We start from the raw sequence: 72,089 nt of genomic DNA on the forward strand, positions 1-72,089 counted from the left end.
CCTTTAATTGATATTACTACTAAACATGGTCATAATGTTGACACTTCAATTTATGCAAGTTCTCAAAGATGTCAAGGTTTGTGGATAATAGAGTTCTAAGCAATATCAGATACTGAAAATAATTAAAATAGAAGAAGCATTCCTCAACTTACCTGAACAAATCTCAAATCCTAATCCATAATGATGGCTTTTGTAAATTTGTTTTTTAAATCTGTCATAATGGAAATTTTCACATAAAAATTCCAAAGCTACAACATTTCTATACTGACCACAAAGTAACTGGACTTATGCATGTCGGCTCAATTTGATTAAAAAAATATCATAGAATATGATCAAGAATCCAAGAATCATGATCAGTCAGATTAAGTTCAGCGGCTTGTCTCTGGAAGGCAACTTTTATTATAAAGAATGTCCTTACCTCATCATCAATTAGCATTTTGACCAGAAGAAAGCCAAAATTCAAGAAAAATCTCAATGGACATAGCTGCATTATACTCAAAACCTCAACATGATTACCAACTTTTATGATTTCTTGCTCAACCCAGTGGGCTGTGGCAACTGTTCCTCATACTTGCAACAAAAAAAAATTTATGAGAAAGTTGAGATAACATTCTGTATATCATATCTTAAATAAAAATGTAACTTTTCAATACTCAAGAGCAAGCCAAACAACAGAGTTTCAAAAATTATATAAGCAGAGTTAGGAGGCCATGAAAATTTAAATCTAGAGCATCACAAACAACAGCACAATAACAAAACTCAACAAATTTATTGAAGTGAAAATTCAGGTTAATCAAGAACCACTATATATGTAAAATAGAAATACCATTTTGGTATCATTTTATTCATGATAAAAACATGAAGAAATCACCTGAATAATAAAATATTTAAAATTATCCAAACAAAGTAATAAATAGTAAGAATGTCTTAACTCTAATTATAGATAGGATCAAAAAATTCTATTCGATCTTTTTTTCCCACAACCAAACACATCAACAAAAAATGAGGTATATATAAGGAATTTGTAATAAGTACGAGGAATGAAAGATTACCCATGTGAAATTTCTGATACCTCTGAAGCTTCTCCAATCAAAAAGACACCTTTTATTGTTCTTTGAGAATAATAAAGAGTAGCATACGACTGATCCACGGATGAAAAAGATGAAAAAGAAGGTCTTCAAATTGAATTTCAGTATTACACACTATAACATCAAGAAATAGAAAGCAGATTATATATATAAAAGTCCCAACATGATCACAATGTGCCGTATTTGTAATACTAAAAAATTTGTAATACTTTTTTTTTATTGAAAACTTAAATCAATGTGCTCTTCAAAGTGACTATTTGATAGTTCATGCCTTCAGGGCCAAATAAACACTTCCATGATAAAACAAGATCAGCATAAAATATTTATCTTAGACTCTTCACTAAAAGAATGAGGAACGTAAGAAATTACTTTATGTGTTAGGAGACTACCTGCTTTTCTATCAATGAAGAAGTCAGTTGATAGAATTTTTTTTTTGCTGCAGCATGTTTTACTTTCTCCATTTTGTTATCATCTACCTTCTATGAATCATAATTTACTTTTGTGCCCTTCTCTGATTGATCTTTGCCTATCATCATATGAAGGTTATAATCTTTTACATTATTAAGTCATTAACTGATATATATAACACACCCAAAATAAAAACTAAAAATTAAATTTAAAAAAATCATTCTGAGTTAGACCTTTAGTCATACATACACCACTTATTAATCTATAAATAACCACTATATTTATTTTCTACTAAATGTTTTTGGACATTGGAAAAAAAGAGATTTGTTCTTCTGACATTTTCAGCACCAGATATTGAAGTTCAGTAGCTTGTCTCACATGGGAAGCAACTTTCGTTATAAATATAGGTGAGACCGAAACTTCACCTTGTGATTATTACTTTATAAATTTTGCCAAAATAAAGAACACAAAAATAACATTAGGACAAAGTTTCTCATAACAGTATTTATTCCAATATTTTTTGTGTATAGATTGTAAAATTTTCTGAGAAAGGAGCAAGCATACAGAGTTTTGGGTTAACACGGCAAGTCCTCTCTTCCTCATCTCTTTTGTTTCCTTCCTTGATACTCAGGCCCTCAATTGTTGTTTTAATCAATCTAGGATAGATAGGTTTATATAATTTCCACAGCATGAGAAAATTACAGGCCAGTGTTTGAAATTATAGTTCCTGCTTCCGTATAATATAATTGCAAATTCTTAATTAACTGTTGCTTTAAGGGGCATCCTGCACAGAATAACTCAGTTTTAGGACCCACCGTTACATAATAAAAATTATACTAATGTCCATCTATAAAAAAAATATTACATCACTAAATTTGAAAATAAAAGATATAAAAACAAAATGTGATCACTTGGAGCTAGTCAAAAGAAATGTATTAGAATAAAAAAAAAAAGTCAAAATCCAGAAAAAATCTCCGTGAACATACTTGCATTAAACTCAAAATCTCAACTTCATCACCCTATGATTCCTTGCTCAAGCCGGCTTGTGGCAACTGTTCCTCGTACCTTCAACAAAAATAAATAAACTTAGTTGGAAGGAGTAAGCTAAAACAAAATTATATAAACTTTTAAAAAATATATAAACAAAGTTGGAAGGTCATGATTATTTAAATTATATATGGCACAAACAGAAGCCATGAATATTTATGTTTCGGACATTTTAGTACAAAAAAAATTGAGCTGCCGTTAAGACTTTCATTCACCAGTTTGCGGGATCATATTGAAGCATAAATAGCAATTAGCCCAAAATAGGGGAGCAAACAATCCTGATCAGCCTAACAACAAAGTTCAACAAACTTGATTTTTTCTATTGTTTTTATCTTTTATTTCTTTTCTTTGTACGTTATTATCTACACATTCTAGAAGTTACTAGTTATGGTAAGTCACCATTCTATTAGCACCAAATTTATATTTCTCAAATTTTATAGATTCTTTACAGATTTTGGTGAGCTGTATATTTTATAGGAAACTTTTGTGTATATACTATATATTGATCATAGACAATACAATCATAAAATTTACCACAATTTCGCATCAATACAATCTCCATTTCATTTTCTTGCTACTCCGTGTTCACGATTTAGGGGGGTGTGCCAAACATGAAAATTTAAACCAGTAAATAAAACAAGTTGGATTTTAGGTGGAAATTTATGTAGTTAAGAATTAGACTAAGTATTCGTTTTTAAACTTTTATAATTTATTTTCCCCCAAAATATATACACACGCACAAGCACAGTAGCATACTAGAGAACAAGTTCATTTTACTAAATCCTCACTACAAAATCACATATCTCCAAAAATTTGGATTAATACTCAAATTAATTCCTAAAAAATAGGTCATTTTTCGAATTCGTCATTGAAAAATTTTATCAATCGAATTAGTCCTTCAAAGATTAAAAATTAATTATTTTTGTTCTTTCTTAACTCAATTAGTATTTTTTTTTATCAACAATTGATGATATAAGATGATAACTGACATCATACATGATACTTAGCATATTCAATTGAACACTGAATAAATATAGTTATGAAGATCTATTAATTTAATATATTTTTAATTATATAAATTCTAATCCTAATATAACTTAACGACACTAAATTGATAAATTTTCACAAATATATTTGTTTAACGTTTAATTAGATATATTAGGTATCATGTAAGATGTGAGTTAACATTCCATATTATCAATCATTAACAAAAACTACTAATTGAGTGACTGAAGAATAAAAATCATTAATTTATAATCTTTAAAAGACTAATTTAATTGATAAAATCTTTCAATGACGAATTTAAAAAACAATCAATCTTTTAGAGATTAATTTGATTATTAATTCCAAAAATTCTCTTCATGTACTTCAACGCAAGTTTATTCATGAAATCTCCATTTATAATCCCAATAAAATTGAACATGGTTCCTCAATCTATCTGTACAAATTTATTCTCTTCAAACAGGGTACATTTATATGAAAGAAATAAAATATTTTAAGTTTCCCCAATGCATTCAAAACTTGAAAGCTTGCATTTCTAAGAACATTAATCAATTGTCACTCTCTTTTGATAATAATTAAAAATAATTTTACATGTATATCTAATTATATAATGTCATGTCAGCAAAAATAATCACTTTTTATATTAATTGCTTGAATAATTATCTAAAGAAACGAATGTAATTGGACGAATATATAAAATGTTTTACTGTCAGTACATCGAAATTAAAATTTCACTCTTAAACAAACTTCAAACTTCAAGTAGACAACTTACCGATTAGATCCTCAACCTCAAGCAAAATATGCTATGGAACTCAAGGAATCAAGATAATACCATGTTTTATTGAATTTGGGCGAAAGTATTGCTAGCAAGTAGCATCAAATGTTTCGGTTTTCAATTTACATATATGGATCATGAAAACACCAAGACATCACAGATTAAATGTGATCAGTTAAGTCCAAAACATTGTTGTCACTCACACTTCATAAGTATTTGATTGTTTGAACATTCACACACTTTTTCGCCTCAGAGACCGGTAAGGCAACCCCAAGGCACCACTCTTTCCACCGACAATTGTGTACGAACTCATCAGTGATCCGAAACATTTCAGAAGTCATATCTTTGAAAAACCTGTGCACAAATATCATTTATTATAAGAACAAAAACGGAGTGATTACTCTACAGCTTCCTACAAGCCTCACAACAAGCTTTGGATTTAAGTACATTATAATTTTGAACACGTTGAAACATTGCATGCAAATGTTCAGTATTCTAGTTGAGTAAACTACCATTTGTATCAATGAAAGTTCAGAATGTTAACGAATCTACTCATGAATAAATGAAACTCTTTTTACTCATGGAAGATGAAAAATTAACATTTCTACCCATAGTTCAAAATAGTGAAAAATCTATACATGAACAAAATCAGCGTTTAAATACTTTTGTCACATAGAAACCAACTTCTGTAGGTACAAAGCTAATTTTGTTCATTCCTAGTTAAATTTGTCAGCGTTTTAAAATTTCATGGTTAGAAATAGTAGTTTACTCATCTTAATTTGAAAACCTAACAATTTTCACAAGTGATTTTTCCCATAAAAAGTTGAGAACACAACAGAGCGACAAACTTCTGGTCTAGGAAAAAAAACGACATATCGATGTCAAATTAAAAGCTAAATACAGTTCTAAATAAATACACAAAAAGTATTAATCCCAAAAGTCAGCCAATGGTGATGCAGCTATGCTATAGAATTCTCACTAAAAGCTTGAGTCATACATCTTTTGATACAAATAAATCCGAAAGTACTTCTCCATTTCACCCACCTAACTCAAATCTTATGGTTTCTATCTCCCTTTGCTCCTCCAAAATTTTGGATGATTAAACCATGCTACTTAAACATTGTGACTTGTAGTATGATATTCTCACCATTGTCACATCTAAACTAGGATTTGTGCAACTCTTGCTAAACTTATATTCCATATACTTTACTTATATTTATAAAAAAAAAAATTATGCGCTTCCAAAGTTTGTTTTGACACCTAAACTTCCCATTATTTTCTCCCTCAAGTCCTCAAATATCATTACATCATCTGCCAAAAAAGCACCGAAGCACAAAATCCTATATCTGTATAGTAAGCACATCTAAGCTCAGAGTAAATGATAAGGACTCAATTGACCATTGGGTGAATTTCTATAGTCGTAGAAAAAACTGGACACCCGAAATTGCATTCACATATTAGTTTGCCTATTACTTGTGTCTTTGATTGTTTAAATATTTGCAATTCAAACTTCTTTCTTCTCTAGAGCCTTCCATAAGACCTCCCTTATCACATGGCTCATAAGCTTGATCTTCTATGATATGCATAGTTTTGTGTGTCGATCCCATAATAGAGGGCCTAATTCCATGCTGAAACTAATTTAAGAAGCATGATCACCAAAGTTATTCTAAATGCTTATTTGACCATATGCCTAGTAAACGTAGGACTTAGCAAGTCCCCCGTCACGATTCACGACTAGGATTAAACATCTGAAGTGTAAAATTTAGAAACTGGATACTGGCAAGTGATCTAACGTCAATAGTAACAAAGGCTTTGGTTCCAACATACAATTGGAAGCTTAGCTCCATTCTAAAAGCTAATTGGTGAGGATGGTCTAAACATGGTTATAAAGTTATCTTAAACATATGCCTAGTCAATGTGAGACTCATATTCTCCCCTCTTTATTTAAATTGACATTAAGGAACTTCCCATGTCTTATAGAGCCAACTCATGTCTTCCTCACTGAGAAACTTCCATGAATCAATAGGTATATTCTCAATTCTCACTGCTATGCCATTATACATCCTCTTTGAAACTTAATTTAAGTCAAACTCTTAAATTCTATAATAGAAGGTATAGTTTCTATCCTCTTTGATATTTAGCTTAGCCAGTACCGATTTGCATAAGTAACCCTTCCATCTTTCCTTAGTGTCTTGTTTTGTAAGTTATCACAAAAGCTTTACCCTCTTTACCCTCTTTATCCTTGATTTCAACTAGTCTAACTCCCATCTCTCTTTCACTTCCTTTAGGAAGCCTATAAATACTTTTCCCCCTTTTTAGTACCCAAGGATTAATATATAAACTCATCAAACGCTGTAGTCGTGCTTCAAGCACACGACAGTAACGTTTTCTTAAACTTCTAAGTAAACTATTACACTGTCAACATTAAATGCTGCTTCTAGGTTTTCTCTATGTCCACTTAGTGACAAAATTATTCTATTGTTTTTCAAGGTTTTCTGGTATTATAACATCAACACAATGTCAACATCTTTGTATATTAATATGGGACCTAGCCAAAGTGCTACTAAAGCAGATAACATTCTTTGAATGTTGATCTACATATTCAGCTAGGATATTTCATAAGAACAAAAAAAATCACCTCTTCACATTGCAGAATCACATACCTAGTCATATATCAGCTTCATTCAGCTATAATATTCTTCTAGAAAAATCATTCAATCTATTCACATACCAGTATCACAGTTAATTAATCACATATTGGATTAACACATTAACAAAGGTATTTTATAAAAAATCATCCAAACTCAATCAAATAAACAACAAAATCATTGCTTCCCGCAGATAATTCATTAAAACATGAAAATTAATTACTAGAAAAAAAAGAGAAAAAAACACAAGAAGTTAATAAGCAAACTCACCTCAACAGCAAGGGACCAAGCCACAGTAAAGAAGATAAAACTTTAGAAAAATCAAAAGACCTGAAGCACAGGCCTTTTACCAAGCCTCTTGATCTCTCTATCCATTTGACCAGTAATCATTAAACCAAACATCTTGTAATCACAAAGTAGTGACCAAAATGGGTGACCAAAAGTGGCTGGAACATTGCCTTCAACAAAGAAGTGACTGTACCATGCACATCCATACCCTGAGAAAGGCACAAAGAACAAGAACCACCAGCTGAATAGAAATGAACAGAGCAAGAAAAAGATGCTCAAGAGGGTCCCCACAAAGTGCCAGCGCCTAGTTGATGGCTTTGAATGTTGGGTCATGTAAAAAGCCCAGAACTCTTCCAAGCTCCTGAAATTCATGGCTTTACAGAAGAAAAAGAAAACATAGACCAAACTGTTATAGATAAATGAATAAAAATCTGACCAAATCAGAATTTTTACGAAAAACCCAGTTGGGGAAAAATGAGAAAAACTATGTGGGGTGTGAATTTTTGAAAGGATTGGGATAAAGGATTGAAAAGGGTGTTGTTTTGAAATCGTGGATTTTGGTTGGTAGCAAGGTCATGGAGATTTTTTTTTGTGGGGTTTGGTGTGGCAGCTTTGGAAACTAACGAGAAGGTGAAATCATAAATGGGTGTTTTGATTGTGATTGGTGTTTTTGTACTTTGATTTGTATTGATCTGCGGTGACTTCAAGGTCAAGCGTTTTCTCATTTTTTACTCTATTTTCACTTCTATTATTTTTTTTAATTATGTTATATATACACTATATTTTTGTATATGTTTGGTTGAAAGGAAAGAAATAGAAAAGAAAGAAAAGAAAGGAAAGAAATTGAGTGGATTTTTATTTTCTTTAGATGTGTTTGGTCGGAAGGAAAATAAGAAGGAAAGAAATGTTATAAAAAGACAATCTTATCCCTATATTATAATATATATTGAAAAAAGTGAAGGGGTAGTATTGGAAGTAGAGAGAGAAACATTAGTTTTCTCTTCATTTTCTTTCCAATGTTGGAGAGAAAAAAAATTGGTGGCCCCACCACTTTTTTTCCATCCATTTTCTTTCCCCTCAATTTTCTTCTCCAACCAAACAATGAAAAATAATCATTTTCCTTCCTATCAAATACATATTAAAATATAAATATATATTAAAAATAAATTAAATCATACATATATTTATACATAAATACCATAGTTCTGAAAATCGAACCGGATCGATCGGTTCAACTGGGTTAACCGAAAACCGGTCATATGGTCGGTTCGGTTGACTCTAAAAACCAGTTGTAAAAAACCGGTTAGAGAATCGGCCGAACCGGCAGTTAATCGGTGAACCGCCAGAAACGGCCGGATTTTTTAAGGGTTTTCGGTTCAGCGCTACACTCAAAACGTTGTCGTTTTTAGTGTCCTATAAATGAAAGAAAATACCCTGAAGATTGGAAACCCTAGCCGCTATCTCACACCATCATCCCACCCCTTTCTTCCTCTCTGAAATTTGATCTCCGGAGAAGAATCCAGTCCCAAACCCCCTTTGGAAGCCGCAGCCACCATCCTCCCCCAAACCCCCTTTGAGCAGCCACCTTCTTCTTCAGTCTTCAGTTTTTCACAAAGACACAAACTCATCTCTCCTCTCTTCTCTGAGAAGTGAGAACCATAGAAGCCAGTCAATCCACCAATCGAGCAGCCACCGTAGCCCGCCACCATCGCATCTGCAGCCCCACCGCGTCAGCCCCCACTACGTCAACCCCACCGCGTCAGCCCTACGGCAGCCCCCACCGCGTCCTTGTCATCGCCAAGCTCGTCTTCTCTGTGTTTGTCGATGTCGCTTCCTATGTTGTCACCGTTGCTCACCTTCCTCCTCGCCGTCGGTAAGCCTCGCCTCCTCTGTTCGCAGTCTCGCCTTCCTCCTCTGCTTGCTGGTTTATTGTTCGCTGGAATGTATTTATGTGTTATTTTTTATTTTCTGTTCATGATTTTCTGATTTATTTGTTTGCTGGATTCATGATTTTCATTTATTTTGATTTTTTGAGGTTATTTTGATTTATTTATTATTTGTTGTTTCTGATTTATTTGTTATTTATTCATGATTTTGTTGTTGATGCTATTGTTTGCTGAGGATCTGAGGTTATTGTTTGCATGTTGAAGTTGAATAAGAGAAGGGATCAGTGTTTGAGATGCTTTTGTATTGAAATATAGCTGTGGTGGTTTTGTTGTCAACTGAGATTGGAGCTGTGGTGGTTTTGCAGCCATGAAGTACCTGCTTGAAACAATGTTGGCATGGACTAAACATTGATGCCAATAACTACAGGACGTTTTTTTTTTTGAGATAATGTACTTCATAAGAATGTCTAAAAAATTTGAAAGTATATTTTTTATGGCTGAAGATTTATTTTGTTAAATGTAATTTATACTGTGATTTCTGTGTTTATTTGGTTTAAAATTTATTAAATTTAAATATTAAAAATTATATATTAATTTTTTATAATTTTATTTTATATTTAACTAAACCGGTTGAACCCCAGTTGGACCACGGTTAGACCACTAAACCGTTGAACCGGTCATTCTGCCGGTTTATTGACCGGTTCGATTTTTACAACCTTGATAAATACATTGATAGCTAATTTTAATATACGAATAGTATTTTTGTTTTTTCTCATAATTTATATAATTGAAATTAGGCCTTCATAAGTGTTGAATCCTGGGAGTTGAGGCTTGGGAACGTCGGGCGTGCTTCTTCAAATTCGGACGTGGGCCCAATTTGACTTTCCAAGGATGCTGGCCACCGGACTTAGAGGGTTGGCTGCCAGGCGTGTGTCCCGATTTGAAGAGGGTCGTCGGGGGTGTGTGTTAGCTATCGGACTTGTATGCTAAGTCACTGGGCATCCATGTTGAAGGTTAGGTGTCCGGTTTTTATGTTCTTTGGGTTTGATTGGACCTTTTTTAGATCGTATTTGTGTTTTCTTGTTAAAAAGGTTTTAATCCTTGATTATTTTGAGAACAAAAACTCTTTAAAATACAATAATACTAACACAACTCCAAATATTTTATTAGTTTTAAATTTTCACTAGAAAATATAAGAAATTTGATTAAAATCTAAGAAAACAAATAAAAAAAACCTTAAAAAATGCTAAAGATGCCTAGGCATCACAACATCAAATTTAAAATTTTTCTTGTCTTCGAGCAAAAAGAAAAGTAAATAGAATTTACTTTACTGAAAGAATTGAAAAGTTTGTAAATTTAATTTCAAAAATAAAAGTGGGATTTATGATAATCCTTGTGATTATATTCGGACTTCTCTTATTTTTGATTAATCTTGCATACTCAAAAATTGAGAATTTTCAAAAGCTTAAATTCAAATTGTATTATCAAAATTCTTTTGGGCTTATATGACTTGAAGGCAGTTACTTCACATTTAATTCGGGAAAAAGATCATTGATGCTTTTGACTCCAAGTGTTCTGTCACAAGGCAGCTCTTAACGGACTTTCAATCGATAATCTCGAACCAGTTGGCCCAAATTATCGAGTGATAAATCACTCTTCGAATCTAATTACCCAAGTCCCTTCTTGACACAATCACACCACAAGCACATAACTAGGATTTTGTTTATCTAGACATCGATGCTCATAGCCTCTTTGGACTATAAGTATTTTGTTTCAAGAAAATTCTTGAATGTAGTCTTTCAATCGAAAATTCCAAGTCAATTGGCCCAAGTTATCGGATGCTAAGTCACCCCTCGAATTTACCGACCCAAGCCTCTCCTTGAAACATAAATATCACAGGCACATAACTGGACTCTAATCATTGATACTCAGAGCCTTATTGATTTTGATTTTTCGATCTTTCCATACCTTTTTTTTTAATCAAAACTGCTTCAAAGAATTGATTTGAATTCTCATAATTCTTCTTCAGAACTTTGTTTTTGGAGATTCTCCTTCCGTTTTCACAAGATTCAAATATCATAAGTTTATCAAATGTAACCACATATTTTTTTTTACCACCATCACTATTGTTTTGAATTCATTATTCAATTTTTTCATGAAGATATCCTCCGTACAACTGATCACTGGAAGAGCAAACATACAAATTTAAGTACTAAGGAAAAAAGAAAAGTAAATAGAATATGCAATGCATGCGAGAAAAAGAAAAAAAAACAAAGAAAAAAAGAAACAACTAACCACCAGAAAAAAGAATTCATCTTACCCGATTTTACCCAAAATTACTTATTCATCATCATTGTTTTCTTTATCCTTAGTCTATATTTTTTATTATCCAGAGGCTTATGGTGTTACTAACACCAAATTTAAAGACTTACACCAAATTTAGAGTTTAACAGAATTTTAAGCATAAGTGTTTTAACTTATATATAAAGAAGCATACATGCATGAAAAAGAAAGGAATAAGATGACTTCTAAGCAATGTGGCTTAAACAAGAAAAAATGACTAAAATGCCTGGCTTCAATTTAGGACGCTAGGTATTCTTAAAAATTTTCACCCCTAGAACCCTTCTTTTCGATTGGCCAAAGGGCTTCCAAGGTGGTGCCGGGCGTCGGCCCTTCTTGAAATCTTGGACACTGGGCATCCATCTTGAACGAATGGCGTTCAACCTTTTTTTTTAGTAAACGTAAACTAAAATTGAAATATGCATGTAGAAGAAAAAAGAAGAATGTAAATGAAAAAAAGAAAAGAAAAACTAACTATGGTTGGATTGCCTCCCACAATCGCTTCTTTAACATCACTAGTTTGACGTTGAGTCTTCTAAATTAGTGGTTGGAATGAGTTTTGTTGATCTACTTCCCCAAGATAGGGTTTCAATTTTTTTCGTTGATCACGAACCTCCTTCCAGAGTTTTCATTCATTACTTCAACATATCTGTATGGAGATATTTTACTCATAGTAAAAGGCCTAGACCACCTTCTTTTTAACTTTCAGGGAATAACTTCAATCTTGAATTGAATAGCAAAACCTTCTCACCCAATTCAAAATCTTTTGAGAGAATTTTTTGTCATGCCACTTATGTGTTTTTTCTTTGTACAATTGGGAATTATCATAAGTTTGATTTCTGAATTTATCAAGTTCACTGAGTTACAGAAGTATCTTTTTTTCCCATAGTCTTGGCATCAAGATTCAAAAATTTTATTGCCCAAAATACTCTATGCTCTAGGTTAACAGGTAAATGGCATGTCTTGCTATAGACTAGTTAATAAAGTGACATACCAATTGGTATCTTGAAAGCTATTCTATAAGCCCATAAAGTATCACCAATCTTTCTGGATCAATCCTTCCAAGAGACATTAACCATCTTCTCCAAAATTATTTTTAGCTCTCGGTTGGATACCTCTACTTGTCCATTAGTTTGCAGATGATATGGAGTTACCACTTTATGTCTGACTCCATACTTTTGAAAAAGAGTTTCTAGTTATTATAGAAATAGGTTCCTCTATCACTAATCAGTGTTTTCGGAACTCCAAATGAATTGAAGATTGTCTTCTTCAAAAAATCAATTACAATCTTAGAATCATTAGTGGGTGATGACATGGCTTCCAACCACTTAGATATATAGTTGACGGCTAATCGTATGTAGAGGTTTGAATTTGAGGATGGAAAAATGAAAACAATTTTTTATATATCAAACAATTCCACTTCGAGTATGAAATTTTGTAGCATCTCATATCTGCAGGATAAATTTCTAGATCTTTGACATCTATCATATTTTTTAACAAAGTACCGGGCGTAAAAGAGTGGGCCAATAGAGGCCGCTTTGAAGTACTTTAGCCGCCATCCTCTCTTTACTAAAGTGGCTACCATAGTCTGAACTGTGGCAATGGCATAATACTCTTTGGATTTCTTCCTCAGGAATGCACCTCTGTATGATGTTATCAAAACATCTTTTGAAGAGGTATAAGTCATCTTATATGAAGTATCGAGAATCATAAATCAAATTTTTTTCTTTGATTCCAATTAAATACCTTAGCCATGTCAGCAACCATGGAATAACTTTAATGACTAAGAGTTGTTCATCTGAAAATTCTTTTTTGAGAGGCATTTGTGGTGCTTGAGGTTCTTCAGGATGGATTCTTGAAAGATAGTCTGCCATTAGATTTTTTTGTGCCTTTTCTATCCCAAATTTTCAAAACAAATTCTTGAAGCAGTAACACCAATCTTATCAACCTTGGCTTGGCATCCTATTTAGATAAAAGATGCTTAAGAGCAGAATGATCAATGTAAACTATGACTTTTGAACCAATTAAATAAAATCTAAATTTATCAAAAACAAACACTACAGCTAACAATTCTTTCTTAATTGCTATATAATTTTTCTGTGCATCGTTCAAAACCCGACTTGTATAGTAAATTAAACGTAACAACTTGTCTTTTCTTTATCCCAAGAATGTGCCTATGGCATAATCACTAGCATCACACATTATTTCAAAAAGCATAGACCAATTAGGAGGAGCAATTATTGGTACACACACAAGTTTACCTTTTAAAATTTCAAAAGCATGCAGACATTCTCTATTGAAAATAAATGGAACTTCTTTTATTAATAAACTACTCAGTGGTTTTATAATTTTTAAAAAATCTTTTATAAATTTCCTATAAAAGCGAGCTTACATGTCCTAAGAAACTTCTGATTGTTTTCACATTCACTGGTGGTAGTGATTTTTAATTACCTCTACCTTAGTTTTGTCAATCTCTATACCTTTAATTGAGATTCATTGTCCAAGAAGAATTTTTTCAGTGACCATAAAGTGGCATTTCTCCCAATTCAAAACTAGATTTGTTTCTTGGCACTTTTTCAAAACTAATGACAAGTGGTGCAAACAAGTATTAAATGTGTCACCAAATATAAAAAAATTATTAACATCTAAAAAAACCAATTCAACTAATTCAACAATTCAAAACTAATTCAACATTTTAATTTAACTAATTCTAATCCATTCACATGCAAATTACAGAAAAATTACCAAAATAAGCAAATTAAACTTGAATATTTTTTCTCTTAAATAAAGGTAAACAAAATTGCATTGAATTGGTGGTATTTAGAGAAAGAGATATCTGAAACTTGAGGAAAGAATTAGGACTAACAAAAAATTTTAACATATCAGCAACCAAAATCTAGGACCAGCAACAATAACAAATTTTACTCAACAAAAAATTAGGACAAGCAATAACAATAAATTAGGACCAGTAACAACAACAAATTTTACTGAAAAAAATTAAAACCATCAACCATTCTATGTAAAAGCATCAACAATTCGAAAAACTCATATCACATAATACAATGATGACTTTAAGCAACCTCGTCAAGTTTATCAAGAACAGACCAGCAGCAATAACAAATTTTATTCAAAAATTTGTGAATATACTAACCTCCAAAGACATTGTTGAGTTAAAGGAGAGGGTTTGGGATGCTGTTGCTCGACGAGGAAAAGGATGCTCGGTGACAATTACTACGATGAAATTTTAGAATGCAAATACCCTAAAATCAAAATAAAAATAACAGCAGTGAACCCTAAAATCAAAATCAAGAACAAATTAAAATGAAGAATAAATTAAAAAATAGCAACGAACCAAGAACATGGTTGAGCAAGAGCGTAACAAAACGACAATTTCAGACAGCTCCTACAGCAGTGCAATAGCTCAACGACGGCGTTGGCAACTCTAACACCGGCGTGCAGCTCGCCGACGAGCTCTTTCAACGAAGATGGTCGTGGCTCCGACAACGAGCCCTAGTAACGACGGCAGTAGCGCTACCCTTCTCTCTCCTTGTTCATCTCTCTCTCTTCCTCTCTACCTCGACAGCGGCAACGGCCTCCCCTTGCTCCGTCGACGCTGTCGTCTTCTGCTTCTCTCTCTTGCGTGTCACTCTCCCCCCTCTAGCTCTCTTCTCTACGACGGTGACGGCGAATGGCAGTCCTCCCTCCGCCGTCGCTATCCTCCCCTTTCCTCTTCTTATTATCTTCTTTTTCTCCACTCAATCCCTCATCCCCCTCCATCTTTTCTATATTTCTTTCTTTCTTTGTTGAGTGTGTGAGAGTTAGTGGGAGGGAATATTTGAAATTAGGGTTAGGGTTAGAGTTAAGTTTGAAAAATTATGAGTAGGGTTAGGGTTAGGATAGTGTAGAAATTTCAATAAAACTAAAAGGTAGAGTAGTAATTGAAATCAAGCATAATTTATTTAAATTATTTTAAAAATTTAATTTTTATTTGTCAACTTACTAATTACTTTTAAGTTTTGAATAATTTCTTTAATTTAAAATTAAAAGTATTCTACTTAATTTTTTTATTTATAAAATGCGATCCAAAATTTTAATATTTAAATTAAATCATATAAAATTTTAATTAGTTTTTAATTACTAAAATTTTTAAATTTTAAATTTATGAAATATCTAAAATCATAAAATATATATAAGAACCTTAATTAATTTAAGGTTTAATTACTCTACAGGTCCCTATAGTTTCACCAAATTTTTAATTAAGTCCCTATACTTTTTTCTTTTCAATTGGGTCCCTATACATTTTTTTTTTCAATTTAGTCCTTGTTAACGTTAAACGTTAAAAAAATGTTTGTAAATTATGAAATTACTTGTATACCCCTAGAGACCTAATTGAAAAGAAAAAAATATGGGTTCTAATTGAAAATTTAAAAAAAATATATAAATATTCAATAAAAGATATTCTTATAATCCCTATTTAATGATTCTACGACATAAAAAATATTTCTATAATCCCTTTTATTTTATCACTATCATTTTCCTTATTTATATACAATTGTACCAAAAATACCGTCCCTTTATTTTTTTGACTTTCAAAATACCTTATCTTAAGAATATACAAAAAAAGTAATGGTTAAAATGAAACAGAGAAATAGTAGTAATAAGTATAATATAAAATTCAATTTTCATCACTCAAGTAATGAAAGAACTTGCATATGACATATGATAACAAGAATCATTGATAGAATAATAACTAAAATTGTTTACAAAAATTGAGTTCTATATAATCCCTCAAACAAGAGAACCAATTTGGCTGATAAAAACTTAAAAACAAATATATTAAAGAAATTCCTAAAGGCTACTTGCTCTAGCATAAACAAATATTCCATCTCCCTTGGATATGATCTTTGCCTTGCAACTGATGCCAAGTGACGCACAGGCCGAGATGTGGAAAACCGAGATGCTACTGCACATCCACTGCAAAAAATGAAGCAAAGGACATTAGCACGCAAAAATTTCATCTATCAACCAGTATATCAGATACTGGAGCAATACAAACCTAAATTGCACATAGTTTACATCATTTTCATGCCAGATAACACATCTATCTCGTGATTTGGCTGTTCAGTATCATCCACACTTGGTTTACAAGCATTCCAGACCTGTAAAACCTTGAAGTTAGATAACAAATTGTAAAGCTGAAAATCCATTTCATTAAATACATGATTGGTTTAATTAAAGGAAACCTAAAGCCCTTTCCCCCCTCTTTTTTTTTTCTATGGGTTCTTTTCTTTCTTTCTCTTCTTCTGTCTCTGTGAGCATTAAACATCTTGATTGTAAACTTCTTTGAAGCTACTTAATATGCAAAGCTAAACACTCATGGGTACTCTTATAAATGGAAAACGATCAAACACCTCACAAGTTATTTCTATAGTAAATTTTAGTTTTGAGGCTGTCTTGTTAGCATATGATGACCATTAAAGCCTATACAATATGGCATTCAAATATATGATAGAGGAAATAAGAGATATTTTTATATTCAGACATGTATGATGTATGTATCAAGAGATATGTACCCTAGCAAGATTATCAGAGCTTCCAGTGACAAAGACAGTCCCATTAGCATTACCAGTGACAAAGACAGTGCTCTGCTTCATTTGAGACTTGAAAACAGGACGAAATTTGCTTAAATTAGGAGAATAATTAACAAGAAGACAAACATGAACATCATAATGCTGGATACCTTAAGAACTCTATCCTTTGTTACATTAAGCAGCTTTTCAATAACAATTTCGACTGAACTTTTCATGGCATCTTTCTGGAAAGAATAAATAGAAAGATAGAACAACCTCTTATTATATTCCAAAAAGCCCATAAAAGAAATATGTATGGTTGCATTTACCAATATAGGCAAGGGCACAATGAAACAAAGTGGAGTGCATAAAAAGGGATAAGAACCTGATTTTTAAGCATTTCAACAAGCATTGAAAGAGCAAGCTCTTTGATTGAGGAATCTGAATCATCCATCACCTCAAGCACAACTGTTAGAATCTGTCAGAATTCATCATCCAATGCCATAGTAGCTCCATTCAATCACATAATTTGAAAAAAAGGTTCAGACTTTCATAATTTGAAACCATCATAATACATCACACTTTCACAAATCCCCCATTGACAGCAAAATCAATTTAATAAAAATAGAAGCTGAATCTATTTAAAGCACCACCATCACAGCAACAACAGTCAAATAATGCCATATTTTTTTTTGAAAAAAAACACATAAATATCAAGTTTTAATACTGAAAAAATGAGGCTTTTTTCTTTGTCACTTACATGCAGAAACTTCGACTGCAGGGAGATGGAGCAGAGGCGTGGTCGGAGGTTCGGCAAGGTGCGACACAATGACTCCAGGCGAGGGCCTTCACCGCGACGGAACGAAGACGCCTGGGCCGGAGAAACCGTAGAGAAGACCTCTGACAACAACAATGCACAAGGGCCCAGCGCAGAGGGAAGGCGACAGAGGCAGGAGACAGAGACACACACGCCGTGGACAAACCGTTGCACTCGATCGCAGACACACGCCATCGACGGAGAAGAGGAGAGAAACTTAGGGTTTCTTTTTTACTTAGGAGTGAAATGCGAGGGGTTATTTGGGTATTAGGGAAAAATTCAGATTACTTCACCAAGTCTCTATAGCTAATTGCTAAGAATATTCTTTTTTTATCAGGAATATTCTGTTATCTCAAACGTTACACTGACGGCTGGAACTTAATTGAAAAAAAAATAAGGTACAGGGACTCAATTAAAAAGAAAAAAGTATAGGAACCTAATTGAAAATTCGGTGAACCTATAGAGACCTGCAGAGTAATTAAACCTTAATTTTAACTCAAATGATCAAAACCTAATTTAGTTACAAAACAGTCCTTAAATTTCGTAACAAACAAATAATTTGTTACAAACAATTTGAATTTTGTGACAAATTTTTTGTTATAAGACAATTGAAATTTTTGAAATAAATGGATATTTTGTTACAAAATAATTATATTTTTTTGTAGTGCTAAAATATGCTGCTTTTACCGCCGGTGACGACAAACATAGACAAGGCATATGATTAAGTGCGAGACGGTGACAAGATAGAGCGACAACGACATTTAGTGCGAGACCGGAAACAGTGAGATAGATACCGGAGATGAGAGAACTTGAGATTCAGAGAGAGTAAGGTAGGCATGGATTGAGGGCTTCGAGCACACAGCACAGATGGAGGAGAGAGGTGAGACGCGACTTGTGAGTACACGATACGGTGGATCCGATGAGAGGTGCGGTGACGGATGTGAGAATGCGGTGGCGGTGAACTGAGATCAGAGAGAGAGAGAGAGAGAGAGAGCTGGGGTGGCTACCATTTTGGAAGGTGAGGTGAGAGTGAAAGAGCTAAGGGTAGGTTCAGAAAGTGAGGAAGGAGTAACTAATTTTTTTTACCAAACAACATCGTTTTGGGATGGAGTTTTTTTATTTGAAATTATAAAAAATGAGATAAAATAATAATTTAGGATAATTATAATATATTAAAATTATTTTAACAATAATTAAAATATTTATTTATTCATTTATTAATGAATTTAAATAATTATTTTAATTTAAAATATAAAATTATTTAATGAATTTATTTTATTCATAAAATTAAATTTAAAATTTTAATTATTTAAATTAAATTTTTTAAAAATTATTTTACAATTACTTAAATTTTAATTCTAATTATGTACAATGACCAATTATTAAAAAAATGATATAACAGTTGATGAGCGGATAATTTGTACGCTTTTTGGCATTGTTTTTAGTATGTTTTTAGTATATTTTTATTAGTTTTTAGTTAAAATTCACTTTTCTGGACTTTACTATGAGTTTGTGTGTTTTTCTGTGATTTCAGGTATTTTCTGACTGAAATTGAGGGACCTGAGCAAAAATCTGATTCAGAGACTAAAAAGGACTGCAGATGCTATTGGATTCTGACCTCCCTGCACTCGAAGTGAATTTTCTGGAGCTACAGAAGCCCAATTAGCGCGCTCTTAACGGCGTTGGAAAGTAGACATCCTGGGCTTTCCAGCAATATATGATAGTCCATACTTTGCCCAAGATTTGATGGCCCAAACTGGCGTTCAAAGTCACCCTCAAGATTTCCAGCGTTAAACGCCGGAACTGGCACAAGGATGGGAGTTAAACGCCCAAACTGGCATAAAAGCTGGCGTTTAACTCCAAGAAGATTCTCTTCATGAAAATGCTTCAATGCTCAGCCCAAGCACACACCAAGTGGGCCCGGAAGTGGATTTTTATGTCATTTACTCATCTCTGTAAACCCTAGGCTACTAGTTTTCTATAAGTAGGACCTTTTACTATTGTATTTTAATCTTCGGATCTTTGGACATCTAGTTCTTAGATCATTGGGAGGCTGGCCATTCGGCCATGCCTAGACCTTGTTCTTATGTATTTTCAACGGTGGAGTTTCTACACACCATAGATTAAGGTGTGGAGCTCTGCTGTACCTCGAGTATTAATGCAATTACTATTGTTCTTCTATTCAATTCCGCTTGTTCTTGTTCTAAGATATCACTTGTTCTTCAACTTGATGAATGTGATGATCCGTGACACTCATCATCATTCTCACCTATGAACGTGTGACTGACAACCACCTCCGTTCTACCTTAGATTGAGTGAATATCTCTTGGATTCCTGATACACGATGCATGGTTGATCGCCTGACAACCGAGCGCTCACCTGACAACCGAGCCAGCCATTCCGTGAGATCAGAGTCTTCGTGGTATAGGCTAGAACTGATGGCGGCATTCAAGAGAATCCGGAAGGTCTAACCTTGTCTGTGGTATTCTGAGTAGGATTCAATGACTAAATGACTGTGACGTGCTTCAAACTCCTGAAGGCGGGGCGTTAGTGACAGACGCAAAAGAATCACTGGATTCTATTCCGGCCTGATTGAGAACCGACAGATGGATAGCCGTGCCGTGACAGGGTGCGTTGAACATTTCCACTGAGAGGATGGGAGGTAGCCACTGACAACGGTGAAACCCTTGCATAAGCTTGCCATGGAAAGGAGTAAGAAGGATTGGATGAAGACAGTAGGAAAGCAGAGAGACGGAAGGGACACAGCATCTTCATGCGCTTATCTGAAATTCCCACCAGTGAATTACATAAGTATCTCTATCTTTATCTTTATGATTTATTCGTATATCACCCATATCCATTTGAGTTTGCCTGACTAAGATTTACAAGGTGACCATAGCTTGCTTCATACCAACAATCTCTGTGGGATCGACCCTTACTCGCGTAAGGTTTATTACTTGGACGACCCAGTACACTTGCTGGTTAGTTGTGCGAAGTTGTGTTTATGCCATGGTATTGAACACCAAGTTTTTGGATTCATTACCGGGGATTATTTGATTTGTGAAAAGTATTGATCACAATTTCGCGCTATTAAGTTTTTGGCGCCGTTGCCGGGGATTGTTCGAGTATGGACAACTGACGGTTCATCTTGTTGCTTAGATTAGGTATTTTTTTTTTCAGAGTTCTTAAGAATGAATTCTAGTGTTTCATGATGATCTGTTGAAGTCTGGCTGGCTGTGAAGCCATGTCTAATTTCATTGGACCGAGGTTTCAACTTATCATCACAAGAGCTTGTTGATTTTTATCAATCTTGCTGTTGGAGCAGTGATCTGCTAAGACTTGGCTGGCCTTTGGCCATGTCTAGTATTTTGGACCGAAGCTTTCTTTGAAAGCTTGGCTGGCTGTGAAGCCATGTCTAATTCCTGGACCGGAGTCTTAGACTAAACATTGCATGATTCCTGGAATTCTCATTAAGAATTTTGATACCTTTATTTTCTTTTCCACTTAATTTTCGAAAAATCCAAAAAAAAAATTTACAAAATCATAAAATCCAAAAATTTCTTGTTTGATTCTAGTGTCTCATTTTAAGTTTGGTGTTAATTGCATGCATTCATTCATGTGTCTTAAGGATCTTCAAGTTGTTCTTGATGATTTCTTACTCTGATCTTTGAATTCTCTTGACTTGAGTGTTTATGTGTCTCATATGCATTCTCATTAGTGTCAGTAGTATACAAACTGCTGAGTTTGGTGTCTTGCATGCATTATTATTTGATTTTAGTTGCATTTTGATTATTCCTCACTATTAAAAATCCAAAAATATTTTTAATTTGTGTCTTCTCAAGTCAATAATACAGAGAATTGGAGATTCAGAACATACAGCAGAGGAATTGCACAGAAAAAGCTGGGCGTTCAAAACGCCCAGTGAAGAAGGACAGACTGGCGTTTAAACGCCAGCCAGGGTGCCTGGCTGGGCGTTTAACGCCCAAAAGGGTAGAGTTTTGGGCGTTAAACGCCAGAGTGTGCACCATTCTGGGCGTTTAACGCCAGGATGGCACAAGAGGGAAGATTTTGTTTTCAAATCAAATTTTTTTTAGTTTTCAAAATCTTTTCAAAATCAAATCTTTTTCAAATCAAATCTTTTCAATCAAATCTTTTTCAAAATCAATTTCTTTCTATTTTTAAAGATACTTGCTATCAATTAATGATTTGATTCAACATTTCAAGTATATTGCCTTTTCTGTTGAGAAAGGTTTAATGTTTGAATCATATCTTTTCTTGTTAGCCAAGTTATTAATTTTCAAAATCAAATCTTTTTAAATGTTTTTCAAATCATATCTTCTCAATCACATCTTTTTAAAAGCAATCATATCTTCTTAACCACATCTTTTTCAAAATAGTTTTCAATCAAATCTTTTTGATTTCTAGTTTCAAAATCTTTTTCAAAAATCACTTTACTTCCTTCTCAATCATGGTTTTCGAAAATCAATTAATGTTTTTCAAAATGTTTTCAAAATATTTTACTTAATTTTCGAAAATTGCTTCCCTTCTTCTCACATCCTTCTATTTATGGACTAACACTATTCCTTAATGCAAAATTCGAACTCCATCTTCTTTGATAAGTTCGAATTTTCTACTTTTGCCTTCCATTTTTCTTTTCCTCTGACACCTCAAGGAATCTCTATACTGTGACATAGAGGATTCCACATTTTCTTGTTCTCGTCTCTTTCTTATGAGCAGGAGCAAAGACAAAAGCATTCTTGTTGAGGCTGACCCTGAACCTGAAAGGACCTTGAAGCGAAAGCTAAGAGAAGCTAAGGCACAACTCTCTGTAGAGGACCTAACCGAATTCTTCAAAGAAGAAGAACCCATGGCAGCCGAAAACAACAACAATGCCAACAATGCAAGGAGGGTGCTGGGTGACTTTACTGCACCTACTCCCGATTTCTATGGGAGAAGCATCTCTATCCCTGCCATTGGAGCAAACAACTTTGAGCTTAAGCCTCAATTGGTTTCTCTAATGCAACAGAATTGCAAGTTCCATGGACTTCCATTGGAAGATCCTCATCAGTTCTTAGCTGAATTCTTGCAAATCTGTGACACTGTCAAGACCAATGGGGTTGACCCTGAGGTCTACAGACTTATGCTATTCCCTTTTGCTGTAAGAGACAGAGCTAGGATATGGTTGGACTCACAACCTAAAGAAAGTCTGAACTCTTGGGAAAAGCTAGTTAATGCCTTCTTGGCAAAGTTCTTTCCACCTCAAAAATTGAGTAAGCTTAGAGTGGAAGTCCAAACCTTCAGACAGAAGGAAGGAGAATCCCTCTATGAAGCTTGGGAAAGATACAAACAATTAATCAGAAAGTGTCTCTCTGACATGCTTTCTGAATGGAGCATCATAGGTATTTTCTATGATGGTCTCTCTGAACTATCCAAAATGTCTTTGGATAGCTCTGCTGGAGGATCTCTTCATCTGAAGAAGATGCCTAAAGAAGCTCAAGAGCTTATTGAAATGGTTGCAAATAACCAATTCATGTACACTTCTGAAAGGAATCCTGTGAACAATGGGACTAGTCAGAAGAAAGGAGTTCTTGAGATTGACACTCTGAATGCCATATTGGCTCAGAACAAAATATTGACTCAGCAAGTCAATCTGATTTCTCAAAGTCTATCTGGAATGCAAAATGCACCAAGCAGTACTAAGGAAGCTTCATCTGAAGAAGAAGCTTATGATCCTGAGAACCCTTCAATGGAAGAGGTGAATTACATGGGAGAACCCTATGGAAACACCTATAATCCTTCATGGAGGAATCATCCAAATCTCTCATGGAAGGATCAACAGAGACCTCAACAAGGCTTCAACAACAATAATGGTGGAAGAAACAGGTTTAGCAATAGCAAGCCTTTTCCATCATCTTCTCAACAACAGACAGAGAGTTCTAAGCAGAACTACTCTGACTTAGCAACCATGGTCTTTGATCTAATCAAAACCACTCAAAATTTCATGACTGAAACAAGGTCCTCCATTAGAAATTTGGAGGCACAAGTGGGTCAGCTGAGCAAGAAAATTACTGAACTCCCTCCTAGTACTCTTCCAAGCAATACAGAAGAAAGTCCAAAAGGAGAGTGCAAAGCCATCAACATGGCCGAATTAGGAGAGGAGGAAGAGGCAGTAAACGCCACTGAGGAAGACCTCAATGGACATCCACTGGCCTCCAATGAGTTCCCCAATGAGGAACCATGGGAATCTGAGGCTCAAAATGAGACCATAGAGATTCCATTTGAACTTACTTCTGCCATTCATGAGCTCTGATGAGTATTCTTCCTCTGAAGAGGATGAGTATGTCACTGAAGAGCAAGTTGCCAAATACATTGGAGCAATCATGAAGCTAAATGACAAGTTGTTTGGAAATGAGACTTGGGAGGATGAACCCCCTTTGCTCACCAAAGAACTGGATGACTTGTCTAGGCAGAAATTACCTCAAAAGAGACAGGATCCTGGGAAGTTTTCAATACCTTGTACCATAGGCACCATGACCTTCAAGAAGGCCTTGTGTGACTTAGGGTCAAGTGTAAACCTCATGCCTCTCTCTGTAATGGAGAAGCTAGGGATCTTTGAGGTGCAAGCTGTAAAAATCTCACTAGAGATGGCAGACAACTCAAGAAAACAAGCTTATGGACTTGTAGAGGATGTTTTGGTAAAAGTTAAAGACCACTACATCCCTGCCGATTTCATAGTCCTAGAGACTGGGAAGTGCATGGATGAATCCATCATCCTTGGCAGACCCTTCCTAGCCACAGCAAAGGCTGTGATTGATGTTGATAGAGGAGAATTGATCATTCAAGTGAATGAAGAATCCTTTGTGTTTAAGGCTCAAGGATATCCCTCTGTCACCATGGAGAGGAAGCATGAGGAGCTTCTCTCAAAACAGAGCCAAACAGAGCCCCCACAGTCAAACTCTAAGTTTGGTGTTGGGAGGCCACAACCAACTTCTAAGTTTGGTGTTGAAACCCCACATTCAAACTCTAAGTTTGGTGTTGGGAGGTTCCAACATTGCTCTGAGCATTTCTGAGGCTCCATGAGAGCCCTCTGTCAAGCTACTGACATTAAAGAAGCGCTTGTTGGGAGGCAACCCAATGTTATATTTTATCTATTTTCTTTTGTTATTTTATGTTTTTTGTAGGTTGATGATCATGAGAAGTCACAAAATCAATGAAAAAAAAGAAAAAAACAGAATGAAAAACAGAAAGAAAAACAGCACACCCTGGAGGAGAGCGTGCTGGCGTTTAAACGCCAGTAAGGCTAGCTGTTGGGCGTTTAACGCCCAGTCTGGCACCATTCTGGGCGTTTAACGCCAGAAAGGGGCACCAGACTGGCGTTAAACGCCAGAAAAGGGCAAGAAGCTGGCGTTAAACGCCAGAAATGGGCACCAGCCCGGCGTTTAACGCTAGAATTGGCTCAAAACGCATTTTTGCATGCCATTTGGTGCAGGGATGACTTTTCCTTGACACCTCAGGATCTGTGGACCCCACAGGATCCCCACCTACCCTACCACTCTCTCTCTTCTTCACCCATTCACCAATCACCTCAACACCTCTTCCCCAAAAACCCTTCACCTATCAAATCCCATCTTTCTCTTCACCACTCACATCCATCCTTCATAAAACCCCACCTACCTCACCATTCAAATTCAAACCACTTTCCCACCCAAACCCACCCTCACTTGACCGAACCTTACCCCTCTTCCCACTCCTATATAAACCCATCTTCACTCCTTCATTTTCACACAACCTAAACACCACTTCTTCCCCTTTTTGGCCGAACCACAAAGCCATTCCCTTTCCCTTCATTTCTTCTTCTTCTACTCTCTTCTTTCTTCTTTTGCTCGAGGACGAGCAAACCTTTTAAGTTTGGTGTGGTAAAAGCATTGCTTTTTGTTTTTCCATAACCATTTATGGCATCCAAGGCCGGAGAAACCACTAGAAAGAGGAAAGGGAAGGCAAAAGCTTCTATCTCCGAGTCATGGGAGATGGAGAGATTCATCTCAAGGGTGCATCAAGACCACTTCTATGAAGTTGTGGCCTTGAAGAAGGTGATCCCCGAGGTCCCTTTTTCACTCAAAAAGAGTGAATATCCGGAGATCCGACATGAGATCCGAAGAAGAGGTTGGGAAGTCCTTACCAACCCCATTCAACAAGTCGGAATCTTAATGGTTCAAGAGTTCTATGCCAATGCATGGATCACCAAGAACCATGATCAAAGTGTGAACCCGGATCCAAAGAATTGGCTTACTATGGTTCATGGGAAATACTTGGATTTTAGTCCGGAAAATGTAAGGTTGGCATTCAACTTGCCCATGATGCAAGGAGATGAACATCCTTACACTAGAAGGGTCAACTTTGATCAAAGGTTGGACCAAGTCCTCACAGTCATTTGTGAAGAGGGCGCCCAATGGAAGAGAGATTCAAGAGGAAAGCCGGTTCAATTGAGAAGGCATAACCTCAAACCCGTGGCTAGAGGATGGTTAGAGTTTATACAACGCTCAATCATTCCCACTAGCAACCGGTCCGAAGTTACCATAGACCGGGCTATCATGATTCATAGCATCATGATTGGAGAAGAAATAGAAGTTCATGAGGTTATATCCCAAGAACTGTATAAGGTGGCGGACAAGTCCTCTACCTTGGCAAGGTTAGCCTTTCCTCATCTCATTTGTCACCTCTGTTATTCAGTTGGAGTTGACATAGAGGGAGACATTCCCATTGATGAGGACAAGCCCATCACTAAGAAGAGGATGGAGCACACAAGAGACCCCACTCATCATGAGATCCCTGAGATTCCTCAAGGGATGCACTTTCCTCCACAAAACTATTGGGAGCAACTAAACACCTCCCTAGGAGAATTGAGTTCCAACATGGGACAACTAAGGGTGGAGCACCAAGAACACTCCATCATCCTCCATGAAATTAGAGAAGATCAAAGAATCATGAGAGAGGAGCAACAAAGACAAGGAAGAGACATTGAGGAGCTCAAGCACTCCATAGGATCTTCAAGAGGAAGAACAAGCCGCCATCACTAAGGTGGACCCGTTCTTTAATTTCCTTGTTCTTTATTTTTCTGTTTTTCGAATTTTAGTGCTTATGTTTATCTATGTTTGTGTCTTGTGATCATTAGTGTCTTAGTGTCTATGCCTTAAAGTTATGAATGTCCTATGAATCCATCACCTTTCTTGAATGAAAAATGTGCTTAATTGAAAAAGAAAAGAATTGCATGAATTTTGAATTTTATAACAGTTTAATTATTTTGATGTGGTGGCAATATTTTTGTTTTCTGAATGTATGCTTAAACAGTGCATATGTCTTTTGAATTTGTGGTTCATGAATGTTGGCTCTTGAAAGAATGATGAAAAAGGAGACATGTTACTGAGGATCTGAAAAATCATTAAAATGATTCTTGAAGCAAGAAAAAAACAGTGAACACAAAAAAAAAATCGAAAAAAAAGGGGGAGGAAAAGAAAAAGAAAGAAAAAGAAAGAAATAAAGTTGTGATCCAAGGCAAGAAGAGTGTGCTTAAGAACCCTGGATACCTCTAATTGGGGACTCTAGCAAAGCTGAGTCACAATCTGAAAAGGTTCACCCAATTATGTGTCTGTGGCATGTATGTATCCGGTGGTAATACTGGAAGACAGAGTGCTTTGGGCCACAGCCAAGACTCAATAAGTAGCTTTGTTCAAGAATCATCATACTTAACTAGGAGAATCAATGACACTATCTGGACTCTGAGTTCCTAAAGAAGCCAACCATTCTGAATTTCAAAGGATAGAGTGAGATGCCAAAACTATTCAGAGGCAAAAAGCTAAAAGCCCCGCTCATCTAATTAATACTGATCTTCATAGATGTTTTTGGAATTCATTGCATATTCTCTTCTTTTTATCTTATTTGATTTTCAGTTGCTTGAGGACAAGCAACAATTTAAGTTTGGTGTTGTGATGAGCGGATAATTTGTACGCTTTTTGGCATTGTTTTTAGTATGTTTTTAGTATGATCTAGTTAGTTTTTAGTATATTTTTAATAGTTTTTAGTTAAAATTCACTTTTCTGGACTTTACTATGAGTTTGTGTGTTTTTCTATGATTTCAAGTATTTTCTGACTGAAATTGAGGGACCTGAGCAAAAATCTGATTCAGAGACTAAAAAGGACTGCAGATGCTGTTGGATTCTGACCTCCCTGCACTCGAAGTGGATTTTCTGGAGCTACAGAAACCCAATTGGCGCGCTCTTAACGGCGTTGGAAAATAGACATCCTGGGCTTTCCAGCAATATATGATAGTCCATACTTTGCCCAAGATTTGATGGCCCAAACTGGCGTTCAAAGTCACCCTCAAGATTTCCAGCGTTAAACGCCGGAACTGGCACAAGGATGGGAGTTAAACGCCCAAACTGGCATAAAAGCTGGCGTTTAACTCCAAGAAGATTCTCTACACGAAAATGCTTCAATTCTCAGTCCAAGCACACACCAAGTGGGCCCGGAAGTGGATTTTTATGTCATTTACTCATCTCTGTAAACCCTAGGCTACTAGTTTTCTATAAGTAGGACCTTTTACTATTGTATTTTAATCTTCGGATCTTTGGACATCTAGTTCTTAGATCATTGGGAGGCTGGCCATTCGGCCATGCCTAGACCTTGTTCTTATGTATTTTCAACGGTGGAGTTTCTACACACCATAGATTAAGGTGTGGAGCTCTGCTGTACCTCGAGTATTAATGCAATTACTATTGTTCTTCTATTCAATTCCGGTTGTTCTTGTTCTAAGATATCACTTGTTCTTCAACTTGATGAATGTGATGATCCGTGACACTCATCATCATTCTCACCTATGAACGTGTGACTGACAACCACCTCCGTTCTACCTTAGATTGAGTGAATATCTCTTGGATTCCTGATACACGATGCATGGTTGATCGCCTGACAACCGAGCGCTCGCCTGACAACCGAGCCAGCCATTCCGTGAGATCAGAGTCTTCGTGGTATAGGCTAGAACTGATGGCGGCATTCAAGAGAATCCAGAAGGTCTAACCTTGTCTGTGGTATTCTGAGTAGGATTCAATGACTGAATGACTATGACGTGCTTCAAACTCCTGAAGGCGGGGCGTTAGTGACAGACGCAAAAGAATCACTGGATTCTATTCCGGCCTGATTGAGAACCGACAGATGGATAGTCGTGCCGTGACAGGGTGCGTTGAACATTTCCACTGAGAGGATGGGAGGTAGCCACTGACAACGGTGAAACCCTTGCATAAGCTTGCCATGGAAAGGAGTAAGAAGGATTGGATGAAGACAGTAGGAAAGCAGAGAGACGGAAGGGACACAGCATCTTCATGCGCTTATCTGAAATTCCCACCAATGAATTACATAAGTATCTCTATCTTTATCTTTATGTTTTATTCGTATATCACCCATATCCATTTGAGTTTGCCTGACTAAGATTTACAAGGTGACCATAGCTTGCTTCATACCAACAATCTCTGTGGGATCGACCCTTACTCGCGTAAGGTTTATTACTTGGACGACCCAGTACACTTGCTGGTTAGTTGTGCGAAGTTGTGTTTATGCCATGGTATTGAACACCAAGTTTTTGGATTCATTACCGGGGATTATTTGATTTGTGAAAAGTATTGATCACAATTTCGCACTATCAACAGTCCTAATTCATTAAAACTGTGATCATAGACTTTTTTAATTTTATGCCATTCTTTAAATCTGTGACCATAAATTCCTTTATGTCACCATAGATCCTTGACCATAGACCCTTTTAGGTCACTTTTTTTTTGTAAAACTGTGACCATAGATCCTTTTAAATCATTCTTCAAAATCGTGAGTCACCCTCCAAAATCGTGACTATAGACTCATTTTAGGTTACCGTTTTATAAAACCGTGATTATAGACCCTTTTAGGTCATTGTTCAAAACCGTGACCATAGATCCTTTTAGGCCACTCTCAAAAATCGTGACTGTAGATTCATTTTAGGTCACCCTTTTGTAAAACTGTGACCATAGATCCTTTTAGGTCACTTTTCGAAACTGTGACCATAGGTCCGTTTAGGCTACCCACCAAAATCGTGACCATAGACCATTTTAGGTCACTTTTCAAAACCGTGACCATAGATCCTTTTAGACCACCCAAAAAACCATGACCATAACTCTTTTGTAAAACTATGACTATAGACCCCTTTTAAGTCACTCTTCAAAATCGTGACCGTAAACTCCTTTTGGTCATCCTTCAAAACTGTGATCATAGACCTTGTCTCCCTTTTTTGAAAAATCGTGACCATATACTCTTTTAGGTCACTCTTCAAAACTGTGACTATAGATCTCCCTTGGTCACCCTCCAAAATTGTGACCATAGATCCTTTTAGGTTACTCTTCAAAATCATGAACATAGGCCCTTTTAGGTCATTCTATTTTAAAAAACCGTAACCAGAGATCCTTTTAGGTCACTCTTTAAAATCGTGACCATAAATCCCTTTAGGACATCTTCTAAAACCATGACCATAGGTACTTTTAGACCATGAATTTTAAAAAAGTCGTGACCAAAATTATTTTTAGGTCACACCCAAAAACCGTATTTATAGAGGGTCTATGGTCACAATTTTTTACCGTGACTAAAAAAATTGCAGTCATAGATAAAAAATGTTGTAGTGACATGAGACATGTTTAAAAATTTTGTTGGCTACTTTGAGAAATGAGGGGTATGTCTAAAATAAGCACAACAATTTTGTACATATTGAATGTGCCACATTTTTATAAATCATTGGATTTTATTAAATGTAAATAAAAAAAACTACTATAAAAAAAGAGCATTAATAAATTATAATAAATATAGAATACACTAGACATTACAAGTACATAAATAAATAAATATCTTTTAATATACAATATTTAAATGACAAACATTATCTTTTATTTTTAAATAAAAAATATAAAAACATAAATCTTTTTTATTTTTGAAATCAATTATCATGTAATACAATTTTTAAAATATTAAAATAATATTCTAAACTACAACATAAAAATATAAAATAATTAAATTTTATTTTTCATTATTTGAAAAATAATTAAATTTTTATATTAAAATTTATTAACTAATTATCTTGTTAAAATATTATTTTATAATATAAATTTTTATAAAAAATATTTATAATATATAATTTATTTAAAATATCATATATAATAGATAGAATTCTCAAATTTAAAGGCCTCGCCGCTAGGGGTGGAAACAGGCCAGGTCAGGCCAGGCTTTGCTCTTAAAAGGCCTGGCCTGTCATACAATTGATTGGCCTGAGCCTGGTCTGCAGTCTGTTATAGCCTCTTTATAAAGTACTAGACCTGGCCTATTATTTAGTCTGGCCTGGCCTGAAACCTGTTAAAAGGCCTGATAATTTTTTTTACAAAAATAAAAATATTATTTAAAAAAATTATTTTTTAATAAAAATAGTTATATGTAATATGTCATATATTTAATATTTTATAAAAAAATTTAAACTTTTAACATATTTAAAATATACAAAAATATTTATAATAAAATATAATAAATTTAAAATATCTCATAATTTTGTTAATAATAAATAATTATTTATATATTTAATTATATTTTAACAGGTCCAGGCAGACCTGACAAGCCTATAAGGCTAATTAGTAAGCCTGGGCCTGGCCTATTAATATATTAAGACTTTTAAAAAAGCCTGGGCCTGTACCTATTTTATAACGGGTCAGGCCAGGCCAGGCCAAACACAGGCCAGGCTGCAGGCCCTGGCAGGCCGCCTGACATTTTTCCACCTCTACTCGCCGCTTTCAAGTCCCACCCTCGACAACCTCTCAACTTCAGGAGTTGTTGAAAGTAGCAATTGCTGCCTTCGACGTCGTCCCTAACACCTACGGTCCACTCCAATCCGTGCTGTCACATATTCCCCTAGATGCATCTCTAATTCAGGCTCTAGTGTCGCCTCCTTCGTCATCCCATCCATTCTTTGTTTGGCGATGGCGGTCCCTCTTTTTGTCATTGCTATCTTCTACTCTTCCTTCTTCTTTCCTCTTTTTTCTTTTTTTTTTCTCTTTTGTTCTCTCTTTGTTCTGATTTTAAAATATGTTTATGATATTGTTGTTGTTCTTGTTATAATTGTTGTTGGTAGTAGCGAATTGCAAAGAGGGATGATGATAGAGGTGTGGTGGTAGGGTGAGAGGTGGAATGGGATTAGGAGGTGAGAGGTAGGGGCTGTAAAGAGTAGTGTTGGCTGTGGATGGGAGAATGTGAGAGGATAAACTTAGAATGTAAAATTTTGAATGAGAACATTTTAAGAAAGTAATATTATAAAAGTTTCAGTCTCCTTCTCTAAAATTCACTAAATTTCAATCTCCTAATTTAGTCTCAATATCCTATACCAAACTTTACCTAGCTTTCTTTGCCTATGTTGTATTTTGTATCGATGGATCATTAACAAATAATGGTGTCAATTTACAAAATTCTAACACCCTTACTAAAAAATTAACGGTCACATAATCTTTTCATTGGATCCTATAGCAAAATGATTCATGCTCAAATTACTTCTATTGGTGCGAAAGAACTGTATCTCAATAATATATATCCTCCTTTTTCATGTAAAGGTCTCAAATTTAAAACTCACTTATGACAAAAAATAATATTTTCATTAGTTCTTTTTGTGAAATGTGTTTATAAAATATTAATAAAAAATTAGATCTTACATTAAAATTTAAAATAAATCTTAAACAAATCTTTAACTTATTTTTTCTTAAAATATTGAAGATAATAATTATCTAAGTCAGACAACAACTAACATAGTTCATTTTTAATATAGACTAGTGTTCATATCCTGACCCAAACATAAAAGCTAGATCTAAATAAACAAATCCAATTACACATGAAGTCCAAAAAATCCAACAGATCCACCAAAATCATGTTGGTTAGACATGTGGGTCAAATTGCCTGATTTGCTCAGGACTTCAGTTTCACAATCCACGCCTGACCTAACTTGCATGACAAGTAATACCATGTCAAACATCATATTAGAGATTATCCATAACTCGGTCACCACCACAACGGAAGATAACTTCCTAGATATTAAGGAAGAATCTACCCACCGTTACAAGGTGGAAAGATACATGATTGATGGTCAAGTCATTACCTACCTCTATAAATATCTCATCAAATTGGGAATGGATCCTCTCAATTATTAATAAAAATTGAGAGTGTAAAGTGTAATTTCTAACTATTTATTGCTCTCTCTTTCATATTTATTTTTGGTCCCACTTATAAAATTAATGGTGAGAAATCACACTTTACTCCCTCAGACCTCAATTGTTAAAAAAATTGAGATGAAAAATTGAGATGATCCATTTCCTAATTCAGGTATTTCTCAATTCCAATACACTTAAATATACCTTAAACTTTTACTAACTTAAGCATCAGAGTCTGTTGTGGGTATTCCCATTATCATCCACTTAAAGACATTGGACAACTTCACCCCACTAGTAAACAAATCGAAACTTCATCCAAAGAAGTTTGGATTTCACCTCTAGGTCCAAACTATATTAGTTTCAGGTATTTTTTCGGAACAGCTAGTAATATTATATTATATGAAAACTTGAATATATTTATATTTACTTGTTTGTGTAGCTGAATTCCGTACACAGTTGTTTAACCCTAAACAACTCGTGATCTTCTCAATTCTGTGAGATTCCGTATCACTTTTTCCGAACTACGAACATGGAACCACACTGCCTTGCAAATTTGAGTCTCCATGAAAACAATATCTCCTATAGTAGCCACGCTCACATTCTTTTTGGTCTTAGACTCTTAGGTTCTAAAATAATTTTCTTTGGGAATTGAACCAAATCAATTCAAGTTATGTTTTTTATAGATTCTTTAATTATTGAGTTATAATTGATTTTATGTCAATTATTTTATATAAAAATAAGTGGCCCAACAAATATTTATAATACGCATAAATTTTAAATGCAATTTTTATAAATGCTAATATAATAAAAAAATAAAAAATATTTTGTGTACATAAAAAAATTAGTTACCAAATATATATATATAAAAGAAAATTTAGCTCAAGTCCTTCCAAATCTTCTTATTTATTTAAATTCCATTTTAATTTTTTTCTTAACGAATTTTTTTTTAAATAAAGGTAGGATTTAGAGAAGTGAAATACATAAAATGGCAGAATGAGATGGTGGTAAGAGCGTGGGAGAGAATGGCAAAATGCAATTACATCTTTGAAATTTTGAGTTGTTATAGAATAAAATAACATTATTTTGCATTGGTAAAGACTTGCAATATTTTGAATATTAAAAAAATGTTCCAATTTTAAGATTGAGGGTAAGTAACATAATGATCATAATAGTGATGGTAACTAACTTGAGTTGTTTGTTCGTCTGCTTAAGTAAGTATCGAAAATTTTAATCTCACTTTATGTATGTAATAATTTATTGACTAACAACAGACCCTTAAATAGAATTCAGATCTGTGACGAATTAGTCTTTGATCTATCGAACTAAAACTACTGTCCACAATAAAAAAGTAGTAGGGATGATCCAATCATAAATCTTAGGTTAAACTCCATCGTCGTGGATGTAACAAAATTAAGTTGGCACATCAATTTAATATTACACTTGACGCAATCCCAATGGTAACAGAGAACTGAATTTTAGTTTAAGTATTTCAGTATGACACGTAAAATTATGCATCAAAATAGTAAATAGATTATTCATCGCATATTTTCTTGTAATCTATACAAGAATGTAAAATATATTCATCCTATCACTTTCTAAACCACCTAAAACTATATACATTATCCACACAAACACTTCACAATTTTTGGTTCATTTAACAAATTTTAAAAAATATAAAAAAGAAACGTACACTTTATTTCGTTTCATTTTAGAACTACTAAATACATGACGAATCTCATTTTTAAGATAATAAACTATATAAATAAAAAAATGATCTTCATTCATTTCTTTCTCCTAGTAGATCACCCCCCAATTTTGAAACCAATGATTTTCTCCTTCGGCTTTTATCGGGATGCAAAGATGTGGAAAATTTCCCCACAAAACGTGCCGTTATTAAATGCTGTCACGTTCATGAGAATTTGAACTTGGAAATCTTCTAAGATTCAGATTCTCATAAATGTGAAAACATTTCAGAAATGATTAAGAAACTCACAAAACTTGGTCGCCTGTAGCAAAAAGATTCCAAAAAATGGTTGTGACAAAATAAAGAGCTGCTGTTAAAGTTAAGAAAGCCTGAAATGAACCCAGCCACTGTACAAAATAACCGGTTCCAATTGTGCTTATGATAGCTGCTAAAGTCCCAGCTGAATTTGATATTCCTGTAGTAATAAATTATTATAAGCAAAAAGAAAATCTTAAAATAAAATGAAAAAAAAGTATTCCCTATAAATATAATACATTATTTGATTAAATAAATCAATTACCATGTAGTATTCCTGCATACTGAGGAGCAATATCCTGACCATATACAAATGTGAAAATTGTGAGGTTCTGGTGTAACCAATGTAACTTGTAATTTGGGTAAGATTATGGCAAAAACTTCCATGCAGTTATTTTTATGTGAAGTTGATAGTTGAGAACTGTTAAATGATTTAAAAAGTTTCGAGTTTGATTAAATTGTCATCTAATCAATATAACTATCAACTTCACATGAAGACAACTGTACGTGAATCTTCACTTAATGTTATACGAAGAGAGCATTTACGACACATCATGACAATATACTCTCGTTCACTATTATATGGGATTAACACCCAAACCAAATGGAACTTACACCGCATGGAACGATGGATAAGGACTATGTCAATATCGTGTTAACACAAACATTGCGTACAGATAACATCTCTCTTCTAAGTTTGCATCAAATATGATAAGTGTGCTTTTCTTAAAGGGTATGTTGAAATTCTGAGAGTTGAACTTACTTGTATATTTAGCATAAAGCCGGCCTGGCTGAAAGAACTCAAGCTCAGAGCCGCAGTCATGAGAGTGGCAGCAGTTGTTGGTGAATTGGCATAATATAGGCACAGTAAGGTCACTGCTGGCCCAATGAATCCAATGGTCTGTAAGTTACAAAAAGTATTCATGGTTCAAAGTTCAAACTTGGGCTAATGGTGCATATTCATGCCCTTAGATAATATAATACTTCAGATATATATTAGTACTAAAAATCAACATGAATGAGGAAACAGTCTTGTCGGTTAATAATATGGATTTGAACCTCCCAACACTTGCTTAAGCAGACGAATGAATTGACCACTCGACCAACTCAAGTTCGTTCACAATGTACTTTATTGATTTTGGGGTAGATTGATATTTACTTCCACATTATAGAGGCGAACTCACTTTAAAGGTGTCTTATTGGACTTTTCCCCTTCCTCCCTCCCGGATTCCGACTCGCAAATGAACCATTATTGTTTCAAAGTGAACATATATATTTTCCTTTCAATTTTTGTTTTTACTGCTAGGTAATAGGCATAGCAATTCAAATGGTCAGAAACACATCCTTTGGCATGATGGTGCCGATGAAAAAGATAAATTACCTGCATGACCTTTCTGACAAATGTCGTGGGGTACCCTTTGTTGATTAAGGAGTCTGATATAGAACCAGCAAGATAGCCTGAAATGGCCATTGTTGCCCATGGAACTGCACTAAACCAAGCTGCTTGCTTCAAATTCACATTATATACCTGCAGAAATTATAAATAAGAAAAAGAGTCATTATTGAAAGTTCCATGCTTCATATTGTCTATATAAATTACTTCTGCTCAAGTTCAATCCAACACTCAAGTTCAATCCAACACTCGAAAAGGGAACTAAACAAAACAAAAAAAAAAGGGGGTGAGAAAGAAATATTCAATTGCAGTGTTCATGTGACATTCAAAGTTGCTAACTAAGCAAGAATGCAACCAAGCACCTGTGTTGACTTTGTTATTGTAGACAAATAATGTCAACTTTAGGCATAATTAAATTGATTTGACATGCTCAGAACATGGCATACTTAGTGCGATGAGTAAACAAGAAGGATCTATAGCTACTTAATTCATAAGTAATCTCCATTTGATTATTCAAACAACATAAGAAGCAGAATAAAAAAACTGTTTCATTAATATAACTATGTCAAGATCAAATTGAGAAAGTACTTACGCTTTTGAAATAAACTGGCATCCATGAGAGAAGAACAAAGTAGCCCTGCAAATTAAGCAAAGGTTTAAAACAATCAGCAATGTTATTCGAAATTGAGTTCATAATAGCAAGCGAATCTTGATTCTTATCATCCAAAGGCAAGTAGAACTCACCCAATTGTTAGTTGCATTGGCAAATATGATAGCCCATGATGGTAATTTCGATAGTAGAAGGCGTAGTGGAGGAAACTGGCTGCTTTTCTTGGGAGAAGCTGCTTTTCCAGCTTGTATCAATCTTAGCTCTGATCTGCTGATGAAATTACTTTCTTGAGGATCATCTGTAACTCGATACGCCCATGTTGTCGCCCAGAGCAACCCAAGAGAGGAGAATAAGATAAAAGGACCGGAGATTCCGATAGTGGACAACATAATTGGTGTGAGCAACAAGCCTATAACATTGCCAAGATGAAATCCAGCCATTGAAATTCCAACTGCACTCGCCCTCTCATTACTTGGGAACCAACTAAAATATATATGAAGATAAAGATCAGAATTGATTTTTCAGAGAACTAGCTTTGCATGCATTCCCAACAACAATAAGAGAAGCTATGTTTCGTTGATATTCACCGCGAGAACAACTAACTCTTGTCCTATTGGATTAGGTAGATTACATGGATTACAAAGTAAATCACCACTTTAATCCTTGAAAAACTGAAATGCTAATAAGCAATAAGAGCTAACTAAGCTCATGGTATCTTAAAGATGTAATTCGTTTGACAAATTACCCCAAACTCACATAAGAAAATAAGCAATGCCAACAGAAACAAAATCAAGATGACATTTTGGGGGAAATGTGTTTAAACTGAGTATACCTTTCATGTACCGCAAGCTTGTTTAGTTCTTTTATAAGCTAATTGTTTGTGTTTCAATCTTTCAAATTCTGAATTTGTGGTTTATTCTAAAAATTAGATAATAAAGTAAAACAGTTTTACATGTACATTCAATTACGTCATGTCAGCAAAAAAAACTCACTTTTACATTAATCTCGTGAATGGTCACCCGAAAAAACAGATAAAATCAGACAACTATGTAAAACGTTTTACACTGCATCAACTCATTAAGTAATACCTTATCGTCCAAGAACAAGAATGGTATGAAAAACTCTTGAGCACTTCATTTCCCTAGTGTAAATAAAGGCATAGCTACAATGCCTACATGTTCAATACAAGTTTTGAGGAATCACCTTGACATGAGAGTGCTCATGGATGGAAGCGCCACTCCTTCAGCTAGGCCGAAGAAGGCGCGAATTGCCAATAAGCTTGTTGTGGAGTGGTTGGCTGCCAAAGGGGTAAGAAGAGTTGCCAGAGACCACAAAAGAACACCCCATGCCAGCACCCTTTTCCCTCCATACCTGTCCACCAAAGCTCCTCCAACCACAGAGGAGAATATGTATCCCCACAAGAATGATGACTGGTAATTGCATACATAAGGCATCCATCTTCATGTTAGTGAATAATTCACCAAAACCAAAACCAAAACCAAAACAAAAACATCTTAGGTTGCTTCAAAAGAAATTACTTATGTTCAAGAAAATATTTTATTTTTTTTTCCCTAAAGTAGGATCTGTATATATATTAATAATAAATATAGATGATATGATTCCTTTTCAAATATAAAAGTATTTTCTTTTGCAGTCCAAGATTACATTTATATGATAGCTTTGTATGCCTTCTTTGTCCTCATGTTCACTAAATCATGATCAGAATTCAGAACCAAACCAAATAAATAAATAAAAGGAAGTCAGACTTGACTTTAAAAGAAATCATTTATATTGTACCTACAAAATAAAATGAAATAAATATTTGTTTAAAAAATTTCCATCAGTATCCAAGAAATATAAATTAATAATAAAGATACATTATATGATATGATTTGATTCCTTTTTCAAATAAACAAATATTTTCTTTTTGCAGTCCTAGGATGGCTTTTTGTGCCTGCTTTTGTCCTCTGATTCATGAATCATCATCGTCAAAATTTCTTTCTTTTTGGATTCATCTGAGTTGGTGTATATGTTATAAACATAAAATATTATTTCGGGGAATTATTTTCCAACAAAATATGTACCTGAACAATGCCAAGAAAAGAACTTGACCATCCATATTTTGAAGCAAGAGGAACAACCGCCACAGACATAACAACCCTGTCAGCATTACAAAGACACATAACACATGCCACCAAACTCACCACCTTAAACCTCTCTGGAATCCTAACACCTTCTTCTTTGGCTCTTTTTCCAATGAACATGCCTCCATCTATTCCCTCTGCAGTGCACCTCACATTGGTACTGGTACTCCTCCATTGTTGATGTTCTCGTTCTTTCCTTTTCTTGCTCTCCAAATTCTCTGTTCTTCTCCATCCTTTCAGTACTAAAGATGGGATTTTGGATTCAAATCCCAACTTGGTCCTTCTAAAACTCAAATGGGGTGCCAAGGAACAAGAAGAAGATGAAGAAAAATGGAACCTCCTTGTGGCGGACATAGATGAAGGAGCTAAATTTATGTTAGCAGCCATTCTTGAAGGGAAAATGAAAATAGAAAATGGTTCCAAAGAGAAGTGTGTTACAGTTTTACAAACTCATTTAATTTGAAAAAATATGTGAAATCATAATGGAAGAAAGAGATTGTTTGTAGGGAACACGGTTGTAATGATTTGCAAAGTATAATAAAAGGGTTAGGTTGGTGGGGAATGAGTATAGTGCATTTGCACAACAACCCCCCAAGAATTGCAAGTGAAGAAAGAAAAGAAAGAAAAATTTATGTTAATAGTTAATACTGTTTTGGTTTTGGTTTAATATGGTGTGGGGGTTGGTGAGAAAAATGAAAGAGGTTGAGATTATGACTCTGAGGGTTGGTGCAATTTTGTAAGCCAAGTGTGGAAGGGTAGTTTGGGACTTTCCAGTTTGGAAGTAAGTACGCACCTGACGTGGCACCACGTGTGCGGGAGGGGTTTTATAAATCACGAACACTTCATCAGATCATTGAGTTGCGCTGTTAGCAGTCACAGATTCAACAAATTTTGATATTGGAAGTAAAATATAATAATAATAATAATAATAATTTTTATAATAAAAATATTATATGTATATAAAAATTAATTATTAAATTATTTATTAATTATTATATATTTATATATAAATATGTATATTATTTAATTTATTTTTAATATATATTTATATTTTAATATATATATATATATAGTTATTTTTTATGTACATATAATATGATTAATTTTTAAAATATTTAATTTATAAATTAAAATATTAAAATAGTTATTTTAATAATAATATGTAATTTAAAATTTTATTATTTAAATTTCATATTTTAAAAAAAATATTAAGTAATATTTTTTTAATAATATAATTAAAATATTTGTCTTTTTATATAGGATAATGTTACATATTTATTTTTTTTGTTAATCAATCCATCCAAGTTAATCTAAGATAATAAAAATTAATTATGACTAATATTATTTCAAGTCTTATTATTTAATTTAGTTAGACGTAGTTCATAAAAGGACTTAAATGCATAATATTACTCTTACATATGTATAAGTAAATACTTATTTAAATATTCATTTTTCATACAATTAGAAGCTAATTTTTTATTGGTATTCATAATTAAGAAAATTCTTTCAATTAATGCAGTTGTTATGAAAAAAATGAAAATTAATATAAAAAAGATAAATAATATTCTTTTGAGTCGATTTATAAGAAAAAACACAAATTTTATTTAAATTGAAAATTGATAATTTAATAACATCTAATATGAAAATTCTTAAATTGACTATGAAGTATCAAAAATTGAGTAAAAAATTATTGTGGGGTCAAATTTAATAATTTAGTAGGGACAAATAAATATTATTATCATATTCTACTAAAAAAATTTTCAAATTGTAGTGGGGACGGTTGCCCCCACAATAATATACATGCATCCGTCTCTGCATATTAGTATGTCAGACATATTTTCGACACGATATTCATCTTTATTTATTCGATGCGTCAATGTGTTTTAGTTTTATTTTTAACATGTATTCATAAAATAAATTTAGAAATAATATATATTATTATATATTAAAAAATATTTTAAATATTTTATATAATTAAAATAAAATATTAAAAATAATTAAAAAATTAATTTATATTTTAATATTAATAAAATATTAAAATATCATTATAATTTATATAAAAAATATTTTATATTTTATATATATATGTGTTTTTATATTTTATAAAATTTTAAAGAATTATGTTAAATAATCAATAATTTTCTTGAATAATATAAACAATTACCAATTAAATTAAAACACATTACACTTCTAAATTATTTACCTAAATTTTAATATTAGAAAAAATTTACACATCTAGTAAAATGAACATCTAATATATCTATTATTCATATTATTTAATATTTTTATTATCTACTTATACTTTTTCAATTTTAAAATCCGTATATTGACGTATCCTATCGTATTTTAATTATATCCATATCTGAATTAGTATATGTGCATCGTAAGTTCTATCTTAAGCCATTGTTGACAAGAGTAATGTTTGGTAAAGACTAGGAAATAGTACAAAAAGTTATTTTATTTATTTTAATTTAATATATATATATTATTTATTTTAACAATAATTTAAAAATAAAAAACTAAATATATTAAATAAATATCAAAATAATAAGTTATGACTTTCCATGATTTCTAAATATTTTTCATTAAGAAATATTCCATTTTTTATGCTCCATAAATGTGATTTTATTCATTAAATTTAGAAAAAAAATAAAAATAAAAGATAAATAAATAATGTGAAAGAGGAAAAGTAATTTTTCTGTAAAATAAATAATTTTTTTCCGTATCATGGAATTAATCTTTTATTTATTCAAAAGAGATTGATTAAATTTTTATAAGTAGAAAAAATTGTAATTATGAGATTTAGTTTCCAATTAAAATTTTTAATTAATGCACTTTTATTTATTCAAAGTATATATAATGATAATAAATATGAAAATAGTTAAAATGTTAATTATTTTATGTTCTAATTTGTGTTCAAATTTTAGAAATATAAAAAAGCATTTTTGTATAAATATAATATATCTAGTGGCAGATGAAAGATGAAGTAATTGTATATTTGGGACTAATATAAATCAAAATAATTACCTTTTGGGGTAAAAGAAAAGTAAATAATTTAATAATTTAATTTTTTTTTGGTAGAAACTCATATTAATTAGAAAGTTATTTAGCATAACAATAATTACCAAAATTTATTATTTTTCAAACTTTATTAGTATAAGACTTAATCTCAAATACAACTAATCTAAAAATATTAAATAGCTTTGACTTTTCTATTAAAATGTGTATTATATTGAATAATTACATGTCAAATATTTCTTACTAATATAATATATAATTATATTATCAGATAAAAATTGTTACACTAAATTTATATTTTCAGAGTAAAAGAAATATATAAGTTTTACCTAAATTAATTTCATTGAATTAAACTCTATATATATGTGTATTTATGTATGTGTATATATGTGTGTAGCATTATTATGAATCCATAAATAGTAATCAAGAGTCTCATTAGACTTGATTGTGAATAAATTTGTGAGTTGTGTGTGGAAAAAGAAAGAAGCTCTAAAATTCCTACATTTCTATAATTAAATAAAAAAAAAACTAGTCTTATAACTGATTAAATGAGTTGAAACGACAAAAAAGAAAAATAATATACTAGTATAGTAGTATGAATTATGAAAGCATAATTTATATTATTCAAGTTGACTTGAGACTTTTGGCACCACCAAATTCGTCTTCTTGTAAGATGGACTAACTTTCCAATTGGATGCTTCAAAATCTAATTAAGTTCCAACAACCACAAAGATATCACTAATTAAAATGGTAGCGGTACACTATAATTCTATGTTCACAAGAAATTAATTATATAGAAAGACAGATACGCTTCGTAAACCAACAAACTATCCATTAATCCAAGTTACATCAATCCCGCTAACCCCAACCTTTAGCTACCTAGTAAAGCCAATCGTGATATAAGGTGGAATTTTTTTCGTACATAAATACTATTTTATATTTTTAAAATAATTGTTGGGCTCGTAGAATCTGATGGAACACTATTTTAATAAATGTCATTATCATGTTAAATAATGTTGCGGCCCAGCTCAGTTGACAACCTGGCTGACCCGGTCCAAAGATAATTCGATTTATGTGGTTGGACTCGTCTGACCTACGACTTGGGTGTGTACCTCTGTCACCAACTGTCTGACAGTTGGGGGGCAGAAAGCTTCCAGGAAGGAGGACATCTCTCGTGGAGCCCGCCCTACTGACAGGGTATAAAGGGAAGGGTCTTACCCCTCTCCAAGGTACGTCACTTTATTCCCTTCTCACACATTATTTGCGCACCTTTTTTACTTAAACGTCGGAGTATTCTTGTAGGTGGCACCCCCACTCAACATACGAAGAGTTCGGAAGATCGTCCGCCTGCACATCAGACCCATATTCAAGCTCATTCCCACCAACTCGCAAGGGATCATTCCGACCCGTCCGGAACCCCGAGTTACCGAACAAATAATAATTTTCAAAAGAATCATTCATTTAAAAATAGTGTTGTATAGTATGGTACTATGTTATACTATAAGAAATTTATCATATGTTCACCGACAAACACCGAAACATGATATTCAGTAGTAGAAAACTGTTGTCAATTTTGCTTTTGTCATTTAGTAAATATTGTAATTATTGTGGAAACTGAAATAATAATCAAATATTATTAAAATATAAATTAAGAAATTATTAAAATATTATTAAATGTTTAAATCATTTTTAATTGGTTGTTTCATGTTGCTATTAGTGTGCAAGAAGAAAAATTAATTTTTTATTGGGCCAATTAATAGAAGTCTGTTTCGGCCTCCAAACAAGTTTAAGCTTATTACCAACTATTTACTTCAAATGACTGAACCTTGTAAAGATAATAAGAAATAAGTGGCCCAAAATCTTAAAGGAACCCTTTCGGTGATCACAAGGCAAACTCTTGAAGTGACTAAAAGTCTAATATGTGACTTTATTTCTTAGTTACTGGAAATGAGAGTTCAATTGACTTTAATGTAATTGAAAGCTTCAACTGAAAGCTTCTTCTCTTTTCTCTCTTCTCTCTTGCTTCGGTCAAATCAATCTTTCATTCAAAGAAGAAGAAAAAAAATAGAAGACACAGAAGGTTAGATTTGAAGAAAGACAAAAGAATTTTTGCCAAATCAAAACAAGAAAAAAAGCTATGGTCTAGTTGCTAAGCTCCCTTGGTCAAAGCTCAACAAAAGTCTGTTTCTTCATTTGTGCATCACCGAGAATCAAGAAGAAAAGCACCAAGGTCTCATGCATGGAAGAGGAAACTAGGGAGAACGTGAAGCCACCTTAGGTCAGAAGCTTATCAAGGGTCAGAATCAAATCTTGGGGCTAAAGTCAAGATCAATAGCCAAGATTGAAGAAAATGAATGAAAAAGGTTGAGAGAGGTACATGCAAAGAGATTCGGTTTCTCTCTCTCTTCTCAGTTCGAATCGCTGCTATTCTAAGATTGGAGAAGAAGTTTCTGGGTTGGTTAAACCAATTTCAACATTGGAGGCTTCCCCTTCTATATTAAGGGTGAACGGCCAAGGGTTGAGATCAAGGAGAGTAAGTGAAAAAGCACAGAGTTCTCATAGCTACCCAAAAGCTACATGATTCCTTCTCCTTCAATGATGTTCATTTAGTTTTTTTTCTTAGTTTTATCTGTCTGAGTCTCATGGTAAAAGACAAATATGGTGAGATTTGTAAGAAAAAGCCAATGAGAGGTAAAAGACAGTGAGCAAAATTAGAGAAAAAGTCATAGATGTCTCAGAGTTTCTTTGTACATCTTTCTGTTGTTAGTATGATCCCGTGGAGATTTTCTTACTAGTTGGGTTAGTACTTTGCTGTTAAAAGCTTGGTTTGAGTCCAAGTCAAATTCAGATTGGGATTAGAATCCAGATTTGTCCCAGATAGAATTGGGTAGATCCTAAGGAAGAATTGGTGTTTGTAATCTTGAAAAGGATAGTAAAATTTCATCATTGTTGTGATGGAGAGTGGATGTAGGCTACATTGTACCTAGTAGCTGAACCAGGATATATCTGGTGTCAAATCTTCTTCTCTACTTCTTTTCAGTTTTTGGATCTGAGGAGACAAAATGAAAAATATCTCTCAACTTGTTACGAGACAAAATTAAAATGTCTCTCAACTAGCTACGAGACAAAAGTGAAAATATCTTCTGGAGTCAGTTGAAAAGTAAAAGTAATACTCTGAAAAAAGGAAGCTAAGATTCAACCCTCCCTTCTCTTAGCCACTGATTACCATCAATTGGTATCAGAGCTTGGTCTCAAAGAAATCAAGCTTTGTAGCTTGGAGGAAAGATCCTGATGGCAAACAACAGGGGTTTAAATCTGGTGGCCTATACTTTGGCTGAAGGGTAATCAAGCAACAGACTCCCATTCTTCAATGGGAAGAACTACAGCTACTGGAAAGAAGGAATGAAGATTTTTGTTCATTCTGTAGATTATAGACATTGGAAGATAATTCTGAAAGGCCCACAATTTCCAACCACAACAGGAATTGATAGTGTAGTTATTCCCAAGGCTGAGGCTAATTGGAATGACGATGACAAGAAGAAAATAGAGCTCAATGGTAAAGCTGTCAACCTGCTTAATTGTGTTGTCAGTTTCGAGGAATACCAACGAGTATCAAGATGCATAACAACAAAGAAAATCTGAGACAAACTACAAGTTACTTATGAAGGCACAATCTAAGTCAAAAGATCCAGAATAAACATGCTAAACAGAGAATACAAAATGTTCTCATTAAAGGAAGGAGAAATAATTGATGAAATGTTTGAAAGATTCAACGTTATCATCACTGGCTTGGATGCTATGGGAATCAAACATTCAGAATCTGTACTTGTGAGGGAGATATTGAGATGTCTCACTAAAGAGTGGAAAACCAAGGCTATAGTAATAGCTGAGAGTAGTGGCGTTGATGAAATGACTTATGATGATTTGAGAGGAAACTTACTTACTTTTGAAAATACCTATTTAAAAAAAGATACAAAAAAGAAAGAAGTTGCTGTCAAATCTGTCACTGAATCTCTGGATGATGAATCCACCGATAACTTATCTGACGATGATTTTGTTTTGTTTGCTAAAAAAATTCAGGAGGATGATGAAGCAGAAGGAAAGAAACAAAGGAGGCGGCTCAAGGAAACCTAAGAAGGATTTAAGCAAAATCACATGTCACAACTGCAGAGAAGTTGGTCACTACAAGTTTGACTGCCCAAAACTGAAGAAAGAGGACAAGCCAAAAAGGGAAAAGAAGAAGGGACTCATAGCGTCTTGGGAAGACTTGGAGAATGTAACAATCCAGTTTTCGAGTACACAAGATCTTTTATGAAGATACGGAGTTTTCCGGAAGACCAGTGGAGGGAACATCTCTGACATATCATCAAGCACCTCAATCTATATCATCGTTATGTCATCAATAAGCAAGAACCTGTTTTGAAATAAGTTTGACGACACAGTCGTGGAGAACCTAGTTTTTGAACCGTATCGGTTAGGAGCTTTTAATTCTGGTTTCCGTAATTAGTCTTAGTTTGATGAACCGGACTCGATTCATGAGAGAAGAGAAATAGTAATATGATATTATTATTATATTAATATTAGAGATGCTTGAATAATATTATAATATTACTTGATCTGTTTTAGTTAAAAATAGGAGATCGATTTAACTGGATTCATAGTCTACTGGTGCAGGTTAACACCAGCACTCTCTGATGATTTTAGCAATGCTAATGCCTCATCATATACCTTCTATTCTCATGTTAATCATGTTACTAGTGTCATTTATACTAGTAGCTCAGATATTAATCTCTAGAAGTGTTGTTAAGTGTATGTTCTAATACATCTAGTTTTAGTAATTATACACCTGAGATATTTTTCAACCACCTCTCTAACTAGCCAATCATCATCAAGCACGACTTTTCTCAGCCCCAAAGACACTCCAAGGCTGGTAATTTGCTCCCTTTGGCCGAAAATGACAAGAGAGAAAAGAGAGAAACTTTCATGACACTTAAATATTCAAAACTTGATTTCTTCTGATCTAAAACTCAAATCAAAACTCCAATCCGACCAAAATGAGCATCTCTTGTTTTTCTATATAACCATATAACATATCAAGGCTGGAAATAAGGTGAGATGGCTGTCTCCCTCCCTCTTCAATTCGGTTTTCAAGGAAAACCATGCTAAATAGGTGTTTTCTTGAAGTTCTTCCTTAAATCTCTTGCTTATCTTGACTTGTGAGCCAAGAATCTTCCATTCCCAGCATGTTTAAGGTGAAGAATCTCTTCCTAACATGTTGATTAAGGTTTGGTCAGTTGAAATTTTATGGATTCAAAGTTGTTCTTGATGTGTTTTAGGAGGAAAAAGTGTAAAAAGAACACCTAAAAGCATAACCGGATTTGAGGCAGCAAATCAAGGTAGGGTTTGGTAAAATTAATCTTGATTAATTATGTTTGAGTTGTGTAATTATGATATGGTTTGGATGTGCTTGAAATTGATGGTTTATATGAGTGATTTTTGTTGAAATTTTGATGAAAATTTGATGAAATTTGATGAAATTCAAGCTATGAATTTGTGTTCTTAGAGCTGCTGGAAACCAAAACCCTAACCCTCAAATTGGGGTTCAAATTTTGTTAAAATCAAGTGGAAAAGATGGGGTTTTAGTGGCTGAGAATTTATTATGATTTATGGTAAAAATCGGTTATTGAAAAGATTGAAAAATGGGTAAAAACAAAGAAAAAATTTGAAAAATTTACGAAGAACACGAAAAATACTTTGAGTGTGGTGAATAATAATGAAGAACATCTTTTTTATCTATAAAAGGGCAAGGAAGTAAATATTTTGGTGTTTGGGAGGTTATTTTGTAATTTCTAAAAGTTAGGGTGGTTAAAGTAGAAATATTAAAGTTATGGGTGGTAAAAAGTAAATTTTAAAGGTTAAAAGGTAAAATGGGATAATTTTTTAAAATATATTAATAAAATAATCAATAATAATAAAATATTAAATAATAATATTTAATTAAAAATAATATTTTAATAAAAATAATAAAATAATACAAAAAAGACATTTTTTCGTAAAAGTTTTAGAAAGACAACTTTAAACTCAGAATCTCATAATTATCTTCATAAAACACTTAGGGAGTGGTAATAACATACTAGTAAGGTAAAGATAATGAAAAGATAAAAAGTTAAAGAAAAGATAAAAATTGAAGAAAAAGTCTGTAAAGTTTTAATGACAGAAACAAACAGAGATTAGTAAACAAACTAAGAGCAACATAGTTAGTATTTGAGTTGCACCTAGGGTTAGGTATAATATGAAAAGTTAAACTATTTCAGTATAGACTTAATAAACCTATACTTGGGACAGGCTAACTATTCATACCAAAAATTTACATAAGCTTTAAATACATACGTTAAACAGGAAAACCAGAGCAGAGTAAAGAGATAAAGAGAAAAGAGTAATATAGATACAGAGAAAAGAGTAACCAAATTAAAGTAAAGAGAAAAGAGTAATATAGATATAGAGAAAAGAGTAAACAGAGCAGAGTAAAGAGATACAAAGAAAAGAGTAATCAAAGCAGAATAAAAAGACAAAGAAAAAAGAGTAATTAGAGCAGAGTAAAGAGACAAAGTGAAAAGAGTAATATGATAAAGAGATTAGGGAATAAGCAGAGGGCCTATTGAAAGGTCATTTGTTGCATTAAAGCAACTCCAGAGATATTTGTATATTTATCTGCTGCATTGAGGCAGTCAGATAGATGGTGATGTGGCCACTAAGAACGCTTTCTTGGGATACTTAGCTAAAATGCTATTCTGTAAGACAGGTTGCTTACAGAGGTATCGAGATACACACAGTTAAAGAGTAGTCCTGTAAGACAGAGGTTGCTTACAGTGAGTGTGTTGGGCGTATATCGATGATGCGTGAAAATCTTGTCTATCTTTTCCTAGTGAATTTGCATCTAATTTGTTGAGTTCAATTAAGAATTAATTATATTTTAGCCACTATGGATGCTATTTTGAGTTTTCTGCAATACTGTTTATTTTAGGTAGCATTCGGCGGAATTTGATGGAGTTTCTGCAGCACAAGAATCAAAGGAGATAGCCGCGAGGAGCGACGCGCAAGCGTGCCTGACGCGTGCGCGTGAATTAGAGGTATCCATGGCGACGCGTGCGCGTGACTGACGCGTACGCGTGAATTGAAGATTTGCTCAGCGACACGTTCACGTGACCGACGCGTCTGCGTGATTTGCGAAGAAGACCAACGACGCGTACGCGTGACTGACGCGTACGCGTGACGTGCACGAACTGCAGAATTTACAGAAATCATTGGCGTGGATTCCTGGGCTGTTTTGACCCAGTTTTCAGCCCAGAAAACACAGATTAGAAGCTGCAGAATGGACAAAACAAGTGGTCCCCACCCATCAGCTGAAGACTTATTAATTAATTCGAATTTAAATTCAAATCTTATCTTTTAGGAAAATATATTATTTTTAATTTTAGATAATTAGATTTTAAATTTATTAGGATTAGTTATAAAAAGGGATCTGATGCCATCAGATTGAGACACAGTACATTATTACCAGAACCCTTATTTTTCCCCTCTGAACCATGAGCAACTAATCCTTCATTGTTAAGGTTAGGAGCTTTGTCTATTTTCATGGATTGATTTGTTTGATCTTTTTAATTTAATTCATGTCTTGATTTATATTTCAATAATTGTTTTCGTTCTTTAGTTTATGAATATGGGTGGAACGGAAGTATGACCCATGTTCTAATTGAGTTCTAGTAAAACTTGAAAAAGCTCTTTACTTGAACAATAGCTTGAAAACATATTATATTGAATTTCTAATTGTTTGTATTTAACGGAATACGTGACATATAATCCCTTTATTTTTGGATAATTAGAATTCTTTTGGCATATAAACTAGAAATTGATCATCACCCTCTAATTGGAATTAATTAACCAAGGAATTGGCAGTTAATGAATTTTAGAGGAGACTAGGAAGGTCTAAGGAATTAGGGTCTAGTCACATATAGTTTGCCATGAAATTAAATCTTGCATGATTAAATTAGTTGGTAATAAAAGTTAATCTGGAAAATAGATAACTCTGAAATCTTAACTGTTTTCTCAATAATATATTCCCAACTTATTTATCTGTCTATCTTTGATATTCCAAATTTACTGTTTAATGCTCTTTGAATACCAAACCACTCTTTTCTGCTTGGCTAACTAATCCTATCAAACACTATTGTTTCTTAATCCATCAATCCTCGTGGGATCGACCTTTACTCACGTAAAGTATTACTTGGTACGATCCGGTGCACTTGCCGGTTAGTTTATAGGTTATAAATCCCGCATCAGGCGTTTTATTTTTAATTTCACTAAAATATATTTTTTTTAAAAAAAATTAAAAAAAAATTAATAAATAAATAGCACCAATATCAAAAACTTGATGCAGGATTTATAACCCACAAACTAACCGGCAAGTGCACCGGGTCGTACCAAGTAATACCTTACGTGAGTAAGGGTCGATCCCACGAGGATTGATGGATTAAGCAACAATAACGTTTGATAGGATTAGTTAGCCAAGCAGAAAAGAGTGGTTTGGTATTCAAAGAGCATTAAACAGTAAATTTGGAATATCAAAGATAGACAGGTAAATAAGTTGAGAATATATTATTGAGAAAACAATTAAGGTTTCAGAGTTATCTATTTTTCGGATTAACTTTTATTACCAACTAATTTAATCATGCAAGATTTAATTTCATGACAAACTATATGTCACTAGACCCTAATTCCTTAGACCTTCCTAGTCTCTTCTAAAATTCATTAACTGCCAATTCCTTGGTTAATTAATTTCAATTAGAGGGTGATGATCAATTTTTAGTTTATATGCCAAAAGAATTCTAATTATCCAAAAATAAAGGGATTATATGTCACGTATCCCGTTAAATACAAATAATTAGAAATTCAGTATAATATGTTTTCAAGCTGTTGTTCAAGTAAAGAGCTTTTCCAAGTTTTACTAGAACTCAATTAGAACATGGATCATACTTCCATTCCACCCATATTCATAAACTAAAGAACGAAAACAATTATTGAAATATAAATCAAGACATAAATTAAATTAAAAAGATCAAACAAATCAATCCATGAAAATAGACAGAGCTCCTAACCTTAATAATGAAGGATTAGTTGCTCATGGTTCAGAGAGAAAAAAATAAGGGTTCTGGTAACAATGTACTGTGTCTCAATCTGATGGCATTAGATCCCTTTTTATAAGTAATCCTAATAAATTTAAAATCTAATTATCTAAAATTAAAAATAATATCTTTTCCTAAAAGATAAGATTTGAATTTAAATTCGAATTAATTAATAAATCTTCAGCTGATGGGTGGGGACCACTTGTTTTGTCCATTTTGCAGCTTCTAATCTGTGTTTTCTGGGCTAAAAATTGGGTCAAAACAGCCCAGGAATCCACGCCAGCAATTTCTGTAAATTCTGCAGATCGCGCACGTCATGCGTACGCATTGCTGGTCTTCTTCGCAAATCACGCGGATGCGTCAGTCACGCAGACGCGTCACTGAGCAAATCTTTAATTCACGTGTACGCGTCAGTCACGCGCACACGTCGCCATGGATACCTCTAATTCACGCGCACGCGTCAGGCATGCGTGCGCGTCGCTCCTCGCGGCTATCTCCTTTGATTCTTGTGCTGTAGAAACTCCATCAAATTCCGCCGAATGCTACCTGAAATAAGCAATATTGCACAAAACTCAAAATAGCATCTATAGTGGCTAAAATATAATTAATTCTTAATTAAACTCAACAAATTAGATGCAAATTTACTAGAAAAAGATAGACAAGATGCTCACGCATCACAACACCAAACTTAAACTGTTGCTTGTCCTCAAGCAACCAAAATTAATATAAGCTTAGGATGTGAATTTGCATGAGAATGAGAGTTCGATTAAGCTCATGTCTCTTTTTGTAGTGGGGTTTATAACTGTAATCCTGGATAAGTTTGGCATCTCACTCTCCTTTGAATCAAAAGGATGTCATTGTCATTCGTTTTTAGAATCTGGATAATATTATGAATTCTCTGATCTTTATATTTTAGTTTAATCCTTGAACACATCAAAATTGAATTGAATTTAATTTTTTTCTTTGGTGCTTTGCACCTTGAGCCTAGCCGTGACTTTAAATATTTTGTCTTAAGGATTACTGACACAGAAACACCACAAGCACTTAATTGGGGAACTCTCTCTGTATTCTGATTTTTCTTTCAGTTACTCCCAGACAGTGGTGCTCAAAGCCTTTGGCATACTCTGTTAAGCGCACTTGGTCTTGATTCTAAGTGTTCTGTCTCAAGGATTACTTGACACAATCACACCACAAGAATATGACTAGGGGAACAACTCTTTGAGCTTTTAATCATGTCTGACCTCCCTAGTCATTGATGCTCAGAGCCTTGGACCTTGCTTTTATTATTTATTTATTTATTTATTTATTATTTATTTTTTTCTTTTGCTGTTTCTTTTGCTTCAAGGATTAAATTTTTGTTTATTTAGAGAAGTTATAATAATTCTCTAAATTTCTGTTCTTTATACATCAACATCCCTTAATTCAAATTCAAATATGCACTGTTCATATCATGCATTCAGAATTACCATTAATACCACCACTTTAAGTAAATGAGACTATTCTTAAAATTAGACTCAATTTCTCATGCAATACATATTCTAAACTTTTTTTATTTCAAGCTCAGTGGGTAATACATGAGACATCTTTCAGAATTAAAGCAATTAAGAGAAAGCTAAAGTAGTCCTAGGATTCTAACTAATAAAGGATCATGCAACAAACAAAGCAAAAATAGTAGAAAACCGGAACATAATATAGAAAAAGATGGGAGGAAATAAAAAATGAAAGGAACTCAACCACCTTAGTTATCCTAGCGGTCGTTTATTCTTCAGGTTGTGCTCCTCAGTGAAAATGATTCGCCTCCCTTTTGGTGCCATAGGAAATAGGAATAAACATAAAACCTTTACGCGAAGCATCAACACCAAACTTAAAGGTTTGCTTGTCCTCAAGCAAAGAAGAACTGAAAATAGAAAGAGATAAATTATTATGAAGAAAGGAAAAGAAGAGGATAAAAGAATAAGAGAGAATAAGGATTGGGGGAGAGAGAGAAAGAAAACTGGGTGGCGCAAGCGACGCGTTCGCATAGGGCATGCGATTGTGTACGTCGCGCATTCTTCATAATGACGCGTTAGCGTCAGGCACGTGTCTGCGTGCCCTGGATTTTGTGCGATTCGCGCAAAACCAGCCGTGCGCCCGTGCAACTTTCTGTTCGCATGGCTTGGGAGCCAATTTTTCATACAACGCGTTCGCATCATGCACGCGCTCGCGTGAATGGCCATATGTGCAACTGACGCGAACGCATCAGTCATGCGTCCGCGTGCCCAAATTTGTGATTTTAGCACACTTCCTGCCCAAAGCCAGCATAACTCTTTGTCCAAACACTCTTCTACGTCGAATGTGCAGGTCACGCGTACGCGTCGATGACGCGCCCGCGTGAATGGCAAAAATCACAAACGACGCGAACGTGTGGGATCGTTTGTGCGAAAGGCTTCATTCTGGCACCTCTCCCGTGCGACTCTCTGTTCATTTTTATTTTTTCACGCACACATGATCGACGTGTTCGCGTCAGTGATGCTTGCGCGTCGTATGCATTTTTTTTTGAAATTTATATAGAGCTTGAGGTGTTCAGTTCCTGTGATAAAATAGCTGCATGATCAAAAAATTAGTAAGAACTCAGTAAAAATCAAACAAGTAAGAAAACTACTACTACGAAAAATAACTAAGGATACGAAATTATCGGGTTGCCTCCCGACAAGCGCTTCTTTATTGTCACTAGCTTGACGGTCAGCTCCTCTAAGGAGGAGGATCATAGGGGCTCAGCTCTTCACCCCTTACTTTGAACTTCTTTCTTGTATTTTCATAACGTAGCTCAATTTGCTCCAGAGAAAGGATTCTGATTACTGTATAAAACCATGCTGGATTGCTGGTCAACACCACCTTTATTCCTGGGGAGAAACCTTCAGTGGGGATCTTTTGTTTCTCCATCCTCTGGGTACTTTCTTCTTTTTGGGAACCTCCTCCTTAGTAGATGATGCATTCTCAACACCAAACTTAGGTTTGATGTCAGGAGGAATTTTATTGATTGTTGCCAAGGGAGGTTTGAGCTGCAGATTCTGCTGTGTATCATCAGGGGATTTTTGAAGGGTTAGATCAATAAGTTCAGTCTGCATACACCTCTCTTCTTCACCTGTTGGATGTATATCTTTGAAGACATGAAAGACCAGTTGCTCATTATGCACTCTAAGCACTAATTCGCCCACTTCTACATCAATCAGAGCTCTTCCAATGGCTAAGAATGGTCTTCCCAGAATTATAGAGGCATTCTCATCCTCCCCTGTGTCAAGAATCACAAAGTCTGTTGGGAGGAAGAACTTACTGATAAACCCCATTTGTAAGGTTTATCTTGTGCTTGATTTAGGGGATTTTATAGCCTTTTACCCACATTTATTCAACGAAATATCATGGTTTTGTATATTCTCCTTTAATTGTGCTTGAATGTGAAAACATGCTTTTTAGGTCTTAAAATAGCTAAATTTAATTCACCTTGATTCTATTAGATGCCTTGATATGTTTGTTAAGTAATTTCAGATTTAGGAGGCAAAGATTGGATCAAAGGGAATGGAGAAAAAGCATGTAGAAATGGAGAACTCACGAAGAAATGAAAGAATCGCAAAAGCTGTCAAGCCGACCTCTTCGCACTTAATCGACCATAACTTGAGCTACAAAGATCCAAATGATGCGGTTCCAATTGCTATGGAAAGCTAACATCTGGGGCTTCGAAACGATATAAGATTTGCCATAGTTGCTATATGTATGGTGACGCGTACGCGCACTATGCGCGCACGCATCATTGCTGCCATATGATCCACTTAAAGCAATACGTGGCTAGCGAATTCTAAAGCCTTGTGGGCCCAATCCAACTAGTTTCTGATGCTATTTAAGCCAAGGATTAAAGGGGAATCAACATACTTGTCATCATTAGTCATAGTTTAGTTTTAGAAGTAGTTAGAGTTAGTTTTTAGAGAGAGAAGCTCTCTCTTCTCTCTAGAATTAGGATTAGGAATTAGGGTTAGATTAGGATCTCATAGTTCTAGGTTTAATTCAAGTCTCCTTCTACTTCTACCTCCAATTGGTGATTGCTACACTTTGGTTCTTCTTTCTATCCTTATTCTCTTGTTGTAATTTCTCTCATTTTGTTTCTAGGTTTTGTAATTGAGATACTCTTGTTCTCTTTGTTTTCTTTTAATAATGCAATTTGAAGTAATTCATGATAATTATGATTTTCTTGATTGTTGTTGTTAATCCTTTGTATTCAATTGTTGTTATAATTCATTCTTGTTGTGATTTACTCTACTTTCCTTTTGCACCTTCCAAGTGTTTGAGGAAATGCTTGGAAGGATGTTAGAGTAGGATTTTGTGTTATTGGCTTGAGAAGGTAACTTAGGATTTCTTGAATTACTAATGTCCAAGTGATTGATAGTTGATAGCCATTGACTCTAGCCTTCATTAATCCAATTAGTGGAAAGCTAGGATTTATGGACTTGGATTGATATAACTCACTTGACTTTCCTTTGCTATTTGATTAAAGGATGACTAAGTGGGATTAATCCTTGCAACTACTATACTTGTGGCTAGTGATAATGATGAAGACCCTTGACAACCGAACCTTGCCAAGACCATTTTTTGTTAATAGAATTTCGTTACCATTTACTATTCATTTTTTCTCATTCAAAACCCCAAAATAAATAAATCCATAACCAATAACAAAAACACTACCCTGCAAGTTCCTTTGAGAGACGACTCGAGGTTTAAATACTTCGGTTTATAGATTTTAGGGGTTTGTACTTGTGACAAACAACTTTTTGTATGAAAGGATTATTGTTGGTTTAGAGACTATACTTTACAACGAGATTTCATTAGTGAAATTCTAAATCGTCAAAAATCCAATCATCAAAATGGCACCGTTGCTGGGGATTTGCAATGGCGTTGTGTTATTGGTTATTGTACATATGTGAATATTGTGAATAGGTTTATCTTTTGTTTGTTTCTTAATTTTTGTTAGTTTTATTTTGTTCTCTCACCATGAATTCTCACTTTGGCTTTAAGTTTGGTTCTAATTGTGTTGTAGGAAATGTGGACTTTAATAGCAACATGTACCATGGATGGAACCATCAAAGATGGGAGGAGCCTCAAGGAATTGATCACTCCTATTGGCAACAACCTCCGGAGACTTATAGGTATAATTCCCATCCTAATGCATGCCAATTTAACGGCTATGATGACTCTTTTTGTGACACTCAACAACAACCATCATATGCCTATGAATCTCATCCTCAACATGAACCTCAACCATTCTCACAAGCCTTTCATTACCAAACACCGCCCTATGATCCATATCCATCATATGACCAAGCCCCCATACCATACTCTTATGACCATTATGAGCAAGAACCCTTAGAACCACCACAACCCTATCAAGATTACTCCCAAGAACCACCTCAATACACACAATCTCCACAACGTTACCAAGAAGAACCACCTTCCTATTATGAACCCTCTCTCCAAAATGATGAACCTTTCTACCCACCCCAAGCCCCAATAGACGATTCTCTCACTTTGTTACTTCAAGGACAAGAGGCCATGAAGTGGGATACACTTGAGTTTGTGACCAACTTGACTAAGGTAGTGCACGCTTTAGCCTACCAATGTTTGAACACTCAAGGTACTTCCGTAGCCACATGCGAAAAATCTAAAGAAGAGCAAAGTATGAAGGAGAAATTGGACAATCCGGTAGAGAAGGAAGAACCAAGTTTTGTGTTGGAACAATTGGAGAAGCCTATGATCATTGAAGAAAAGAAAGAGGTGGTTGAAGATTTAGGATATGTTGAAAGTCCATGGGAATGTAGCATCATGGAGCACTCTTCCAAGAAGCTTGAAATTGATGTTGAGGAGGGTGCGCAACCTCTAAGGCATGTCATAGTTGGAGACTTGAAGGAGGCCTATCAAGAGATGGATTCAATTATGGATGAATTTCTATCTACAATTGAACCCTCTCCCATTGGACATAAAGTTGAAGTTACAAAAGAGTGTGTACAACCTCCCACACATTTGGTGAGCGATGAGAAAGAGAGTAAATCGAAAAAGAGCTACCAAGAGAAAAAAGTTGGCATGGTGTATATCGAAATTGAAGAATATGAAGAGGTTGATCAAAAAATGGATTCATTCATCAATGAATTCCTATCCAAAATGGAATCATCTCTCATTGGGCAAGAAATTGAAGTTCTTGAAGACAACATCAAGCCAAGTGATAAAGGGAAAACGGTTGAGATTGAAGAAGCTAGTGAAGAGGTAGAGATAGTCAAGAAAGAGCACAAGGGAGTGGAGCTTGCAAGATCATTGGGACCACCCCTTCCTAAGTCACCATCCTACACAACATTCAAGTGGGTAAAATTATTATCCCTAAGCTTTACTTTCTCACTTGAATATGGTTTGATTGAAAATGATGGTCAACTTAGAGCTCTTTGTGGAGTTAAGAGTAGGAAAGAGTTGTGTAATGGGTGGAAACGTCATTCTAAACTCATGATGGTTGCAAGCTCAAAATTCAAGAGCAATGGTTGGGGTGGAACCGAAGTACATGGGTCTAGGAAGTTGTTTGGAAGCTTCTTTGAGAATTCCAAGGGCATGCCACCCGGATGGAATAATGATGACCAACTCAAGGACGGGTGTCAAAACAAAGTGTGGGATCCCGGATCGCACAATGAAAATCAAATTTGGGAGCTCATGGTTTGTGGAGAACTCCATCAAAGCTTGAAGATATTGAAATTGAAGAATGGAGCTTATTGGAGATTCAAGCATTGGTGGAAGTTCCAAGATGAGTACAAGCACAAGCCACCTTGAGAAGAGCTCCCCATAAGTCCAACTTAAGGACTTAAACTAAAAGTGCTAGGTGGGAGACACCCCACCATGGTAAAATCTTTCCATTCTCTTTTATTTTTGTTTAATAAGTGATTTGAGTTGCCATTGTAGGTAGATTTTTATTTCATATTGATTTGTTTGTATAGATTGGTTGTTAGTATATTGACATGTATATTGTGTTCATTAATAGTTGAATAAACCTCAAAATCAAATTGCATTTTTTTGTGAATTGTATGATAGTTGATTGAATAAAGAGTTGTATGCATTGTAGGGAGCGCCTGGGCAAATTTTTCTGCTTAATGGGCAATAAAAAAAAGGGGGGAAGGACGCGCGCGCACGACGTACGCGCACGCGTCCATGAGCAGATGCACCACCATACACCTTCTAAAGAGTTAGGCCTCTCTTAGGCGAACCCTGTGCCTTTGGCCCAACTCATTCCATGCGGACACGCACTTGCCGCGTACGCATCCCTAGGCTGGTAGCAGCAGCCCATACATCCTCTAGAGAGTTATGCTAGTGTTGGGCCAACACTAAGCCCCTAGCCCAACCTCTATCGCGCGAATGCGCACTGCACGCCTTCGCGCCCATGAGCCTATACGTAAAAGCGCACGGACGCGCACTCGCCGCGTGCGCGCCGACCTGGTGATGCAACTTCAAGGCCAAAATCTAGAGAGTTGCACCAACTCTGGGCTCGCGCTAAGCCTCCAGCCCAACTCTTAGCATGCGCGCGCGCACTGTACACGCACGCACCCCTTGCTAACTCTGACTACGCACGCGGACGCGTATTGTACGCGTACACGTCCATGCGTACATCTCCATCCATGCCTACGCACACCTGGTGCTTCCGCGCCGATAAAAAAAAGAGTTTTTTTTCTTTCCTCCTCCATTTTCTTTTGTTTATCACCTTTGCATACTTTTATTCTTTACATTTGCATTTTGTTTCTATAGCTTGTTTTTACTTAATTTTTTTCAAGTTTCTTATTTTCATAATGGTATTGATTCTCTTACTCAATGGCTGAGCATTTTTGCATTGCTTTGGTGCTCCATGACTTGTTTGATATTGATGGGTGATGAAACTTTAAAATCAATGCTTCAATCTTTTATGACATTGATATGACCTCATATTGTCTTTCATAACCTACTCTTTCTTGTTCGAACTTGATGCTTTTGAAGTGCTCTTCATGCATCAATTTTACTCTTGCATCAAATATTAGTGATATACCCTTTGCCTATATTACTTTCTCATTTACATGCGTAGCTAACATGTAGTGAGAACCCTACTCTTATTTGGCATTAGCCCCCGCCTATGTTCTATTTTCTTTCATATCTTTGCTATAGACATAATTTTCTTTCTTTTTCTTTCCTTTTAGTTTGGCCACAAAGTAGGAAGAAAAGGAAAGGTTTCTAAATAGGGCAACAAGCAAGTCATCCACACAATCTTTTGAAGGAGCTCATCAATTGTAGCAACCCGTCCACCTTGCTCTCCTTTGTGTGCACCGAGGACGGTGCAATCTTCAAATGTGGGGAGGTTATCCGACCGATCTCTATGGGTAACAATCTCCTTTTCAACACCAATGTTAGTTAGTTGTTGCATTTGCATGATAGGTTGCATGTTAGTTAGAATTTATACATATTTTTACCACTCTTTGTTATTAGGACCACTTAGTTATGGTGATGATTTCTTTTCCAAGAAATTGCTCTTTTAGGGCACCCTACCAATTTGAAAAAAAAAGTTTTGATTAAACTTGCTTGAAAGAATTTATTTTGGAACATGGTTTTTGAGCCAAGAACACAAGCTAGTGAGATTTGAGCCTAATTGTGTGGTTACATCTTATAACCACTTATTTTCCTTCTTGTGTGCATTATTCTCTTTCTATGAATGTAATCCTTGATTTGTTTGATTCTTTATGTCCATTTTTTTTTGTATTCATGCATTTATATGATTGAGGCCATCATTTCATTAGCTCACTTACCCAAATGGCCTTACCTTTTATCTTCTTTTGTTAGCCAAATTTGAGCCTATGATTAACCCACTTTGTTCTTAATTTAGCACATTACAAGCCTTAAAGCGAAAAACAATAAATGTCCTTAATTTGGATCTTTGATTGGCTTATGCTAGTGTGTGTGAGTATCATTCAAGTGTGGGAAAACTAAGGACATTGGGAGAATAAAAGGGTAGTTTTGTATTATTATTGTAAATATTGGGAATTGGGTACATGCTCATGTATTAATCAAATGTTAGATCTTATGCATTGATGTTCCTGCATAAAGAAAGATAAAAATGAGAAAAAAATGAAAGAGAAAGAAAAAGAAAAAAAAAGAAAAAAATGTAGATATCAAAAAGAAAAGAAGAAAGAAAATAGAAAAGATAGAAAAAAGAAGAAAAAGAAAGCAATAAAAGGGGACAAAATTCCCCAAAGTAAAGCTCAATAAAGAATCAATGTATAAGTGTTGAGAAATGAAAAAGAAATGCATGAGTATGTGAAAAAGTGAGAAATGGGTAGTTAGGTTAGAACTTAGTTGTATAGGATGTCATAGGTTAGGTGGGAAGTTTAAGCTTATCAAAGATTCAAATTTCAAGCTCACTTGACCAAATATGCATCCTTACCTTGACCCTAACCCCATTACAACCTAAAGAAAAGACCTCATGATACATGTATGCATGCATGAAATAATTATTGATTGTTAGATGAAAAACAAATCTTGGAAAGCATGATTAGGGGAGAATTGAGTGAATCAATCCCAAACACCGAGTGACTAGAGTGCAAACACTTCTGGTGAGGGTTCGATGCTCAATTCCATGATTTTCGGCTTTCATGAGCGTTCTTCTTGCAAGTCTACTTGAACTTCATTTTTATACTAAAATTGGTAGGATTCAGGAATCGTTACATGATCTTGACCCTACTTATGCATGTATACCTTGGAGATTGATTTATTTTAACCAAGTAGGTTGAATCATTTTGCATTTAGTTGTATTCAAATAGATAGGTGCATTTAGATTAGCTCACATTGAATAAATGTCGATGCCCTTTGCTTTCTCTTGGTTTAAGTGTGGGGAGGTTGATAAACCTCATTTGTAAGGTTTATCTTGTGCTTGATTTAGGGGATTTTATAGCCTTTTACGCACATTTATTCAACGAAATAGCATAGTTTTGTATATTCTCCTTTAATTGTGCTTGAATATGAAAACATGCTTTTTAGGTCTTAAAATAGCTAAATTTAATTCACCTTGATTCTATTAGATGACTTGATATGTTTGTTAAGTAATTTCAGATTTAGGAGGCAAAGATTGGATCAAAGGGAATGGAGAAAAAGCATGTAGAAATGGAGAACTCATGAAGAAATGAAAGAATCGCAAAAGCTGTCAAGCTGACCTCTTTGCACTTAATCAACCATAACTTGAGCTACAGAGGTCTAAATGATGCGGTTTTAGTTGCGTTGGAAAGCTAACATCTGGGGCTTCGAAACAATATAAGATTTGCCATAGTTGCTATACGTATGGTGACACGTACGTGCACTATGCGCGCACGCGTTGTTGCTGCCATATGATCCACTTAAAGCAATACGTGGCTAGCGAATTCTAAAGCCTTGTGGGCCCATTCCAACTCATTTCTGATGCTATTTAAGCCAAGGATTAAAGGGAAATCAACATACTTGTCATCATTAGTCATGGTTTAGTTTTAGAAGTAGTTAGAGTTAGTTTCTAGAGAGAGAAGCTCTCTCTTCTCTCTAGAATTAGGATTAGGAATTAGGGTTAGATTAGGATCTCATAGTTCTAGGTTTAATTCAAGTCTCCTTTTACTTCTACCTCCAATTGGTGATTGCTACACTTTGGTTCTTCTTTCTATCCCTATTCTCTTGTTGTAATTTCTCCCATTTTGTTTCTAGGTTTTGTAATTGAGATACTCTTGTTCTCTTTGTTTTCTTTTAATAATGCAATTTGAGGTAATTCATGATAATTGTGATTTCTTTGATTGTTGTTGTTAATTCTTTGTATTCAATTGTTGTTATAATTCATTCTTGTTGTGATTTACTCTACTTTCCTTTTGCACCTTCCAAGTGTTTGATGAAATGCTTGGAAGGATGTTAGAGTAGGATTTTGTGTTCTTGGCTTGAGAAGGTAACTTATGATTTCTTGAATTACTAATGTCCAAGTGATTGATAGTTGATAGCCATTGACTCTAGCCTTCATTAATCCAATTAGTGGAAAGCTAGGATTTATGGACTTGGATTGATATAACTCACTTGACTTTCCTTTGCTATTTGATTAAAGGATGACTAAGTGGGATTAATCCTTGCAACTACCATACTTGTGGCTAGTGATAATGAAGAAGACCCTTGACAACCAAACCTTGCCAAGACCATTTTGTTAATAGAATTTCATTACCATTTACTATTCATTTTTTCTCATTCAAAACCACAAAATAAATAAATCCATAACCAATAACAAGAACACTACCTTGCAAGTCCTTTGAGAGATGACCCGAGGTTTAAATACTTCGGTTTATAGATTTTAGGGGTTTGTACTTGTGACAAACAAATTTTTGTATGAAAGGATTATTGTTGGTTTAGAGACTATACTTTACAACGAGATTTCATTAGTGAAATTCTAAACCGTCAAAAATCCAATCATCACTTACCCACTTTGACCAAGATATTCTTCACTAATCCGTATGCAGGTTTCATAGATTTGTCTGCCATCTGTAATGCTATCTTTGTGGGTTGTGCCTCTTGGATTTGTAGCTTCTTCATCACAGATAAGGACATTAGATTTATGCTTGCCCCTAGATCACATAGGGCTTTCTCAAAGGTTGTCCTCCCAATGGTGCATGGAATTTGAAAGCTCCCTGGATCTGGCACCTTCCTTGGCAAGTTATTCTGAATGACAGCACTACATTCCTTAGTCAGGACTACTGTCTCATCTCCCTTCAAACGCTTTTTCTTTGACAACAGCTCCTTCATGAACTTGACATAGATAGGCATTTTCTCCAAAACCTCAGCAAAAGGAATATTGATTTGTAACTTTCTGAAGACTTCTAAGAACTTTGAAAACTGCTTGTCCTTGGTCTCCTTTTGAAGTCTCTGAGGATATGTCATCTTAGGCTTGTACTCAGGAGCCTTTGGCAAAGTAGGATAACTGTCAAGAGAGTCTGGGAATGGATTGTCCACACGCTTTGGAGGGGCGTGCTCTACTTCTTCCTTCTTCTCTTCTGGAGCTTTTTTTTCAACTAACTCTTCATTGACCTTGGTCTCAGAGCCAGCTACTTTACCACTTCTCAATTAAATAACCTTGCAATCTTCTCCTGGGTTCACCACTGTATCACCTTTAAATGTACTTGTAGACCTCTCCAGTATTTGCTTGCTCAGTTGGCCTACTAGCACCTCTAAATTTCTAATGGAGGCTCTGGTTTCCTGCATAACTTGTGCTTCCGTACTTGCCACTTGTCCACTTTTCACGGTGATAGCCTTGCATTCCTCTCTTGGATTTGGAATTGTGTTACCAGGAAGCCTATTAGTGGTCCTCTGATCAATTTTATTAACTCTGGTGGCTATTTGACCCATTTGAGTTTCCACATTCTTGATGGATGCTCTGGTTTCCTATCTAAAACCTGTTAATATTGCTTCCAAATCATTGTTCTATTGGAATCCGCCCTGAGAATTATTGTTGAAGTTTTGAGGTCTCTGAGGTTGGTCCCTCCATCTAAAATTTGGGTGATTTCTCCATCCCTGGTTGTATATCTTAGAATATGGGTCATTGTTGGGATTCCTAGGACCACTCCCTATGTAATTCACCTGTTCAGAAGAGGGTTGAGCATAATCATAATTATCATTTTGTATAAAGTTATGGTGCACGAAATTGCAATTCCGCACAACTAACCAGCAAGTGCACTGGGTCGTCCAAGTAATACCTTACGTGAGTAAGGGTCGATCCCACGGAGATTGTCGGCTTGAAGCAAGCTATGGTTATCTTGTAACTCTTAGTCAGGATATCAATAATTATCAGGGTTGATTGTGAAAAGTAAAAGAACATGAAATAAGTACTTGTTTTGCAGTAATGGAGAACAGGTTGAGGTTTTGGAGATGCTCTATCTTTTGAATCTCTGCTTTCCTACTGTCTTCTTCTTCATGCACGCAAGGCTTCTTCCATGGCAAGCTGTATGTAGGGATTCACTATTGTCAATGGCTACCTCCCATCCTCTCAGTGAAAATGTTCAACGCGCTCTGTCACAGCACGGGTAATCATCTGTCGGTTCTCAATCAGGTTGGAATAGAATCCAGTGATTCTTTTGCGCTGTCACTAATGCCCAGCCTTCAGGAGTTTGAAACTCGTCACAGTCATTCAATCTTTGAATCCTACTCAGAATACCATAGACAAGGTTTAGACCTTTCGGATTCTCTTGAATGCCGCCATCAGTTCTAGCTTATACCACGAAGATTCTGATTAAAGAATCCAAGAGATATCTACTCAATCTAAGGTAGAACGGAGGTGGTTGTCAGGCACACGTTCATAGGTGAGAATGATGATGAGTGTCACGGATCATCATATTCATCAAGTTTAGGAACAAGTGATATCTTAGAATAGAAGCAAGCGTGATTGAATGAAAAACAGTAGTAATTGCATTAATCCATCAAGACACAGCAGAGCTCCTCACCCCCAACCATGGGGTTTAGAGACTCATGCTGTAGAGGATACAATAAGGAATGTGTAAAGTGTCATGAGGTACCGATACAATATCAAAAGGTCCTATTAATAGTGAACTAGTAACCTAGGGTATACAGAAATGAGTAAATGACGTAAAAATCCACTTCCGGGGTCCACTTGGCGTGTGCTTGGGCTGAGCATTGAAGCTTTCATGTGTAGAGACTTTCTGGAGTTAAACGCCAGCTTTTATGCCAGTTTGGGCGTTTAACTCCAATTTTTGTGCCAGTTCCGGCGTTAAACGCCGGGAATTCTAAAGTTGATTTGTAACGCCGGTTTGGGCCATCAAATCTCGGGCAAAGTATGGACTATTATACATTGTTGGAAAGCCCAGGATGTCTATTTCCAACGCAATTGAGAGCGCGCCAATTGGGCTTCTGTAGCTCCAGAAAATCCACTTCGAGTGCAGGGAGGTCAGAATCCAACAGCATCTGTAGTCCTTTTCAGCCTTTGAATCAGATTTTTGCTCAGGTCCCTCAATTTCAGCCAGAAAATACCTGAAATCACAGAAAAACACACAAACTCATAGTAAAGCCCAGAAAAGTGAATTTTAACTAAAAACTAATAAAAATATAACAAAACTAACTAAAATATACTAAAAACATACTAAAAACAATGCCAAAAAGCGTATAAATTATCCGCTCATCACAACACCAAACTTAAATTGTTGCTTGTCCCCAAGCAACTGAAAATCAGAATAGAATAAAAAGAAGAGAATATACTATAGACTCCAAAATATCAAAGAAACTTAGCTCCAATTAGATGAGCGGGACTAGTAGCTTTTTGCTTCTGAACAGTTTTGGCATCTCACTTTATCCTTTGAAGTTTAGAATGATTGGCATCTATAGGAACTCAGAACTCAGATAGTGTTATTGATTCTCCTAGTTAAGTATGATGATTCTTGAACATAGCTACTTTATGAGTCTTGGCTGTGGCCCAAAGCACTCTGTCTTCCAGTATTACCACCGGATACATACATGCCATAGACACATGACTGGGTGAACCTTTTTAGATTGTGACTCAGCTTTGCTAGAGTCCCCAATCAGAGGTGTCCAGGGTTCTTAAGCACACTCTTTTTTTCCTTGGATCACAACTTTATATATCTTTCTTTTTCTCTTTTTTTTGTATTCACTGCTTTTTCTTGCTTCAAGAATCAATTTGATGATTTTTTAGATCCTCAATAACATTTCTCCTTTTCCATCATTCTTTCAAGAGCCAACAATTTTAACATTCTTAAAACAACAAATTCAAAAGACATATGCACTGTTTAAGCATTCATTCAGAAAACAAAAAGTATTGTCAACACATCGAACTAATTCAACTAGTTTCAAAGATGAATTCGAAATCCTGTACTTCTTGTTCTTTTGTGATTAAAGCATTTTTCATTTAAGAGAGGTGATGGATTCATAGGACATTCATAGCTTTAAGACATGAACCTTAAATTTTATTAATCATGAATTAAGAACAAGACTTAAAAATAGATATAAGGTAAGACTAATAATAATAGAAAACAGAATTTTAAATTACTCTAAAATAGACTCTTAATGATAGAAATTATCACAGAGTTAGAACTCAACAACCTTGATCTTGAGAAGTGGATGCTTCCTCAACTTGTGGGGTATTTGATCCTTCAAGGGAGAGCTTTTGGCGCTTCAACTCCTGTAGCTCACGCCCCTGCTTCTCTTGTTCCTTCAGCAATTTGCAGAGCATGCAGTTTTGATTCTGCTGTTCTTCCTTAATTTGTTCCATAGCTTCTTGCAGCTTGGCAACAGATGCTTCTAGACGAGTCCAGTAGTCAATTTCAGGAAGTTCAGGGAGGAACTCCTGCGCCCTCCTTTTGATAGAGTTATCTTGCATTTGTCCTTCCATTGACCTCTTGGTGATTGGGTGCTCAATTGGGATGAATTCATCTACTCCCATCCTCACCCCAGCATCTTTACATAGCAAAGAGATTACGCTTGGGTAAGCCAGTTTGGCTTCAGTGGAGTTCTTGTTTGCAATTGTGTAAATCTCACAAGCAATCAGATGATGAATCTCCACTTCTTTTCCCAGCATAATACAATGAATCATCACTGCTCTCTTGATAGTAACCTCAGAACGGTTACTAGTGGGCAAGATAGAACGCCCTATGAAGTCCAACCAGCCTCTTGCAACTGGTTTGAGATCTCCCCTCTTGAGTTGGTTTGGGACACCTTTTGAATTGGTCATCCACTTGGTTCCAGGGAGGCATATGTCCTCTAGAACTTGATCCAACCCCTTATCTACTCTCTCCATTCTCCTATTAAAGGATTCAGGATTATCTTGTAGTTGAGGTAATTTGAAGACCTCTCTTATTTTGTCCAGATGGAAGTAAATAATTCTCCCTCTGACCATGGCTCTGTAGGTATGAAAAGCGGTTCCAGTCATTCTCTGCTTATCTGTCAGCCACATATTTGAGTAGAATTCCTGAACCATATTTCTCCCAACCTTTGTCTCAGGGTTGGTTAGAACTTCCCATCCTCTGTTTTGAATTTGCTCTTGGATCTCCGGATATTCATCTTCTTTCAGATCAAATTTAACTTTCGGGATCACTGACCTTAGACCCATTATTTTGTGGTAATGGTCTGCATGTTCTTTGGTTAAGAACTTCTCTTAACTCCAAAGGTCTTTTAGAGCATTCTCTTTCTTGCCTCTTGAATTGGTTTGTTTTCCTTTGGGGGCCATGATCTTGATGAGCCTTAACTTAGTGATCACGAAAAAACACACCAAACTTAGAGGTTTGCTTGTCCTCAAGCAAAAGAAAGGAAAGAGGAGAGAGAGGAGGAGAGCAAATTCGAATGGTGGGGAAGGGGGGTGTGGCCGAACATAAATTTATAAGGAAGGGGGAGAGATTTTGAAAATTTTGAAGGAGATTTGAGAAGATATGGAAAGAATTTGAGAGATATTTGAGTTTTTTAAAGAAGATTTGGGAAGGATTTGAAAGAGATTTGAAGAATGATTTTAATTTTGAAAATTTGAAGGTGAATAATGAAAGTTTGAATGTGTTTATGTAGAAAATTATGGATCAAAACAGGAAAGTTTGAAAAAATTTGAAGTGAAAAGCAAAATCTCTGTCCCCCACCTTTCTGGCGTTAAACGCCCAGAATGGTATCCATTCTGGCGTTTAACGCCCAAATGTTGGCCAATTTGGGCGTTTAACGCCCAGCCAGGTACCCTGGCTGGCGTTAAACGCCAGAAACCCCTTCATCACTGGGCGTTTTGCTAGACGCCAGGATGCTGCACACCTGGCGTTAAACACCCAGAATGGTGCCCATTCTGGCGTTTAACGCCCAAAATGGCACCTTTACTGGCGTTAAACGCCCAGAATGGTGCCCATTCTGGCGTTTAACTCCCAAAGTATCCCTTACTGGCATTTTTTTGCCAGCAAGCTCCTTTTCTCTGCTTTTTGCACTGAATCTTTCTGTAACTCTGTGAATTCCTTCAATTTTGATGATTGCCCTTTGAGAATATGTATCAAACTTTGATTAAACAAAACAGATAACCTGCTAATGACTGGGTTGCCTCCCAGCAAGCGCTTCTGTATTGTCTTTAGCTGGACCTTCAATGAGAATCATTCAAGCCTCAGTTTTGAGCATTCTTGCTCAAAATTGCTTTCAAGATAATGCTTGATCCTCTGTCCATTAACAATGAACTTTTTGTCAGAATCAGTATCCTGAAGCTCAACATATCCATATAGTGACACTCCTGTAATCACATACGGACCCCTCCATCGGGATTTAAGTTTTCCTGGGAACAGTCTGAGCCTAAAGTTGAAGAGCAGAACTTTTTATCCTGGCTCAAAGACTCTAGATGACAACTTCTTGTCATGCCACTTCTTTGCCTTTTCCTTATAAATTTTTGCATTTTCAAAGGCACTGAGTCTAAATTCATCTAGCTCATTTAGCTGGAGTACTCTTTTTTCACCAGCTAACTTAGCATCCAGGTTTAGGAATCTGGTTGCCCAGTAGGCTTTATGTTCCAGTTCCACGGGCAGATAACAGGCCTTGCCATACACAAGTTGGTATGGGGAGGTTCCTATAGGAGTCTTGAATGCTGTTCTGTATGCCCACAGAGCATCATCCAAGCTCTTTGCCCAATCCTTTCTACGGGCAATTACAGTCCATTCTAGGATTCTTTTTAGCTCTCTGTTAGAGACTTCAGCTTGCCCATTTGTCTGTGGATGATACAGAGTTGCTACTTTGTGGCTAATTCCATATCGGACCATAGTAGAGTACAGCTGTTTGTTGCAGAAATGAGTGCCTCCATCACTGATTAGGACTCTGGGAATACCAAATCTACTGAAGATGTGTTTCTGGAGGAATTTCAGCACAGTCTTAGTATCATTAGTGGGTGTAGCAATTGCTTCTACCCATTTAGATACATAGTCCATTGCCACCAGAATGTAAGTGTTTGAGTATGATGGTGGGAACGGACCCATGAAGTCAATACCCCATACATCAAACAATTCAATCTCTAAGATCCCTTGTTGAGGCATGGCGTATCCATGAGGCAAGTTACCAGCTCTTTGGCAACTGTCACAGTTACGCACAAACTCTCGGGCATCTCTATAGAGAGTAGGCCAGTAGAAGCCACATTGGAGGACCTTAGTGGCTGTTCGCTCACTTCCGAAATGTCCCCCATACTGTGATCCATGGCAGTGCCATAGGATCTTTTGTGCTTCCTCTCTGGGTACACATCTGCGGATCACTCCGTCTGCACATCTCTTAAAGAGATATGGCTCATCCCATAGGTAGTACTTGGCATCTGAAATTAATTTCTTTCTTTGCACCCTCCTGTACTCCTGGGGTATGAACCTCACAGCTTTATAATTTGCAATATCTGCAAACCATGGAGTTTCCTGAATGACAAAGAGTTGCTCATCTGGGAAAGTCTCAGAGGTCTCAGTAGAAGGGAGGGACGCCCCATCTACTGGTTCTATTCGGGACAGCTGATCAGCTACTTGGTTCTCTGTCCCTTTTCTCTCTCTTATTTCTATATCAAACTCTTGCAGAAGCAGCACCCACCTTATGAGCCTGGGTTTTGAATCCTGCTTTGTGAGTAAGTATTTAAGAGCAGCATGGTCAGTGTACACAATCACTTTTGGCCCTACTAAATAGGATCTAAACTTGTCAATGGCATAGACCACTGCAAGTAACTCTTTTTCTGTGGTTGTGTAATTCTTCTGTGCATCATTTAGAACACGGCTGGCGTAATAAATGACATGCAGAAGCTTGTTATGCCTCTGTCCCAACACTACACCAATGGCATGGTCACTGGCATCACACATTAGTTTGAATGGCAATGTCCAGTCTGGTGCAGAGATGACTGGTGCTGTGACCAGCTTGGCTTTCAGGATCTCAAATGCCTGCAGACACTGTGTGTCAAACACAAATGGTGTGTCAGCAGCTAGCAGGTTGCTCAGAGGTTTTGCAATTTTTGAAAAATTCTTCATAAACCTTCTGTAGAATCCTGCATGCCCCAGAAAGCTTCTAATTGCCTTAACATTGGCAGGTGGTGGTAATTTTTCAATTACCTCTACCTTTGCTTTATCCACCTCTATTCCCTTTCTTGAAATTTTGTGCCCAAGGACAATTCCTTCAGTCACCATAAAGTGACATTTCTCCCAGTTTAAGACCAGGTTAGTCTCTTGGCACCTTTTCAGGACAAGTGCTAGGTGGTGAAGACAGGAGCTGAATGAGTCTCCATATACTGAGAAGTTATCCATGAAGACTTCCAAGAATTTCTCCACCATATCAGAGAAGATGGATAACATGCATCTCTGAAAAGTTGCATGAGCATTACACAGACCAAAAGGCATTCTCCTGTAGGCAAACACGCTAGAAGGGCAAGTGAATGCTGTTTTCTCTTGGTCCTGAGGATCTACTGCAATTTGGTTGTAACCTGAATAGCCATCCAAAAAGCAGTAATAATCATGACCAGCTAGTCTTTCTAGCATTTGGTCTATGAATGGTAAAGGAAAATGATCCTTTCTGGTGGCTGTATTGAGCCTTCTGTAGTCAATACACATACGCCACCCTGTAACTGTTCTTGTAGGAACCAGTTTATTTTTTTCATTATGAACTACTGTCATGCCTCCCTTCTTGGGGATAACTTGGATAGGGCTCACCCAGGGGCTATCAGAAATGGGATAAATAATCCCAGCCTCTAGTAATTTAGTGACCTCTTTCTGCACGACCTCCTTCATGGCTGGATTTAGCCACCTTTGTGGTTGAACCACTGGTTTGGCATTATCCTCCAATAGGATCTTGTGCATGCATCTTGCTGGGCTAATGCCCTTAAGATCACTTATGGACCACCCAAGAGCTGTCTTGTGTGTCCTTAGCACCTGAATCAGTGCTTCCTCTTCCTGTGGATTTAAAGCAGAGCTTATGATCACTGGAAAAGTGTCACCCTCTCCCAGAAATGCATACTTCAGAGATGGTGGTAGTGGTTTGAGCTCAGGTTTGGGAGGCTTATCCTCTTCCTGAGGAATTTTTAAAAATTCTTTTGTTTCCTCTGGTTCTTCCTGATCAGGCTGAACATCCTTGAAGATGTCCTCTAGCTCTGATTCTAGACTTTCAGTCATATTGATCTCTTCTATAAAGAGTCAATAATGTCAGCGCTCATGCAGTCATTTGGTGTGTCTGGATGCTGCATAGCTTTTACAGCATTCAACTTGAACTCATCCTCATTGACTTTCAGGGTTACTTCCCCTTTTTGTACATCAATAAGAGTTTGTCCAGTTGCTAGGAAAGGTCTTCCTAGAATGAGAGTTGCACTCTTGTGCTCCTCCATTTCCAGCACTACAAAGTTAGTTGGAAAGGCGAATGGCCCAACCTTGACAATCATGTCCTCAATTATGCCTGATGGATATTTAATGGAGCCATTAGCAAGTTGGAGACATATCCGGGTTGGTTTGACTTCATCAGTCAACCCAAGCTTTCTGATAGTAGATGCAGGTATTAGATTGATACTTGCTCCCAGGTCACACAGTGCTGTCTTGGTGCAAGCACCTTCTAATGTGCATGGTATCATAAAGCTTCCTGGATCTTGAAG

The 72,089-nt window shown here is 35.3% G+C and overlaps 3 protein-coding genes and 1 long non-coding RNA gene across 7 annotated transcripts; all 4 read right to left on the bottom strand.

The window, feature by feature from the left end:
* Nucleotides 1–4,365: 4,365 nt before the first annotated feature.
* Nucleotides 4,366–7,918, bottom strand: LOC112796967 (uncharacterized). The gene is made up of 2 exons (XM_025839668.3): nt 7,239–7,918; nt 4,366–4,674 (listed from the first exon to the last, which is right to left on the bottom strand). The coding sequence occupies exon 1, from the start codon at nt 7,626–7,628 to the stop codon at nt 7,290–7,292; it is 339 nt and encodes a 112-aa protein (XP_025695453.1). The 5' UTR covers nt 7,629–7,918; the 3' UTR covers nt 4,366–4,674; nt 7,239–7,289.
* Nucleotides 7,919–12,860: 4,942 nt separating this feature from the next.
* Nucleotides 12,861–15,366, bottom strand: LOC112794333 (uncharacterized). The gene is made up of 3 exons (XR_003198818.3): nt 14,835–15,366; nt 14,634–14,742; nt 12,861–13,444 (listed from the first exon to the last, which is right to left on the bottom strand). It is a non-coding gene; the product is annotated as an uncharacterized lncRNA (long non-coding RNA).
* Nucleotides 15,367–16,213: 847 nt separating this feature from the next.
* Nucleotides 16,214–18,126, bottom strand: LOC112794334 (uncharacterized). Of its 3 annotated transcripts, XM_025836390.3 has the most exons (6): nt 17,813–18,126; nt 17,438–17,530; nt 17,223–17,297; nt 17,056–17,142; nt 16,539–16,641; nt 16,217–16,456 (listed from the first exon to the last, which is right to left on the bottom strand). In XM_025836390.3, exons 1-5 carry the CDS (start codon nt 18,062–18,064, stop codon nt 16,555–16,557), a joined length of 594 nt encoding a protein of 197 aa, XP_025692175.1. In that variant the 5' UTR covers nt 18,065–18,126; the 3' UTR covers nt 16,217–16,456; nt 16,539–16,554. The 3 variants fall into 3 exon arrangements, with proteins under 3 accessions (XP_025692176.1, XP_072091809.1, XP_025692175.1); XM_025836391.3 differs by lacking the exon at nt 17,056–17,142 and having other exon boundaries at nt 16,214–16,456; XM_072235708.1 differs by lacking the exon at nt 17,223–17,297 and having other exon boundaries at nt 16,216–16,456.
* A 16,498-nt stretch (nt 18,127–34,624) lies between these two features.
* LOC112796968 (probable anion transporter 3, chloroplastic) lies at nt 34,625–39,972 on the bottom strand. 2 transcript variants are annotated; one of them, XM_025839669.2, is made up of 8 exons: nt 39,204–39,972; nt 38,323–38,549; nt 37,254–37,602; nt 37,102–37,146; nt 36,498–36,644; nt 35,880–36,017; nt 35,382–35,415; nt 34,625–35,276 (listed from the first exon to the last, which is right to left on the bottom strand). In XM_025839669.2, exons 1-8 carry the CDS (start codon nt 39,648–39,650, stop codon nt 35,107–35,109), a joined length of 1,557 nt encoding a protein of 518 aa, XP_025695454.1. In that variant the 5' UTR covers nt 39,651–39,972; the 3' UTR covers nt 34,625–35,106. The 2 variants fall into 2 exon arrangements, with proteins under 2 accessions (XP_025695454.1, XP_025695455.1); XM_025839670.3 differs by having other exon boundaries at nt 38,323–38,577; nt 39,204–39,902.
* Nucleotides 39,973–72,089: the final 32,117 nt, after the last annotated feature.

The sequence above is a fragment of the Arachis hypogaea genome, chromosome 4 (genome assembly GCF_003086295.3).
Source record: "Arachis hypogaea cultivar Tifrunner chromosome 4, arahy.Tifrunner.gnm2.J5K5, whole genome shotgun sequence".
In the NCBI taxonomy this organism is placed as follows: Eukaryota; Viridiplantae; Streptophyta; class Magnoliopsida; order Fabales; family Fabaceae; genus Arachis; species Arachis hypogaea.

What these genes read in the sequence shown, in the direction of transcription:
- LOC112796967 (XM_025839668.3), bottom strand. Translation starts at nt 7,628, where the DNA reads ATGAATTTCAGGAGCTTGGAAGAGTTCTGGGCTTTTTACATGACCCAA.
- LOC112794334 (XM_025836390.3), bottom strand. Translation starts at nt 18,064, where the DNA reads ATGGCGTGTGTCTGCGATCGAGTGCAACGGTTTGTCCACGGCGTGTGT. An exon ending in TTGAAATGCTTAAAAATCAG is followed by an intron (nt 17,298 to 17,437) that starts GTTCTTATCCCT and finishes TATTCTTTCCAG; the next exon opens with AAAGATGCCATGAAAAGTTC. An exon ending in CAAAGGATAGAGTTCTTAAG is followed by an intron (nt 17,143 to 17,222) that starts GTATCCAGCATT and finishes CCTGTTTTCAAG; the next exon opens with TCTCAAATGAAGCAGAGCAC.
- LOC112796968 (XM_025839669.2), bottom strand. Translation starts at nt 39,650, where the DNA reads ATGGCTGCTAACATAAATTTAGCTCCTTCATCTATGTCCGCCACAAGG. An exon ending in GCTTTATGCTAAATATACAA is followed by an intron (nt 35,416 to 35,879) that starts GTAAGTTCAACT and finishes GTATATGGTCAG; the next exon opens with GATATTGCTCCTCAGTATGC. An exon ending in GTATGCAGGAATACTACATG is followed by an intron (nt 35,277 to 35,381) that starts GTAATTGATTTA and finishes TTATTACTACAG; the next exon opens with GAATATCAAATTCAGCTGGG.